The sequence below is a fragment of the Neophocaena asiaeorientalis genome, unplaced genomic scaffold (genome assembly GCF_003031525.2).
Source record: "Neophocaena asiaeorientalis asiaeorientalis breed wild unplaced genomic scaffold, Neophocaena_asiaeorientalis_V1.1 scaffold723, whole genome shotgun sequence".
In the NCBI taxonomy this organism is placed as follows: Eukaryota; Metazoa; Chordata; class Mammalia; order Artiodactyla; family Phocoenidae; genus Neophocaena; species Neophocaena asiaeorientalis.
Genome location: NW_020171826.1, coordinates 665,150 through 737,238, shown reverse-complemented (window position 1 = coordinate 737,238; position 72,089 = coordinate 665,150). Strand labels below are relative to the sequence as shown.

Sequence of the window (72,089 nt, the reverse complement as noted above, 5' to 3'; positions counted from 1 at the left end):
TATTCTGATTATAATTGTTTCTTAAAACTGTTCCCTAGTTTATTAACTTTGAACATTATCTATTGTTTCCCTGCTTTAAAAGGATGGGACATTTGTGTACATATGTCTTCCTTCCTCCTGTGTTTACTTCCAGCATCTAAATTTTTATTGAGTGATATTTTTACAGGGTAAAGATTTACAACTTTATATCCTCTTCAATAGCCATAATTTTCAAAGCTGTTTAATATTATTTATATTTAAAAGAATTCGGTGCTTACAGAGTTTTATTTTGTAGTATAACTTCTTCCATTTACAGTTATTTTGGGTCATTGTTTATTTTGGTGGATTTTGATATTAATAAATTTTATGTGCTCCTTTTATAGTCTAGAGATTGTTATTAGTATTAAAGGCTGCAAATATCTCCTCCTGGTCTTTTCCCCTTCTATTAACTCTGTCTATGGCATCAGTCATGAACACAAATTCTGAAATTTAAGGTACTCAAGTTTATCAAGTGCATATCTTATAACTTATATTTTTAAAATTAAAAAAGAAATTCTCTTCATTAATTTTATAATTTTATCTTTCATACTTAATTTAAAAAATTCACCTGGGGTTCTTAGTGTCTTTTTTACCAGATATCAAGCCAGTATCCACAACACCATCTGCTAAAGGGGTGCTCATTTTCCTTTCTGATATGTATTAATAATAACTAATCTTTACTGAGCTCACTCTATGCCCACTAGTGTTCTAAGTGCATTACTCAACTAATCCTTATAAAAACCCTATAAAGAAGACATTATTTTTTGTTTATATTATATATATATTTTAAAATTTCAGTTTTATTGAGGTATAATTGATATAAAAATTTATAAAATATTTAAAAGATACATCGTGGTGATTTGCAATATATACACATCGTGAAAGGATTCCTCTCATCTAGTTATTTAACCATATCCATCACTTTACATATTTACCTGGAGGAAATTATGCCAAGTGAAATAAGCCAGACACAGAAAGACAAATACTGCATGGTATCACTTTTCTGTGGAATCTACAATTTTTTAAAAAGTTAAATTCAGAGAAAACAGAGAGTGGAAAAGTGATTGCTGGGGACTGAGGCGGAGGTGGGAGAAATAGGGACATGTTGGTAAAAGGGCACAAACTTTCAGGTATAAGATGAATAAGGTCAGAGGATCTAGTGTAAAATATGGTAACTGTAGCTGATAACACTGTATTGTATAATTGAAATTTGCTGAGAGTAGAACTTAAATGTTCTCACCAAAATAATAATAATAAAATAATAAAGAAGACACTATTTTTACTTCCTATTTTACAGAAGAGGAAACGGAGGCACAGAGTGGTGAATAGTTAGGTTAAGGTCACAGAACTATTAAGTTCCAGAAACATGTTTTGGATTCAAGCAGTGGGGCTCCAGTATTCACACTTTTAACCACTACATTCTACTCACCTTCATTCCATGTGTGCATGGATATTTTTCTAAGTCCACTGTTGTTTTGTTTTTTCGGTCTGGTTATTTATTCCTGAATTAGTTGCACGAAGTACTTTATTACTGTGATTTGTAATATATCTTAATACCTGGTAGGATAAATTTTTGTTCTTCTCTTTCCAAATTGAAATAACCCTCTGTGGACCTTTATTCTTCAAGGTAAATTTTTGAATAATTTTTCTGAGTTCCTCAAAAAAGCCCTGTTGGATGTTGATTCAAATTTGTGTTGGATTTATAGGTTAATCTGGAGCATTGATATCTTTATAGTGTTAAAAATTCCATCCATAAACATGAAAGTAATGTTTAGCCTGTGTTTATGCCCTTTACGGCCTTTAATATAATTAAATTTTTTTCTCCATAAATTGCTGTGCAAGGTAAATTCTTTGTTAATTCCTATTTATTTTTCCTATTATGAATGGTATCTAATATATACTCCAGTTGGATGTTACCAATAAAAAGTAATGTTTTTAATTTAAAAAATGCTCTTACACTTTTTAAGTTCATTTTTTTATTTAGAAGGCCAATGGAACTCTCTAATTCTAAAATATTTTTCATTCTGTTGAGTTTTCAATGTAGTTAATTCCATCACCTGTAGATACTGACAGTTTTGTCTCTTCCCTTCTTATCATTCTCTCACCTATTGATTTTTTTTCCCCCCAATCATAGGCCTGAGCTACCAGACTTTTTCATCCTATTTCTGATCTTAAAGATATATGGCTAACTAAAGATTTTCCATAATCATGAGATTTCCTGAGTTTTTGATCAAATTAAGAAAGTTTTGGACTATTCCTAGCTTTAAGTTCTTTTTCTAAACATAAATACTTGTTAATATTTATCAAATGCTTTTTCTGTATCTATTGAAAAATTCTTTGATTTTCTCCTTTTCTTCACTAATGTGATAATCTGAATTTCAAAGGTAAGTCTACTGAACTAAATATATTATTTTAAAGCATTTTGTATCTGATTATCAGACATTTTGTTTAGGATTTTTGCAACTATTTTCATAGGTGAACTAGACCTATGATTTTTGTGCTATTCTTATTCCACTTTTGGGCTTAGGTTCACATGGCCTTACAAGATAAATCACACAGCTCCTCCCACCCCCCATTTTTTCTTTAATAACAATGTGGTTAAAGCAAATTTGTGAGAATTGACCACACAGCTGTTTTAATTGGAAGATTTTTTTCAGAATGTGGAGGAGTTGTTCTCTGATTGCCATTTCGGTTTTTCAAAATGATTATTTGATATGTCAACTTTCATATTTTTGTGTGTCCAATTTTTTTTTATAGCTTTCTATCCTGTCCATGTAGGTTTTCAAATTTTGCAAGTTTCCATTGAAACCTATTTATCATGTTCTTGATTATATTCCTTTACCATCTTGTATAAAATAATAAAATTATAAGTAATTTTTTACTTTTATGTTTTCAGTATTAATTATCAAATTATTTATGTAAGTTTACATTTATATTATTAGATTTAGATGTATTATATTTATTAATTGATATTTTTTTTTAATTTAGAAATCTTTGTTATATTATATTGCATTTATTATCCTTTTATAATGCTCTGTTTTATCATTTGGGATTTATAAATTTTCTTACCCCCTTCTCTGGTATCTAAGATTTAGCATGGTAGACGGAGTCAGGGTTGCTTGTTATTTTGCCATATTATCCTTCACTTGAGTAGTATCTCTCTTAACGTATGTATTTTCCGTTCCATTTATGTATTTTTCTCTTCTTCAGAAATACCATTTGTGTCTAGATTGGGTCTATTTTGTTTGCTTTCTATAGCTGTTGTCTTTCAGCATTTTTGTCACTATTTTTTTCCATTTGGTTTTGCGTGTTCACTCATCTGTCTCCTACCTCATTGCTACTGTTCTAATAATATCTATTCCATGTCTTGAAAATCTTAGTGTATTTTCAAATTTTAATATTTTTTCATTGTTATTTTCAATATTCTTCCTGATTTCTTCTAGTTTACCGTTTATATTCTGCTGTCTTATTTTTTTCTATTTCTTGTACTTATTCTTCGAAGTTTCTTTGCAAATAATTCACATTCTCTTTTATTATAATAATTAAGAAATTGACTTTACAACATTTCATATTCCACGAGTGTTCTTTACTTCAGGTTGTTTACTTGTTTTATTGCTTTTGTCTGAACTGAAAGGATTCAGATTTGTGTTAATTAAATCAGTTCTATGAATAAGTTTATTTTTTGAAATATCTCCCACATCCCCACTCCTATTCAAAAAGGAGTGTAGAGGTTGATCAGTATTCTTAAGATTAGATAGAATGTTTCACTTTAACTTATGCTTAAATCCTTAAGTTAATTAATTATGCTTATGTTATTTAGCACCTTAAGTTAATTAATTATGTTTATGTTATTTAGCACTTATAATATGCTACATATTATATTAATGTTGTATCACACATTAGTCCATTTCATTTTAATAACTATCTTATAAGGTGTATAGTATAATTAATTCCACTTTGCAATTGATGAAATAGAGTCATAGGAAGGTGAAGCTACTCCATTAATGTCACACAATTAGTTAAATGGAGGATTTGGGTGGTAGTATTTACTAATCAAAAAGGACTTTTGCAAGTTATTGCCATTTACAGTTATAATTTATGAAAATTAAATTTGTAAAATTATATTATTATTTTTGACATTTTAGAGTTACAGGTGAGGATTTCTTTTTTCAAATTACAATATTCAGTTTGTAGGACAATAAACCAAATGGGTCTTAGAGAACATTAGGTCCGGTTCCTCGATTTTGCAAATGAGGGAAACAGGCCAAAGAGCCCTGTCTTCATTGCTGGGTCATCTATCCTTATTATTCCAGCTATTTGAAATAATCAAAGAGGTTCAGCTATTTTATGATTCACTTTGAAATATGTAAGTATTGAGAAATAAAATCTATCTATCTATCATTCCTCCTCCTTTAAACACTAGCAAAAGCAAAAATATAGGCTAGAATATGCTTTCATAAACTTATTTGCTATCTCCTAAACATCTTTATACTCCAACGCTTTATTCAATGATTTAAAATGAACAAGTGTGCCTGACCAGACCTAAAAAATGATTTTGTAATAATTCAAGATTATAAAATTTATTTTCTAACATACAGCTAATGAATGCTTACTGTCAGGCATTGTCAGAGCAATGAACACACAGCAGTCAACAGTTTCTGCCCTTAAGTCTCTGCCCCCATGGAACTTATAGATAAAAAAGTAAACTATCATGTCGTATAAGCAGGTAGTGAAAACCATGAAGGGAATTGAGTGATGAGGTTGGGGGTGGTTTTTTAAAAATTCCCGAGGGAAAACCTCTCTAAGGAGATACCATATGTGGAGATCTGAATGAAATGATGAATTGAACCATTTAATAATCTGAGGTTGAAGAGCTTTTCATGGAGAGCAAGGATTGGGCATATTTTAGGAAGAGCAATGATTCTAGTGTTTGGAAGGTAAGGTGACTAAGGAGGAAATGGATAGAGATTATTACAGATAGGCAAGGGCTAGCTCGTATAGGGCCTTGCAGAGCCTAGTAAAGAGTGGGATTTATTCTAAACGTGACTGAAGCCACGAGAGGATTTAAATCTGGAAATGGAATGATTTGATTTATTTTTTAAAAAGATCATTCTGTTGATGTTTGGAGAAGAGACTACAAGGGCAAGAAAGGAAAGCAAAATGTCAGACAGAACACTGTGGATCGTAAGTTCACAAATTATAAATTGATAAAGTCAAGCTGAACAAAAGAATTGTTTTAACTAGACATTGCTTATTGCTTTTTAATTCTCTTTAAATCATCATTGGAATACAGCTTGGTATATGCTTTATATACCTTTTAAGCCTATGTAAGAGAACTCAAAATTTTACATAAAGGGCATTTACTTCAGGCTGCCATGTCCGTCTTCACCATTCCTAAATAGATTGATTCCTCCAACCTAAAAAATAATCTGATAATGTCTAGCCTAGGGCACTGGAATTGTACTATTTAAGTTTAAATTCCATATTTGCTGCTAACTAGCTATGCTCCTTGATAACTCTGTAATATATGTCAAGTTACTTAAGCTCTCTCAGTTTCATTATGGATATATTTAATAATACCCACTTACTAAGGTCGTTTTGATGATTAAATAAAATAATCTATGAAAGGATTTTTTTTTGCTTTTTTTTTCTATGAAAGGATTTTAACAAAGAATTTGATGCAGAATAAATTTGCAATGAACACTGGTTGTTGTTATCCACTCTGACCCTGGTAAAGAATTTTTACATATTACTTAGAGACGATAATAATAAAAATACTATTAGTGATACTTTCATCAAACATTTTCTCCAAGATTAAACTTGAATATATATGAGTTCATTCATTCATTCATTCATTCATTCAAAAAAAACCCCAAAACACTTATTTCAGCAACAGTAATGTTTCAGGTTTTACATGAGTTGCACAGGCTGGAGGAAAGATTCAGAGAACAAAGGAAAAAGCAGTATTACCTTAAAATTGTTTTCTGACCTCCATAAATTAATATGCAAATAATATACAAATACCTTAACATTTAGATATAGTTCCCTCTATAAAAGAGAAAGTTTGATAAACCAGATAAAGCTATATAATTCTGAATATGAATGACCTTCAGTTAGTAGAAAAGTTCAAAATGAATGAAAATAAAGGAATTTGAAACACTCTGGATATATTTTCTTTTTTTATTTTTCCCTTTAATATTATCTATTGCAAAAAATTTGGTCTACAAAATTTACACCTCAATCTAAGTCCACAGAGCCAAGGGTCAGAAACCTCAACCATCTTTAAGGGATTGTTTTAAGAAATCCCTTCCCTGTGGTGTCACTACCCTGAAGAAACATTTTCTTAACAGTCACAATTTCCTCTGAATATTTCCATAAAACTTTGTGTTTTAGGTTAAAAACAACATTTTCAGTCTCATTATCTTTAAAAACAAAAGTCCAAAAAAAAAAAAGGGTAGAAAAAAGATTAAATTTATAAGTATTTACCATTTCAGGTTGGCAATTTTTTCATTTCATTGAATAAGAGCAAATAAAATATAGGTTTATACTCTAATTCATATAAAATAACATCCTCTGTGGTATTTATCACTGTTGCTTCCTCCCCACCCCACGCCCTTGCTATAGAAGAAACTGATTTGACTTTGAATAAGTTTGAATCCAAATCAAGCTGGATGATTTACGATTGAGTGATTGAATAAACCTAAAATTTATTTAAATGTAAAATGTCAAAAAAATTATTGGCCCTATACATTGCTCAGTATGGCATTTTAAACCATAACGCAACAGAGTATAATCCAGTAAACTGGAAGACATAGTGTGGAAGCCATTTTCTTCCAAGTTTTTTTCTCTATCATTTCTAGTTCCAGCTCCATAGATATGGCATGTTAAAAGGGTGCTTGTTTACATTTGAATAAATTTCCCTAGTAGGCTACCTGTTTCCTCTTTTTTTTTTGGTTATTTTCCTTTCATACTTAAAATTCATTATTTTAAAAATCGATTTTTATTAGAATTCAAAGATAAATTGGCTGTTTTTTTCTTAATCAGTGAGACTATTAATGATTATATATGTTGGAAATTGTTGTTTTCTTTTAAAACTTTATTTAATTTACCCTATTTGAGTGAAAAAAGAATTTGTCTCATTTTAGTAGTTAATATATCAGGACTAGAGGTTGAAACTTTGCATTCTTGGACATAACCACATTTATGTACAATTAGCTTAGTATGATCTGGAGTGCCTTGAAAGAACACTGGGTGTAGGAAAGCTGTGTTCTATTCGTAGATCTGCAGTAATTGTCTGTAAAACCAAATTAGCCACTTCTCCCCTCTAAGCCTCCGTTTTCTAATATAAAAAAAAAGAGAGTGGGTCAGATGGTATCTGAATCCATTCTTCTTATTAATTCCATGAGCTAAGAGTATAAATATACTGTGGAATTACAAGAAGAAAATTTTTAAAAACTTTTTCATTTTTTTTCTTGAAAATTCAGTGGCCATAATTTTTATACTGAGTGTACAAGATTTCAAGTTAGGAGGCAATTGCCTGGAACATTTACCACACTGTTTTAGTTATCAAACTTACATGATGAGATTTTCCTGGAATAAAGTCTACCTAAATAAATTTCCAAAGCACTCCATGGGATTCTAACCTGTATCTATAAATTATTATACAGACCTAAGTGTCTGAGTACAAGATTTTTTACAAGTTGAGTTGACATTCAAAAGTATGCCATGCTCGCAAGTCAGTCAGCTCAATGGACCATTGCATGCACACGATTGTTATTAACCCCTTTTCTTCACTGTCAGTTAAATGGGCTTCCTCATAAAATCACATTCCAGGGTTGACATGGTCTTCTGGCACCCAGAGACCAACCATATAAACTGACAAGCAAGACTAACTAGGCGTGAGGAATTGTTCCAAAAAGATTTCCAGCCCCAAACATTCTAACTAATTGAAGAACAAGAATAGGGTAATTTCACTGCTATTCCTAAAATTACAGCTTTATTGTTTGAAAGTTTATGGGGGACCCGTAAGTTGTGTCTGGTGCAATAATTTCAAAGTCACCTGAGGGGAACAGGAAAGAGTGAGTACTGTACCAGGTACTTTTCTGGCTTCTCAAATATGGGATAAAATGATAACCAGGTGAAACAAACCTAGAATAGCCTAAAACTGGTCTCTTTTCTAAAGGAATTTCCAATTCATGTTGACCTAAGTGATAAACAAAAGCAGCATAGTCTGAGAAAAGAAGTTTTGCCAAGAATTTGAGTTGGGCCTCTCACTGTTGCGGCCTCTCCCGTTGCGGAACACAGGCTCCAGACGCGCAGGCTCAGCGGCCATGGCTCACGGGCCCAGCCGCTCCGCGCATGTGGGATCTTCCCGGACCGGAGCATGAACCCACGTCCCCTGCATCAGCAGGCGGACTCTCAACCACTACGCCACCAGGGAAGCCCAAGAATTTGAGTTTTGAAGAGGTTCTAGTTAATTATAAAATCATTATCACTTTAATTTATGATGTTTAAAAGGATAAAGGGAGGCATCCAAGGTCAAACACTAAGTTGAATAATCAGAGTTGTAACTATAATTTTATCTTGCATTTGATGAGACATTCTTGGGCTGGAGTTATTGCCCAATAGCTGCATGGACCTGGGCAATTGTATGCTGTCCTGTTATTTCCTTCAGCCCCTTGTCCTGATGCTTGCATGTCACTGGCTAATCTCTGAGCTGTTCTTTGGATGGGACTCAGATATCCAAATTTGGGATCTGGTACTATTTATCCATGTTCTTTCCCCAAACTCCTGCAGGTTCACCCTCTCATTTAAGTCCTTACAGACAAAAGAGATCTTTCAGCTTATTTTCTGCCATCAAGGAGGGGCTCAGCACTTAACACCTCATAAAAACTATTTGCTTTCACACTAAAATAAGGAGGCCCCAGGCTAGATATATAAATATATCACAATGATGTAAATATATCACCAGAGGTACACATGTTGAAGAAAAAATTCTACAAATTTCAACAAAATATATGAAAGGAAGAAACAAAAAAACACAGTCCCTTTTCCAAATTTCCATATACTTACAGAAAAAACAGGTGAGAGAAATAGGATCAACAGATAAGGATTACAATGAATATAAAAGGATTAATTATCCCCTTCCAAAGATAGACACTTTTGAATTGGGTAAAGTCAAGCTAACGAGTTATAAAAAACTAACAAAAATGATCAGTTAAACACTATCCTGAAGAGACACCTACAACTTTTAAAACAGTTGAAAATGAAGTTGAAATATAACATATGTCAGGCAAATTCTAATCTATATTTATCAAATTCTAACAAAACACAGAAACATCAAATGAGGGGAAGAAGATGAACTCTTGGGAAATTTTTTATTTTTACAAAATGTATTGCACATTTAGTTCACTACTTGTCAGATTTTTAAAAATACATTATTTAGGAGATTTTGAATGTAAGTATAAAATGGGACTTTGTTTAGAGTGTTTGTGTGTGCACGCACGTATGCATGCGCATGTTGGTGGTTTTGGTATCTAGTATCTTATAATGATTGAGCAGTTTTCTATCTACAATGAATACTTTAGAAGAGTTTACATAACATAGGACATATTAGTTCCTCTGGGTCAGAATGTATCTTTAAATATACTTTCTTGTTCCCTCTGTAGTACTGGATTTTCAGTTTTACAGCTTTTTTTTTGCTATAAACATTACTCATTTATATTTGTATGTTTAAGTATATGTTAGATATTTAAGTATATATAGATATATAGTTATAAATGAGCAAAGTTTATATATTTTAAGCATCTATTTTGCTAGATTTTTAAATATATTATAATAAAGGAGCAGTGCTTCATTTGCCCATTTGTAATTTCATAAAGAATCAATATTGTAAAGAACAGATTGCACCCCTCTTTTCTTTAGAGATAGGAAAGGATGAAAATTTATGTATTTTCATTTGTGTTTTCACCTGCTAGACTTGGGATTTGGAATTTTATATAAATAAACTAATTTATGAATATATTTTATATATTCATATTTATACAACAATTTTATATAAGTAAACTAACAAAGTCTTTATTCAGGAGGCATTTGATCTCTGCAACCAAATGTTTGCCTTGTAGAAGTAAGGTGTTACTTTTTTTTTTTTTTTTTGCTGCTTCTCTTACTTATAAGTTAATAAATGAACTTTGTAATTTGCTGCTTCGGTCTTCTCTGTTTTCTGAAATTGCTCTCATGCAAACCCCTCAAAGAAAATCACTCTTTTTACTTTTATATTCTCAGAGCCTAGCGTGGTACCTGACATATATTAGGTGATCAATATATGTTTACTATTTGAACTATAAACTGACAAAAGTATAGAATGCAGGTCCGATTCCATGTTTTTTGAATAATAGTTAATATAAGTGATGATAATGGTATCTACTAAAATTATAAATTCAGAGAATGGAATTGCAGAAGAGATGAGAAGCCAACTTACTGGAATATTAATCCCTGCTCCTCAAGGCCTCATATGCCGGTACTATTATTACCTTAAATCCCTATATCCTTGACCATTGCCAACTTTGTTGTTTACTTAAATTAGTCAGTTTATTGAAGGATTATGTATTGGAGGCCATTACCCTTAGGGGAAGTCAGGAAATCAAACACTCACTTGGGAGCTCTTTTTAAGTTTGGGTTAGAGAGTGTTTGAGACCTCAACAACATCCTGAATATATCACACCATAGATCCAGGATGTAAAAAGGCTTTACTTATCTACAGATATTTGGGTGCTGTTTAGGTGTCCTAATTTCATGCCATGTGTTGTAAGCCCTTTACATTTTTCAGAGGAGGAAACGAATATTTTGTCTGTCTTTTCAGAAGATTACCAATTACAACCTTAAGAGGAATTAATCACCACTGTAGAGAGGTGCTTTATGAGATAGTGGGGTGATCTTATACAATTTTTTTTTTTACTTTTCTGAGTTTTAGTTTATATGATATGTGAGGTTACATATATATATATATACATATAAAATGTATTTTATATATATATATATATAATATATATATGACAATTTTACGCTACTGTGTTATTTTCTCTCCTAGGTCACTACTTGATTCCAAGTGACTTGACATTACCTATTTTGAAAACTTTGCTCATGTCAATTGAACAGTAAAATTTATCTTGCTACTCTTCTCTAGTTGAATAATTGATGAGAAGGAATTAGAAAACTCAGGGCGTTTGAATACTACAGGAATAAAAATACCTTATGGTGCAATAGTAGAGGACCTGTAAAACTAAAGTGCTAGTTTCAGACTTTGAAACCCCTTAAAGATATTAAAAAGAGTGCTGCTCTCCCCATATTTCTGGAACTATGAAGAAAGCATCAGTGTAGACAACAGATTGTAGCATTCAGGGGATATTTCTCACATCTTAGAATTTTTAATAGATAGCTCCCCCAATGTTCAACGTGGGATTATATTGTTCACAAATTGAATGTTCATAAACTGGGAGGTACCCTTCTCTAGTTATGGCAAATATATTTTGTGTTATAGATAATTAAAGCTGTAGAAATTTAGAGGAATTATAAATCTCCAATAAACAGTATGACTTTACCAAACCTTTATATATGTAATATATCTTTATATAATCAAATATTTATACATAATAATGTAATAAATATCTCTGAGACATAGATTCCCATTTATAAAGTAAGGGAATTCAATGATTTCTAGTGAAAGAATGGAGTCTTCATGGCAAGTGTTATTTCATAAATGAATTTGAGCTGGACCATTAGTGATGAGCATTGAGACTGAAGAGGAAAAAAAAAGAGGAAAGTAGTCTCACTTGGGGATATAAAAGAAGCAGAATCTTAAAATGGATATGAATATGTTTTTTGTACGATAGAACAGAGAAAATATCTCCATATGATTAATTATCAGGTTCCATGGGTTTGGTCAACAATTAGCAGTTGCCTCTGAAATCTATGGTTCAAATATTTCACCCCAATCCCTTGATGATTTTATTCTTTGCTGGTTTTGGATTAAGTCCTAATTCCCAATGAAGACAAATTTCATTCAGGCCTTTGCTGGTCCTTGAAACACATCATTTTGGTGCTTAGCAGAGACGAAGACAGTGAACGGTGGTTTTGTTTTGGTTTTGCAATATGACATTTGGTCACTACACCAGTCCTCACATCTGGTTCCAGTTTGAGATGAAACCACTTAAACCTCATGCACCCACTGAAAGCTGTGGTTTTGTCACAAAATTTTGTCACAAAATTTACATAAACATATAAACACAGGAAAAACTTGCTGGCTTTGTTTTAAAGTTTTGGTTCATTTCTCTGAATTCAAATGAAATAAATTCAGTAAGAACTGAACATCAACAAAATTATGCTAACCAGACTAGACAGCAACATTCCACACTATCCGTGAAAATCAATATAGATGTACTAGCATTCAATATGATTGTGTACTTATTCAATGTTGGCCTAATAGTATATTAACCAACTTCTATTTTGGACAACTGTATTTTACATTTTATTCTTTATTTGGAAAAAGAAGATGGCTACTTTGATTTTTATTTTCTTTGATACGTGAATATTCATAGTGAAATTTTAGGTATAGTTTGCCTTTTTTCTTCTTAGCATGGAGTAATCACACTTTTAGACGTGGAACAAACCTTAGAGTTATCAAATATGTCCATCTCCCATCTGCCATTTTACAGATGTGGATTCAAAGAGAATCTAAACCCCAGATGATATTGACCAGGCTCTGGTTTTGCTCCTATCACATAACTCTTTATCAATTTCACTTGTTAAAGTGTAATAGTGATGAGGCCAATGTTTCCAATTGGATTTAGAAAGGAAGGCTAATTTTACACTCTTTAATTGTAACCACAATCCAAGTTTAGGTTGTCACTCATTTCATGGGAGATCAAAGTGTGACCAAATAAGTTCAGACTTATGCAAAAAAGGAACGCCATGCACTGTCTTAAACAGACACATGTGCACATGTTCACTGTACACACACACACACACACACACCCTCTGAAAGTACACAATTAAAACTTTTAGTGAATCCTCATTACCTGCAGGAAAAAAGACCAAATCCAAAGTCACTCACAACTGGCTTCAATTTCTAAGTCTAGCCTTATTTCCCATGATGTCTCCTCTAGCATCCATGCTCAAACTAATCCCAAACAGCACTACATAATTGACACGTCGTATTCTTTACACTCCTTAGATATTAAGCTTCCTCTTCTCTCTACTTAGCACACCCAGTTCTACCTACTCTACCTGGAAAATTACCATTCAGCTTTCAGCTAACAATTTATGTCTTCAATTAAGTTTTTTCTTTATCCCTCAATTTTGCTCATAGCAGGATCATCAGAATTGTTCAATTTCTTTTTGGCATCTACATAACATTTTGTGCATACCTATGGCATAGCATTTATCACATCTGGTCAAAATTATTTATTTACATGCCTATCTACCTGATTTCAATGCCAAATTCTTGAGACAATGCATCCAGTCCATATGTTTCTTTACACTAAGAGCAGAACACAACCCGACTTCTCCTCAGTTTTTTCCTTCATCTTTTTGCTATTCATGGTGCCATCAGACTGCTAATTTTTTTCTCCTGCTTTCAGTCTCTGCCTACATATATTCCCCTTCCATGCTCCTTTCTGATTACCTGTTTCAAAGTAATGATCATGTCACTTTTCTTCTTAAGAATTTCAGAACATCTTACATACTCTAAGATTAAGTCTGTGGTCCTTATTCCTTATACTGGCAATTAATCATTTTATCCTGATTTCTTTACCGCTTTGTAAATAATCTATTTTTTGTCTGTCTTTGACTATTCACTTTAATGAAAACAACTAGACTTTATCAAATGCGAGTAACTGTAACATCTTCAAACCTACCAGCTCTGAATCAGTCTACCTTGTATCTAAACTCCAATACTCCAGGGACTATGCCTTTTAGATCTTATCACTTTTCACCTTTTCACTGTACTTATACCCCTTATGTCTTCATATAGCTTAGAATCCATCCATGCATCATACTGCCCCTCACATCATACTAATTTTACAAAATTAAAGTTGATCAAAATCATCACTGACCCTGCAATCGTAATGAGTAAAACCTACACGCTCTGCTTAATTATATCACTTTTAAATGCAGCCTGCTAATCTCAAACAGACATTTTATTCTGACCTGTAGTCCATTTAGGGAAATGTACTTTTTTTCTTCCTACTTCTTTAGAGGACTCCTCTAAATCTTCTCTCTTCTCTAACCACTCTTCTCTAACCACCTCCTTCCTGGCCTCACTCTCAGCTCATAAAATTGCCTTCTATTTCACCGAGCAGAAGAAAGCAATTATAAAAAAAAATTGTCTACAAACTTCTGCTACCCCATCTACTCACCTGTAAATATTAGTACCAATATACTCTGCTTTCCCTCCTCTAAGTATGGGTAAACAATTGGTGTGCTAGAAAGCAACTTCCTTGACCACTCAAATACATTACTTATGTAGTTCTCCTTTTCTGTTTTCTCTCATTATTTTTTCTCTCTCTCTCAACTGGACCATTCCAGCAGCATTCAATTTAGACTAACCTATGTCTCATTTCAGGCAAACTTTTTTTTTAATCGGTCTTTATTGGAGTATAATTGCTTCACAATCCTGTGTTAGTTTCTGTTGCACAACAAGGCAAATCAGCCATATGCACACACATGTCCCCCTATTCCCTCCCTCTTGAGCCTCCCTCCCATCCTCCCTATCCCACCCCTCTAGGTCATCGCAAAGCACCGAGCTGATCTCCTGGTGCCATGCTGCTGCTTCTCACCAGCCAACTATTTTACATTTGGTAGTGTATATAGTCGATGCTACTCTCACTTTGCCGCAGCTTTCCCCTCCCACCCCATGTCCTCAAGTCCATTCTCTACGTCTGCATCTTTATTCCCGTCCTGCCCTTAGGTTCTTCAGAACCATTTTTTTTTTTTTTAGATTCCATATATATGTGTTAGCATATGGTATTTGTTTCTCTCTTTCTGACTTACTTCACTCTGTATGACAGATTCTAGGTTTATCCACCTCACTACAAATAACTCAATTTTGTTTCTTTTTATGGCTGAGTAATATTCCATTGTATATATGTGCCACATCTTCTTTATCCATTCATCTGTCGATGGACATTTAGGTTGTTTCCATATCCTGGCTATTGTAAATTGTGGTGCATGACTCTTTTTGAATTATGGTTTTCTTAGAGTATATGCCCAGTAGTGGGATTGCTGGGTCATATGGTGGTTCTATTTTCCTCCATACTGTTCTCCATAGTGGCTGTATCAGTTTACATTCCCACCAGCAGTGCAGGAGGCAAAACTTTTCTTGACTGTATCTCTTCATCTAGCTACTGTTCAATTTCTTTGGCACATTTTACAACAAAACTTCTCAGAAGAGTTAACTTTCACTATTTCTTCTTTATCTTTTCTCTCTTAATCCTACTTTGGTGAGGTTTTAATTATTACCAGTCTACTCTAACACCTCTTGTCAAGGTCACTAATTACTTCTCCAATACCAAATCCAATGGTCACTTTTCAGTTTTCAAATTACTTAAACATATTTGTCACTGTTGATTACTCTCTTTTTGCTTCATTAAGTTATTGTGGCACTGATTCCTTTTGACTCCCCTATTACTTCTTTCTTCATTAGCACTCCTTTCCTTGCTGATTCTTCCTCCTCTCCCTGGCCTCTAAATCTGTAGTACCTCCGGACTCAATGTCAAGCCTTCTTTTCTCAGTTAGATTTATTACATCATTTATATAATCCAGTCACAAGGTGTTAAAGACCATGTATCTCCTGATGACTCCCAAATTTTTATTTCTAGCCCAGTTTTTTGCCCTGAACTCTAGACCCATACATTCAACTGCCTATCAAAATCTCTGCTTAGTTACAAATAGGCATCTCAAACTATGTCTACAGCGGACATGTAGATTGCCTAACAAATCCCTGTTCTTCTGGGGTTTTTCTCACCTGAGTGAATGTCAACTCTATTCTTCCAGTTACTTGGGCTAAAAAACTTGGTGTCAATCTGACTCCTCTTTTATCAATATTTGACCCATTGTCAAATTTTATCAGTTCAAAGTATTTCCAGGATTTGACCATTTTCATCACTTCCTCCATAAAAATCCAGATCCGTGTCACAAACACCTCTCACCTGGATAATGTCCATAGCCTTCTGCTTCTGTTCTATCCTCTTTGGGCCTTCTCACCACACTAGTCATAGCACCTCTTGACAACGAAAGTCAGAACATTCCACCATTTTGTTCACTGCGCTCCAATGGCTTCCCAACTTGCTATCACCTAGGTGCTTCATGTCTAAATCCCCTTGTTCCCAAAGCACTTCTGCAAACTCATTTCCTATCACTCTCCAGCTCATCCCCAATATTGCAGTTACACCTGTCTCTATACTTTTTCTTGAACATTCCAAGCATGTTCCCACTTCAGGGCATTTCCACCTATTGCTTCTTCTGCTTTGATACTCTTCCCCAGATGTTTGTATGAGTCACTCTCCCATGTCCTTCAGGTCTCTGTTATAATGTCACTTATTAGAGAAGCCTTTCTCAAGCAATTTTGTAAAAGCTTAAGTACCTACAAACTGCTTTCCCTTACTCTCTGCTTTATTTTTCTCCATAGCATTTACTATCTTCTTGTACTCTATATTAATTTATTTGTTTATTGTCTGTCTCCCCCTACTGGAGTGCTCCATAAGAACAAGGACTTTATCTCATTCACTACTATTCTCTAGCAACTAGTATGACACCTCCTACATCGTACTTGCTCAATAAATATTCACTGAATAAATGAGAGAATTAATTAATGTCCCTTCATTGTCTGACATATATGGCCAGTATCAGCAACACTTGGTTAAATGCCCTGCATTCCATAAAAGGTCTTGTATTTTTCCTTCTATCTTAATGCATTTTCCAGAACCTACCCATGCCCCCATTTCCATACACTCAATTCATACCTATATTTCAAGGCTCAATATATATGCCATATTATATGAAAAGACCTTACCAACTGGAAGTTATATCATTTTTTAGACTATCCAAAATACTTTATAAATGTAATATAATATATTGGGACTTCTAGCACTTTTTCTTCTATCACTCTATAAATTCTTAGAGAGTAAGTACTGTCTATCCTCCTGTCTACTTTCTACTCCAATTCCACACTGTAGCACATAGGAGCTCCTCAATAATTGCTTTTTGAATAAATATAAACATCAAAATTTCCTTTCACTAGTGTATGCAAAAGTATACAGAAATCCTTACCATGGCTTCAAATCAGAGCTTTAAGAAAATAAAATTCAAACTGCTTCTATATGCTTACATCATCTTACATGATCTTGCCAAACCCTACAATTTCACTTTGGAACATCCTACACCTCAGTCACCATGCTTCTGTTATACTAGTCTTTTTTTATTTTTTTCTGGAATCTTCCAAGCTGTGTTCCACCATAGGACCTTTGCCCGTACTGCTTTTGTGCTTGGATTGTTACCTGGCTTGTTGTTTTGTAAATTGATAACTCAGGTATCAGTTCCAATATCACCTTCTTATATATGGCTCCCTTCCTTGCCCACCTAACCTAAGGTCTCTGCCAACTCCCTCTTTATCAGATCTCCCTAAGTTATCGTCTTCATAGCATTTGCCACTATTTGAAATTACATTTTGAAATTTCTTTACTTGTTAAGTGCATGTATTTTACCTCCTCTCCTCTCCAATCTCTTGCCTCCCTTCTCCCTGTAACCCACATCTCATACACCGGCAAAATGTCTTGCATGGAGAGCATGGGTCATTTGCCTTTTCACTACAAGGTCCCCCATGCCTAAAACTGTGGCACCTTATAGGAACTAAATAAATGTTTGTTATTTTTAAGAGATCCATTGCTTTTCTTGACGTTGCAAATGAACAACTATAGAGGTTTATTTATCCTTCATTAATGGCAATGTTCCAGCATGTATTAATTGAGCAGGATTTCTTTGTTGCTTCTCCCTTCATCACAGGAATGCATCTACTTATTTAAAGAAGGAAAGCACATCTTCTGGAGAATATCTCTTCAGAGATACACTAAAGGCAAGAGGAGTCCTGAAATGAACTGTAATTGGCTCATAAAGTCACCTCTAGCCCTTCCCATTTGTGAAAGTCAAAACAGAGCTCCTGAAGTAAGCACTTACCTTCCTACTCATGGACCTAATTTGTGCTGCTGAAGTCATACAGCATCAATAGTTTCTGAAGACAGATAGTCTGAAAATAATTCCCCAAATCTCAAAAAGAGAACTAATCCAGGATGGGAATATACACAGTAATATTCCAAATCACTAATATTTAAGAACTTTGGTATCTTGTGGCAAATATGGTTTTCAATGCTTTTGTGTTTATAGATTTATTAAAATCTTTTTCATGAGACCAAGAAAATAGTCTATATAAACATACAGAATTGACACCATGGAAACAGAGTCATGATGAAGTATTTTATACTTAGCTGTCTTAATGTTTTTCCATTGTGGTTGACATTTGCTGAAGACAAATGGAAACATCTTGTTTTAACGTGATGCTTTCTGGGATCCTCCCAAGCATGCACAATCTCTCTTCTTTTTCTTTCTCTCTCATTTTACAATGTGTTGCTTTCTACCTTGTATTCTAATGTCTCATTACTCCAAAGAATGTATTTCTCCAATCATTTGGCATTGCCTTCTATAATTTGAAGTACACGGAAGGTATTGAATAAATGCTTGTGGAATATACAAATAACAATATTTTGTATACAGTTTTTTTTAACATCTTTATTGGAGTATAATTCTTTACAGTGTTGTGTTAATTTCTGCTGTATAACAAAGTGAATCAGCTATATGCATACGTATATCCCCATATCCCCTCCCTCTTTCATCTCCCTCCCATCCTCCTTATCCCACCCCTCTATGTGGTCGCAAAGCACGGAGCTGATCTCACTGTGCCATGCAGCTTCTTCCCTCTAGCTATCTATTTTACGTTTGGTAGTGTATATGTCCATGCCACTCTCTCACTTTGTCCCAGCTTACCCTTCCCCCTCGCTGTGTCAAGTCCATTCTCTACGCCTGCATCTTTATTCCTGTCCTGCCCCTAGGTTCTTCAGAATTTTTTTTTTTTTTTTTAGATTCCATATATATGTGTTAGCATATGATATTTGTTTTCCTCTTTCTGACTTACTTCATTCTGTATGACAGACTCTAGGTCCGTCCACCTCACTACAAATAACTCAATTTCATTTCTTTTTATTCACCCCCATTTTATACACCGATTTCAATACACTAAAAAACATAAGGCAAAGGAGAAACTCATACTTTTATGGCTCTATTTGACACAGGTACCACAAATCAGCATCTTACCCAGTCCCATGGCAGGAGGGGGTGCCTAGATTCACCTTATGCAAGTTTGAGCAGAGTTCACAGTGTGGAAGGGAAACTAAGGTGACCTTATATAAGGGTATCTTTGGACAAACTCGATGAATTTTTGTTATTTCTTATACATCTGAATATATAATAGGAATTGATATTTATATGCTTTTATTTCTCAATTCCATCTGTGGCCAAGTGGATTCTCTCAATCGGACAGAGTCACATGTAGAGAAGTGATAGTATCTTTGGGGCCCCACAATCCCAATGACAACTTTGAGCTACAAGTTTCTGTGACAGATGATTTTGCCAGTTGGAGACTCAAGCAAATGAAGCAGCCTCCATTTGGAGGTTCCCCTTGAGATTCTGGACTGATTGCCTCTCTTCCATGTCTAACAGTTATATCCACTTTGAAAGGCAGCTATTAACTTTCCATAGAAACACCTGACTCATGGGTTCCTGTTACTCTTCAGCCTGATAGTCTGATAAGATATGTCAACTTGAATACAGTAAATAATATAGTAGGAAAGCCTCAAAATATCTTGCTCATCAAATGGAAATGGTATATCCAAGAATGCAGCTAACTTCATTCCAGAGGCATCTCAGCTTTACCTTGTGCACTTGGGAGAAAGTTTATTTTACACTCCACTGCCTCAAGCAAAGTCACTAGCTCAGTGGAGCCCTTGATTCACAGAGGTCTCCTAAGCACCTAGTCCTGGTACGCTGCCGGTTGAGCTAAACTGCTCTTCACCAGTGTGTTCTGGGCTGCTGCAACTGTTCAACCGTAGTACTAGTAATGTAGAAGCAAAGTTGATTGTGGTTGTTCCTCTCTGTGGGCAGAATTCAAGTCCATTCTCGTAGCTCTGGCCATACTCCGCTGAAGGAACTTTGTTATATTTGATTCTGTTGCCCTTGGTCTAGCTTTTTGATCTTCCCCTTGGAAAACCACAGATTAGCAGATTTAGGATACTCTTATTTGGATCCATGAACTGTTGAAACAAATTGCAGCTGCTGATTGAACTATCTGGGTCGCTTATATAGATGCCCATGGTATGGGCCCAGTTTTAGAGACTGGATGGATCTAGCTGTTGAAGAAGATTTCACTGCCTAGACCGCCATTGCTTTGGACACAGAAACACGTCCATCACGTGGACTGAGCACACATTATAGGACCCAATATTTCTAATGCAGAGGTTACCACTGGATGTCTGGTGTGTTAGTTCTGCTCAAAGTTAACTCATTTGATCCGTGGTAAGAGAGGCCACACTGCAGGAGGAGGGGCCTCGATGGACGTAGAGTCAAGGGAACTGAAGTATATTCCATGATCCCTATGATCCATTCACAGGTATTTGGAATTGTCGAGCACTGGAACCACCGCCTCAGATATGGACTTAAAAATATTTCTGACTCATCTTTCTCAGCTCCTCATGAGCTACACGGTTTAGTAAGGCAATGTGGTCACTAAACATGGCTGTTTCTCAGAAAAGGATCTCCTATATTGAAAACTGGTCACTCCTATTTTGAAAATTCTGGATTGCACCCTCTTTATTCTTGAACATACTTCTTTCTTTCCCCTAACGGCAACCCAGGCTGGACTGTTTGGTTCGCCCTTCAAGTGGCCACCCAGACAAAATTGTTCAAACTTAATTGTGGTTCAGCCACCTGTATCCTTTATTTGGATGGACATGGGGGTAATTTACTACTTGGTTGCATATGCTGCTCACTTAACATCCCTAAGTAGCCCACAAGAGCCAAAGTGGGTGACATACTGAACCTCTGTAAGTTTTATGAAAATGCCTTTGTCCCTCTTGCACTTGAACTTTCTAGACCACAGGTATGGCACGAGCAGGGGATTGCTGAAAAAAATGTTACAGATATAGCAATGGGATACACCAACTTTGTGGCAATGGAGGTGAAATAATAACCCAGGTACTTGTGGAAGGAACAATAGAATCCCGCAGAAAGAGATACATTAATGATCTTTTTCTTTAAGATCCACCACCGGCATCTTCCTCACGAAGGAAGATACCGTGACATGGCTCTTCCAAACTGTTGCAGGCACCTAACTTCAACTGGAAAAGATGATAAGAAATGCGTCCTTGGCTTTAGCTGAAGTGATTGATGATAGCTTTAGAGGTTCATTATTTTCCCTATCACAGTGAGTGAAGGGAGCCAGACACGCACAGGACACACTGTATGATTTCATTTATACGAAATTCAAGGACAAGCAAAACGAATCTATAATGCTAGAAGCCAAAAGAATAGTTACCCCAGGGATAGGGGCTGTATCGACTGGGAAGGGGCATGAGGTTATTTTCTGCAGTGATGGAAATGTTCTGTATTCTCATCTCTGCTGTGGTTAAATGTAAAATTCAAACATCTGTATAGTTTAGACTTGTGAACTTTAATATATGCATGTTACCCTCATTAAAAATGTTTTTAAAAAAAAGATTTCTAGGGGGATATCACGTTTTTCTCCCTTTCCATCTAGTGTCAGAGGTAAGAAATTCAAATTCTCATTGTCTGTGTCATGTGTTTGATTCACCCTTACTTCCTGTAGAGCCCTTTGGGGGTCCCAGTTTTATCTGAGAGGTGTCAACTTGAGAGTTTGCTGAACTTCACCTTATGCTCCCATATCACGTGTAGTCATCAAAGTGTTTTCTCTGTGGTTTGGCAGACATTCTCAGAGTAAACGGCTATACAACCCGACACATCCCAGGGTTTCTGTTTTATTTGTTTATTCTGCTCAACAGATCTCTATTTTCACGTCACTTTAAAATGAGTTTTAAAAGATGCATGTGTATGTGCCTATGTGTGAATACATGGGCATTTCAAACACCCTTTATTCAGCATTATACGGTCTTAGTCAAAAAGGTCATTCTGGCTAGCGCAGAGTTTGTACCAAGTACTAAGGAGGGGTCCACATATGGCTGGCTTTATTTTTCATTGCTTTTCTTTATGGAAGATGTTCAGCTGCCATAAACAGAAGTTGGCCAAAATATTGCCTGTACTGTTAACTTCCAGTATAATTCACTTAAATATAACAGGCTAACCTCAGTGATAACAGTTAAAATGTTCCATCTTAGGTTTCTTTTAAGTATTACCATTATGGTGCTACTGAGTGTTTTCTTTTGATAAAAAGAAAAATGCCATGGGCTGCAGTGTTCTTTCATCACTTTTCTCACCAGGCCCATTAATATGCTTGTAATACTAGTGTCAATTATTTTATTTGATAATGCTTATTATGGTATTTGTATATTTGTTTGCATTCCAATTTTGTTCATTAGTGTCTAAACTGCATCCATGAAATAAATGTAAATACTAATGTAAAAATAAAGGACTTTGGGCTTCCCTGGTGGCGCAGTGGTTGGGAGTCCGCCTGCCAATGCAGGGGACACGGGTTCGTGCCCCGGTCCGGGAAGATCCCACGTGCTGCTGAGCAGCTGGGCCTATGAGCCGTGGCCGCTGAGCCTGTGCGTCCGGAGCCTGTGCTCCGCAACGGGAGAGGCCACAGCAGTGAGAGGCCCGCGTACCGCAAAAAGAAAATAAAAACAAACAAACAAAAAAAAGGACTTTTAAGAGTTGCTCTCTCAATTTTAGTTTTCCTTCTGTGCTTTAGACCTTTTGTTTTCAGGCTTAGTTTGAGTGGGAGGTTTTTGTTTGTTGTTTGTTATAATGCTCTTGATATCTGTAGTCCTTGGATCCAATATAGCTATTTTGCAGATGCACTCCTGTATCCTCATCCCCCAATCCAGAACCAGGTCCTATATTTACAACTGAGTGCTACTCTCCTGTGACAAAACTATGAAAAGACTTATTCATTCACTGAACCCCAGATGGCTTGACACAGGTCCTTTGTGTATGGCTTTGTATTCTTTCTCTCAGCAACTCAGATATACAATTTCTACGTAAGTAATCACTACAAGTGGTCACAGTGTTTTAGCCTGTCTCTTGTTGATTGGAACAGCCAATCCTGGCTTCTCATTTAATAGAATAAACATGGCTTGCGTCACTTGACATACATACATACCCTGTAGTCAGAGAAATTAATTACCTCACTCTGATTCTGGTACCAGGGTGTAGAAAACATTGGCTGAAGTCCACAATTGTCCCTGCAAATTTTTGTTTTGGTCAAACACAAACTTGTTTCTGTTTAAAATTTTATTTTTAGAAGTATATTTTATTAGTCGTTGTGATATTTAAAGAGAAGGGAGCAACAAAATTTACCTGACAGTGTGCCATCTGACTTAAAATACCTGCCTCTGGATTTTTGTAGTTGCTGATCCCTCCATGAGAAATGCACAGTAAACCATTACTTGGTCTTAACACTTTGACCAACTGAAACCTATTTTGCGAAGCCTTTCTACTCTCATTTTCCTAGGAAGATTGAATAAGCCTTAACCTTATATCCTCATTGCATTTTAAACATGCCCCTTTTATAGCTCTTATCATACTGTATTGCCTTGTTTTCATGCATTTTTTTTCCCTGTGAAATTCTGAGCTCCTTGAGAGCAGGTATCATATCATGTTCAAATCTGAATCATCCGCACATAACAATGTGCCTTCTGAATTAAGTATTCAAAGTATTATTAAAATTAATTAACTAATTAATTACATACCTCAATTTAATTTCCAGGATTTTATCATTTGACTCCATACAAGTTCTGCTTTTTTTCTTTCCACTCATTTTTAACAATCACTCACTGCACCCACTAAGCTTATTGCCTCATGTTTCCCAAACATGCTGTGACATGCTTATCCTTTTCTTTGGGCTTTTCTCGTACTTGGAATGTTGTCTCCCTGCTTTGAAAATTGGTGGTGTATGTGTGGTATATTTAGCAACTCTCTATTTACAGCAGTATTTTTAAATCATGAAATGAAATGAGCAATGTATATATTTTTAAAAGACATACAAATGGAAAGCCTCAGGGAAATTGTAGGGAAACTAAGGGAAGTGATTCAAACCTAGGTGACATTAAACACAAGTTCAAGTTTCATTCTGCTTGCATTGGTCTGAATTTCATCGAACTGTCTGATATATGCCAGCGTTTTAATGGGCAACAGAGAAATATAACTTATAATGTCTGATGTGCGTCATGCTGTAGTTTGCTTTCCAGAGGTTAGAAGGCTAAGGAGCTTATTTGGACTTTGCTGTTGCAAAACCACACAAATATTATGCTGATGTTAGAACATGCAATTTGACTAAAATGTGTGTTTATAAAACCATGTGTATGTTCCCTCCAAACATGATATTAGATAAAACAAGTACCACTAGAACAATTTTGCTTGTGTTTAAAGAGGATACCAATGTAGTGTTTGGATTCATCCCACACAGTTTTCAATTCACATTTTAAGAGTGTGGCAGGATACAACCAAAAAATGGAATTTTGAAAGCTAAATCTGTTACTGACATGTATTTTTTTGAGTGACAGTCTTCAGATAAAGGAGGAATATTCTCCTTTTAAAAAAAAATAGATCACAAACACACAAAAAAGAAAGCATGCCCTAAGTAAACTCAAAAAAAAAAATACATCACATAGGAAACTCAAAGTGATCAAATTTATTTCTCCTATTAATTTTAGCAGCTGCATTTATGAAAGCCACATGAGAAATGAGATTTCTTTTAATTTAAGCTTAGTTAGTAAGACATGTCTCAAAACATAGGAAAATAGGTAAATTAGCTGTTGGGTTAAACGTCTGTTAACTCTAGATGCTTAATAATATTTATCAATTCACTAGTAACTAATCTGACTAAAAAAAGTGTCTGTGGATGAATGCAGCATAGAAGTTTAAGCCTAGAGATTTTGAACGTCTGCCTGGATTTAAACCCCAGCTTTACCACTCTTGGCCAAATTACTTATGTACTCTCTGCCTAAGGTACTTCTTGCATAAAATCAGTATCTATGGCATAGTATATTTTTAAGTGAATATGGTCTAGAATATATGGCTAATTTCATTTATACATATACTTTTCTAACAATACTGTGCACGTACATAAAAATACATGTATCTGTGTACATATGTGTGTTACAAAATAAAATTCATATATTTATATAAATATATATATACGAGTTCATATATATTTACACATAAAAAAATACATGTATCTGTGTACATATGTGTGTTACAAAATAAAATTCGTATATTTATATAAATATATATATACGAGTTCATATATATTTACACATAAAAAAATACATGTATCTGTGTACATATGTGTGTTACAAAATAAAATTCGTATATTTATATAAATATATATATACGAGTTCATATATATTCACACGTAAAAAAAATATACCTACAGGGCTTCCCTGGTGGCGCAGTGGTTGGGAGTCTGCTTGCCAATGCAGGGGACGCGGGTTCGCGCCCTGGTCTGGGAAGAACCCGCATGCCGCGGAGCAACTGGGCCCGTGAGCCACAATTACTGAGCCTGCGCGTCTGGAATTCGTGCTCCGCAACGAGAGGCCGCGATAGTGAGAAGCCCACGCACTGCGATGAAGAGTGGCCCCCGCTTGCCACAACTAGAGAAAGCCCTCGCACAGAAACGAAGACCCAACACAGCCATAAATAAATTAATTAATTAATTTTTTAAAAAGTTTAAAAAAGAGATTAAAAAATATATATACACCTACATATATATGAGTTCATATATATATATGTGTGTGCATGAAGTACTTTGAACAGTAAGTTCATGGTAAATAATATAAGTGTTATTGATTATCATCACTAATATTGCCATTATTAATGACTGCCTATGCTTTTAGCTAAGGTCAGCATCTCCATTTGTAGTTTTTTTTTGTTTTTTTTGCGGTACGCGGGCCTCTCACCATTGTGGCCTCTCCCGCTGCGGAGCAGAGGCTCTGGACTAGGGCACAAACCCGTGTCCCCTGCATTGGCAGGTGGACTCTCAACCACTGCGCCACCAGGGAAGCCCTCCATTTGTACTTTAACGCACATCCACAGTAGCCTACTCCATTTTATTCTGTTTTCCCTTTCCCACATCATCAGTTTTCCCCTCTTTACTTGATTTTCCTATCAATATTCAAACTTACCAAAATTTGTCCCACTTTACACAAAGTGCCATAGCAATGGAGGACAAGGTGTTTTTATTATTCCAATAAGTGATATTGGGACAGTTGGAAATCTATATTAAAGTAATTTTGCCCTGTACCTCACACTTACCAATTCCAGAAGGATTGTAGACATATATGTGAAAGATAAAACAATATATGTCATATAGGAAAACAGGAGAATACCTTCATTACTCTGGGATGGGCAAAGATTTTTTAAGTAGAACGCAGTAAGACTCTAATCATAAAAATAAAAACTTGAAAAATGGATCTTTATTAAAATGTAGGCCTTCTGCTCATGAAGAGACATTGATAGAACGAAAAGGAAAGCCACAGAGTTCAATAAGATGTAACTCATATAACAAAAAATTTGTATTCAAATATATGATGAATTACTACAATTCAGTAAGAAGAAAACAATAGAATTACTGGTTAAGCACTTCAGAGGAGGATATTCAAACAGACAATAAAGCTCTCAAATGGTGATCAGATAAAAGGAAATTAAAATCAACATAAAATACTACTTCAAAAAGAGTCATGTACCACAATGTTCATTGCAGCTCTATTTACAATAGCCAGGACATGGAAGCAATCTAAGTGTCCATCGACAGATGAATGGATAAAGAAGATGTGATACATATATACAATGGAATATTACTCAGCCATAAAAAGAAACGAAATTGAGTTATTTGTAGTGAGGTGGATGGACCTAGAGTCTGTCATGCAGAGTGAAGTAAGTCAGAAAGAGAAAAACAAATACCATATGCTAACACATATATAAGGAATCTAAAAAACAGGTTCTGAAGAACCTAGGGGCAGGACAGGAATAAAGACACAGACATAGAGAATGGACTTGAGGGCATGCAGAGTGGGAAGGATAAGCTGTGAGGAAGTGAGAGAGTGGCATGGCCATATATATACTACCAAATGTAAAATAGATAGCTAGTGGCAAGCAGCCATATAGCACAGGGACATCAGCTAGGTGCTTTGTGACCACTTAGAGGGGTGGGATAGGGAGGGTGGAAGGGAGACGCAAAAGGGAAGAGATGTGAGGATATATGTATAGCTGATTCACTTTGCTATAAAGCAGAAACTAACACACCATTGTAAAGCAATTATACTACAATAAAGATGTTAAAAATTTTTTTTTAATTAAAAAAAATAATACTTCACACTGACCAACATAGGTAAAAATAAAAAGATAGATGATGCCAACTGTTGGTAAAGATGTGGAGCAACTGGAATTCTCATACACTACCAATGGGAATATATAGATACAACTACTTAAATAACTCTTGTTATTATTGATTAAAGCTGAACTTACATATAACTTATATCCAGTGATTCTAACATACTATCTGATTTACATTTTTATTTTGTTAATGTCTATTTTCTCCAATAGAACCATGAGGACAGGGGATTTTATCTGTTATGTTTGCTGCTGAAACCTAAGTGTCTAGAACATAGCCTGGCCCATTGTATATGCTTAATAAATGACTTTCACTTCCTTTAGAAGCATCTGAATGGGAAGCTTTTTATTTGCTACACATTACCTTTTGCCCTTATGATTATTCTTCTGTGATTTTTCAGGACAAAGAATTTGGTTCTAGCTAAAAATGTGATAAAATGAATAAGTATATAGTATATAATAAAAGTATAAAATGAATAACTATTACAATCTATAATAATTCTGATTTAAAAAACCTCAGTCTCTCAAAACAAAAATGATAAAACATAGCATTTTTAATCTCTCAAGTCTTTTAAAGTAACTCTGGGTCATAATATTATTTTTATAGCACCTCAGTAATGTGAAGTGGACAGTGAAATATTTTTATTATCATTTAATCCAACTGTGACCTAGGTAATTGATTCTGAAGAAATTTAAAACTGAGTGGATTAAAAGTATCATGAGAATGGTATTGGGTAGATTGCTTGATTGATTTAACTTTGCAGCCTCAGAGAGAAGATGCTAAAACTATAGAAGGAGAGATTTATATCAGAAATTAGAAAGCCTAAAGCAATTAAGCCCTAAGATAGACTTTTGTTATGGTTGTGAAAATTTCCCTGAGAGTTTTTAAGAAAACAGCAAACAACAAATATTTGTAGAACAGCTGCAATGTAGATAAATTAAATTTAAGCTCCTTCCCCCCCAAGTTTGGGGCTAGAAAATATAGCAGGCTTTTCATTTCCTAAGGAATAAGACATGAGTCTATCATAAGTAAAACTGATGGATACAGTCACAGTTCCTTAGCAATTAGTGGGGATGGGCACAGGGAGGGGAATAATTTGCCCCAAAATCAAATTTAGTTTTCAAACCTGTATTTATGATTTTGAAAAGAGCCAAGAACAGAAAAAATTTAAATAGTTATTAGGGGTTTTACGGAAACGGAATAAATGAATGGTTTCAATGGTAAGCCAAATATAAGTATAAAAAAGGATAACTTCGCACTAGCAGGAAACCCTTAGATCTTAAAATAATACATTTCAAAATGAAGATACCCATTCTTGAAAAACAATAACAAAGCCAATCAAAAATGATTTTCCCTTTCTAAGGCCTCTCCAGAGTTTTAAGGCATTGCTTCTATATTGGCTTTTTTTTTTTTTTGAATCTTTAATTTGACATTCAACTTTATAGGAGGTATAGAAGAATGTTCTACTTTTATTATTAAAGTATGGTTTAAAATCTTAAATATCCAGGCAGCTCCTTCTCTCTGTAAATTATTCTAATAGTATATAACAATTTTATTTTGCTTGATTTATTTAAATAACATGAATTATTTATTCAGTGTCTATGCGACAGTCACTATATTAGGTGCTGTGGAAAAATAGAAGAATTAGATACAGTCATTTGCCTGAAGGAAACTCACAACAAAGGGGGAAGAAATGAATATAAAAATAAATCATATACATATAAATATCTGAATATATACGTACGTAAATACATGATGAGACAGAGATGAAAGAAAAGAGGAAAACAGTGAAGTTGAAAATAAGTTTATTAAGAAATAGTAGTTCAAACAGTGTCCTACAAAATATAGAAAGAAACTGAAGGAAGCAGTTAGAATTCTGGGGGATTTGGCCAATTCTAGAGATGAGAGATCTTATCACTAAGTTGGGACATTAAAAGGTGTGAGAAGTGAGCAGAAGGTCAGGACTGGTTGAAAACTATTTAAAGGATGCATACTATTCACTAGGGAACAAGAGAGGAAAAAAAAATTCTGGTAAATAAAATAGCATAAGAAAAACATGATTTCCTTAAAGAAAATGAAGGCATATAAAAATTCTAGTACCATACATTTTTTTTTTTGCATTCTAAAAACTTCAAAAAAAAACCAAGCAAATGCTATTAGAAGAGTAGGGATTGAACATTTTTAAAAGTTGCATGTTTTTTAAAATCCCTTTGATTTTTTTTCAAAGTGATGCCCATAGGCTGGAAGGAGTCTTTCCTGAACATTTGCAGGGCTGGGGCAAGTGTACAGTGGAGCTCTACATATCATACAGGGAAATGTTCTACACTGAACTAGAAGACCAGGTAGAAACTTAGAATTAGCTACTTGCTGGAAAAGTGGCAATGCATGAAGAGCTGGCCCTGGCCCCTGAAGAGTCGACCACTCCCTTCCTCCTCACTCCAAATTCCATTGACCTGTCCTGTGAGCATCTGTTCACGATGGTGGAAACTCCAACCCACACAACCAACTTCTCTTTATGTAGCTACAAAAAGGCACTTTGCAGTGTGATTCATCTTTGGGAAAAAGGACATGGGGAGGAGGCCCAAATAACCTTAGACAGTTTGCACAAAGAATTCCAAGGTCTTGTGTGCCCAGATCATGGTTTAGAAGTTGGAGTGTGTTTCTGGTTAGTTGTGTCTCCTAGGTCCCTCAGATTCCTCACCCTGTGGGAGGGGCATGGCTGGAGGAGGGGCAGAGTGGATGATCTCTAAAACAGTACTACTTATAGAACAGTACTCCAACTGACACCATGAACTACTTGTTACTGTTCCATGGTGAGATAATTTGCTTCACCAGAATGTAAATGAACTACATCACTAAGCATGTTATTTATTTTTGTTAACATTTTTCTTTAGAACGGCTAGGTAAAGAAACCAATACTAATTTACATTCTGATACAAGTTTCTTATTCTGCCATGGATCCACTCATGAAGTGGTACTGCTCTAAAGTATGAGGCTAAAACTGGGGCCACTCTTGACCAAGTCTAGAGAGTTACAAGAGACCAATACAAGCAAACAAGCTGATTTTTTGATGCACAACATATTCTAATGTAGGAATAACTATCTCCACTGTCCAAGACAGTTCTGTCAGAGATGAAGTCACTAATGAACTCACATTATATTCTTCCCAGTAACAGCATCAATTTAATTGGATTTAAAATATAAAACATGAATATTTTGGACACTACATTTTTATTCCGTAAAGTCAGTCCTAACTTTGTATTCTGTCTTCTTCCAAGATTAGTGCTACTAGTTATAATTAAATGCAATGATTATATGAAAAGGATTTTGGTAATCTAATGTAAAACCATAGATGTGAAGAAATGAAAGTTTTCAACTCAATCTAATTACTTATAGCCAAATAACAAAAGTGATGAATTATAAGACTACTGTAGACTACCTGAACTCTGTAACTAGAAGTTTTTATTTCTGTATTATAGAAAAGATCAGATTGGAGGTATAATAGTTGGTCCGATATCTTCTAATTTAAAGAGATCAGAACTATTAGCATTCAAATTTATAGAGTTGATTAATTAGGAGTTATCTCCCAATAACTAGAGTTCTTCCCTTAGGAATCACTCTAAGAGAAGACATTTAATATATTTGTTTCTTTGTTTTAAAGATGTAAGTAAATATATCACAGAGAGGCTGGCTATCAAAGAAATTTAACCTCAAAAATAGTTCCCTTGATAATTAATCAAAAAATGTATTTAATCTCAGAAATTGCAAGTTCCATCAGAAAATGGATTTAATTTACGCACATTTATTTCACACACTTTTTAGAATACAGTGTTTTACAATAACAATACTATTGAAATGTTAGAGTTAATAGATTATTATTTTAAAAAGAGAATTCCATCAGCAGAGTGAATGTAAGGAGATAATTTTGAAAGAAGTAATTTGAGCTCAACAGCTGTAGAGTACAATTCATTGTTACATGGGCTCAAGTGTACAGATCCAGGAAAGAACAACTAGGACCTCTTTAAATCTGATTTCTAACTCCTGGCCCTAAAACTCATTTGGCTCCAGGGATGATCCAGATGTTCAGGTTCATTTCAGCTCAAGCCTGAATGAAATCTAAGAATAGAATTCAAGAATGCCCCGACTACAAGAGGTCATGAAGATTGGCTTGTCGATCACTTTCTTTTCATAGATATAGAAACTGAGTTCTGGCAAGAGTAGGCGACTTTTTCAAGACTCACAGAACAATGAGGTCATGATTTTCTTTCCTAAATCAGGATTCACCCTCTACCACTGCTGCCCTAAAACTAATTTTATTAATTACCTTCCTTTAGCCACCCAAGCTCACTAAGAATAATAACTTGTGATTGAGTAAGAAGCTCATTCTGTCTAGGATGGACCATCTAGTCTTGGATACATAGCTACATCATTTATTCATTCATTCAGCCAAATACATGCTGAATAACTTCTACATTCAAAGCAGAGCTGGGCATGATGAATCACACAGAGAGGATTAAAGCATGGACAGTACCCCTACTATCATCAAAAGTAGTAGTGACTGCTACTAGATGATAAGCTTTTGATAACAGTAAGGGTACTGAACATGCTTTAATCCTCTCTCAGCTATTGGCAACAACATGGATGGGCCTAGAGGGTGTTATGCTTAGTGAAATCGGTCAGACAAAGTAAGACAAATACTCTATGTTATCACCACTTATACTTGAAATTTAAAAAATAAAACAAACAAATATATGTAACAAAACAGAAACAGACTCATATATAGAGAGAACAAACTAGTGGTTACCACTAGTCTGAGAGGGGCAAGATATGGGTATGGGATTAAGAGATATAAACTACTATGTATAAAATAAATAAGCCACAGGGATATATTGCAGAGTACAGGGAAATATAGCCATTATTTTATAGTAACTTTAAAGGTAGTATAATCTATAAAAATCTTGAATCCCTGTGTGGTATAACTGAAACTAATATTCAGTATAATATTGTAAATCAATTATACTTCAATTTAAAGAAAGAGAAATAGATACAAATATCCAATGTGATTTTTATTCTAATACAAAAAATTCTATCTTCTTTGAAGGATGAGTTCATAGGTTATTAGAAGAGGTAAAGAGCATATCCAATCGCAGGATGGTGAGGATAAAGCTTCAAAGTGTAATTGGTGACTGGGACTCAAAGGGTTTCCCTGGGAAAGAGTGGAGATGGAGGCGAGTTGCCAAGGAAAGCTGGCAGCTGAAAGACGGAGCAGAGCTCAGTATAGGATGAAGATATCAAGCCCAGCTGAGAAGCAAAGTTGATAAAAACCTAACTAAGAGAAGGAAGAGGAAAGGAACAGGCTCACCACAGCTACAACCCAGGGGTGTCAGAGCTGAAATAATGTCAGAGTGAAAGAGCTTCTTGGTCCAAACCATGTTTATTTGGGAAAGACTGGCAGGGTCAATATTCTATTCTGGATATATATGTTTAGAGTGGGGAGGCAGTGTTCAATGACTGCTGTAAAGACCTGTACTTCTATTTTCTATCTGACAGGGTCACACTGTACAGTGCTTATCAAATCCAGCTGATAATGAATGTAGACAGGTCCCACTTGAGTTCTATTCTATTGAGATTTTTTTATGAGGTTTTCAAAGAATTTCATTGTAATATCTCAAAGATGGAACTCTAGGGATGGCAACAATCTATTAAATGATTTGATCTATTCATCTTAATCATAGAGAATTTTTGAAAATATATAGAAAAATATATTAAAAAGTAACAATCACCCATAATTCAACAAAAAGGACCCAAAGTGACTATTGCTAAAGTTTTGGTTTCATGTGGGAATATGTGTGCATGTAGATATATATTATATATATATATAATATACATATATATATATAGGAGGTGATTAAATGATCCCTTTTAGAAAATGATGCTGTTATATTGTATGCCTTGGAAACTCAAGAACCTAAACTTCACTAGTAGTCAAAGAAATACACTTAAAAGAATAAGAAACTATATTTCATTTAATAAATTAGAAATGTCTAACAATTAATGACAATATCCAGTGTTGGCAAAGATTTAAGGATATGGGCAAACATTGGTAGAAGCGTAATCGTTTTAACGTCTGGTAGTGCAATCAGTCTATATCCATCAAAAGCTTTTGAGATAGTTTTTACTGTGACCTAGGAATGTATAAAAAGGAAGTGACATGAATATATACAAAGTTTTATAAATAAGCATATTCACTCAAGTAATATGTCAAATACTAAATGATTTGAAACAACATAATTTTCAGTATTAATTATGTAAATGATGGTGTGGCTCCATGATGTAAGATACAGCTATGGACCATAATGAAGTGCAGTATGATGCAATTATGGTATAAAATGTTCATGAAGTGTGTTGAACTTTAAAGGTTCTAGAACTGCTGTGTGTGTGTGTTTGTGTTACATCAAATCTTTTAGGACATACGTATGTATTATTTGGTTGTGAAACAATTTTATTAAAATGATAAGAATTAAAATGTTATCTCAGAGATAAAGATGAAATTTTTAGTAATGTGGGTAAACTACAGTTTAATGTGAAACTACTCTTTAAGGATAAGAAGAGAAACCATGTATGCAATACTCTAGACCTGCATTTTTGTCTACTGTTTCTTCATGTGTGTGTGTGTGTGTGTGTGTGTATTTATACTAGTTTCTATATTGTTGGATGAGTGTTTTAAGAGTACTTTTATTTTGGAGGCAGAATCAAAGCTGAACTCAGCTGCCCTTTTGCCAACTACAAAGCAAATAGCAGACAAAAAGGTTTGCTGTATGGGGTTTCCATCTCTGTTCACATAAATTGTACTTCTATTGAAAAGTATATTCTATTTTCCCAAACTTAGAATCTGGGTTGGACTTGTCACTTGCATTGGTCAATAGAATATAACAGAATTGACCCTTTGGGACTTCTGAGCTCAGGCCTTAATAGTAGTTGTTGGATCTTCTGCTTTTGCTCAGGGAGAACCCAGACACAATATAAGAGGTCCAGGTTATACATGTGAATTGAGAGAAAGGCCACATGAAGAAGAACTGAGGGCTCAGACATGTGTGGGAGCCTGGCTGATACCACAAGAAAAGAGAAGCCTAGTCCTCCCAACCATCCCAGCTGAGTGAGGCAATGTGGAACATTCTAGCTGACCTGATGTTCTAGCCGAATGTAACTGAAGAGGGACCTGTCACTACGCAGAAGAGGTAAGCTATCCTTAATGAGGATGTTCGAATATCTGACTGGCAGAGAAAAATGATCGTCATTTTAAGCCACTAAGCTTTAAGTTGTTAATTACGCAGCATAGTTAACTGAACAGTTAACTATGGGTAGTTAAGTAAATTAGTGTGCTGTAAGAAACATAAGTAGTATCTAGTAAACTAACTCTAAACTAGGTAACTAGCATCCAGAAACATAATTCAGCAGCTAGAATTTGTCATTGAAGAGCTCTTTCAAAGACAGATTCTCTTGACATGGAAATGAATCAACATTTTCTGTATGTGTTATTTCTATATATGCTATTTCTTATAAGAGGATTTTACCTGTAAACGAATGTCTTATATGCTATTTCTTGTAACATTTTGCTTATATGGTTTTGTCATGTTTATTAATAACATAAAACATGTCCTATGGTTATGTTATATTCTCTGCACGGGATATAAGGTAAGTCATTTAACAAACTAAGGTGACATTTGGCTCTAATTGCAATTTATGGCAAGCTGAACATACAGGGTTCATGAGAAAGAGGTTTGTATTGGAGAAGGAATCCTGCTTCTCCCAGTGATTTGAGGGTGTAAGCAAGTACTTGGGCAAGATACTTACTCTTTCCCAGTCTCAGATTCCTCATCTCTAAACAGAGGGGAGAAACCTGTTGGCATCTAAATTCCTATCTAATCAAATATTAAGAGTCTGGATTTAAAGTACTAAGGCACACATTTTAGATTGAACGTGTATTTTACTTTCTTCTCTTAAACATGTTTCATAATGTAATGAAGGATTACAAATATAGTCCTTAGATTTCTAAAAAATTAATTTGTATGATATTATGGGGTAACAGTGGGAAAGAAGACTGTCATGACTGAGATTTGGTGATTAATATTAATTCTTTTTATCTAGAAATTATTTCTAAAACCCAGAATTATATGAGTAAACCCACTTTATAGGGCATCAAGATTCTGCTTTATTTTGTAGAAGTATTTCAGTGCAACCAGACAAAATATTTTTTTAAATTACCATAAGCACTTTTAAAAGATGAAAATTAAGCTGGGCACATGCAGGAAAGAATGGTTAGGATGGCAAAGTACTTGAAATTATTAGGTGAAAGAATTGGAATATTTAATCCGGAAAAGAGATTGGGGAAGGGTAGATTATTCTTTGTAGCTCTTAGAGGATGGGTGGAATTAAAGGGAGACAAATTTGACTCTTTTATGTGGAAGAACTTCTTAAGAATTCCCTCATAAAGAAGTCGATTAAGCAGAGATTATACAATCATTTGAAAGTCTTCCAGGTAACTTCAAGAACTGGTTTCTGGTTATTCTAAGACTCTAGGAGACTAGTCTGTATGCATAAAGATACTTCTGATTTTAAAAAGAAGTTTAGGTAGAAATTTCTCCTCCTGGGCCTGGAGCAGTGAAAGGACAAAGGCTCAGGCTGCACTGTGGTGATGGTCTATAAGGCAAATCTCTTCAGAGACGGTAGCACCAACTCCCAGGCAAAGAGTCCCATTACAGGTCTGAAGCATTCACAAGGTTAGCCAACCTTCAAAGACAAGAACACATTTCTCTAAATGCTCCTGCACCAAAATGACATCAATGTGTTCTTTAACTCCTGTATTTTAAAACCCATGATTTTCTTGCGGTGGGTGCCTCCAAGCCATTGGAGACCTTGAGGATGAAGACTTGCCAAAGCCAATTGTGGCCCGGGCACATGTGCCAGCTGGATGGCCATGCTTAACTTTGGGTTTCTTATTTTCCTTCTTCTTGCAGCTTTGAGTAACGAACACTTTCTTGGTTTTCTTGAGTCACAAATACAGGACTCTGAAATGAAGTCATCTTCAGAACTCGGCTGTCATAGGGTACCTCTGAGGGAAACTAAATTTGTTTTCCTTTCTAAGCTATTTGACCAAAATTATTTTCCATCTCAGAGCCTCTGTTAAGGAAGTCAGAGCTCCCTTTCTGATCCTTCAAAGTTCTAAAAAAGAATAAAAGCTTTTCTTTGCCTATTTCGTAGCTTGGATGTATGTCCTTATTAATGTTATAAATGCCTGCCATGTCCATGTACTTTCAGATTCCTGGATAAACTGCTGATGCACTGAAACACAAGCTATAATTATACATAAGAGGGCTTCCCTGGTGGCGCAGGGGTTGGGAGTCCGCCTGCCGATGCGGGGGACGCGGGTTCGTGTCCCGGTCCGGGAGGATCCCACGTGCCGCGGAGCGGCTGAGCCCGTAAGCCGTGGCCGCTGGGCCTGTGCGTCCGGAGCCTGTGCTCCGCGGCGGGAGAGGCCACAGCAGTGAGAGGCCCGCGTGCCGCAAAAAAAAAAAAAATTAAAAATTGGAATCTCTATGAGTAGCACCAGGTCTAAAAAAAAAAAAAAATTATACATAAGAAATGACCAGTATCAAAATTTTATTAACATTCTGGCTTTTCAGACTGGAATTTTAGTCCTTTTAATTTTCCTATATTCTCTGTCAAACAATAGTAGAGACAAGAGCTGAAGAAGTTAGCTTTGTAAAATTTTCCCCACTTGACCTAGAATCATAGATCCTAAGGTAAGAAGGACAAAACTGTGAAATCATTTATTACAAATCCCCCAATTAATTGTTGAGAAGATATTTGCCTGGAGGTGTTGAATGATTGAACATAGAAGGCAAGTATAATTATTCCTTTCCTGGGGCTCTTCCAACCACACCCTACGTATTCATAAGACATGTACTCAGCCTCCGCAGAACTCCTAAGGCTGTGACTAAGTGCTTGACTACTATAATGAGAAAGTCTCCTCTTACAGCAGAAAGAGTCCAGAAATCAGACTTACTGGTTGAACTAGATACCAAATATAGTGTTATATATAAAATATCCAAATTTAAGCTTCTTTCTCTCCCAAAATTTCAAATGGGAAAAATATCAAAAAATAAAATTATGGTGTATCCATAGCATGTAAGACATGAAGAATGTTGTTTATAACACCTTTAAATATAGGAAAAAAGGGCTTCCCTGGTGGCACAGTGGTTGAGAGTCTGCCTGCCAATGCAGGGGACGCGGGTTTGTGCCCCGGTCCGGGAAGATCCCACATGCCACGGAGTGGCTGGGCCCGTGAGCCATGGCCGCTGAGCCTGCGTGTCTGGAGCCTGTGCTCCGCAACGAGAGAGGCCACAACAGTGAGAGGCCCGCACACCACAAAAAAATAAAAAAATAATAAAATAAATATAGGAAAAAAATACAAGAAAATCTTGTTATATATATCATGAGTAAGGGTAGCATGACAACTGTGAATATAAGACAGACATGAGGTTCATTTCTATGTGTGGATTTAAGAAATCAGTTTTACATTTAAAGGCATTTACATAATTAACAGCTTCATTTTTTGTTTTCTGAATATTCTACATAATATAAATTGCTTTCTAATATGCAAGTTTTTATTTAATAATATTCTGGTAGTTTTCTTTCTACTGATTGAGATACAAATCATTGTTTTGATACACTTTTATGGCAAAGTTGAAACACTAATAGGGATTTTCAGTTGTTTACCTTAGGCCACCAATATGTGCATTTAAGGAAATATGTATTTCTTATCTTTGGAGGACCAGTTCAATTCACCACACATTTATTTAGTGCTACTTTATAATGGGCTATCTATGTTTAGGGGCTTAGACCTTCATAATTAAGATTATGAAAAGAAAAAGGTTGTAGGGACTTCCCTGGTGGTGCAGTGGTTAAGAATCCTCCTGCCAGTGCAGGACACAGGTTCGAGCTCTGGTCCGGGAGGATCTCACATGCCATAGAGCAACTAAGCCAGTGCACCACAACTACCGAGCCTGCGCTCTAGAGTGTGCGAGCCACAATTACTGAAGCCCGCGTGCCTAGAGCCCGTGCTCCACAACAAGAGAAGCCACTGCAATGAGAAGCCCATGCACCGCAACGAAGAGTAGCCCCTGCTCACCACAACTAGAGAAAGCCCACGCACAGCAATGAAGACCCAACGCAGCCAAATATAAATAAATAAAATAAACTTATTTAAAAAAAAGAAAAAGGATGTAGTAATGTATATGCAGAACATGTGCACACAGACTGAATGTGATCATGTGCACACAGACTGAAAACTGCAGGAGTCAGGGATTTGTGAGTGGTATTTTGTGCCGAAAGTCTGGAGAGTGTCACAGGGAGGCCATATGGTGGTGAAAAATCTAGAAAAGTGAGTGAAGGGCTTGGATTTTATCCTGCCCTATGAAGTCTACTTCCTATCTTCCATCATTTTTCAAAAATTGAGATTACAATACTAATACATTAAAAGAGTGTTAGGAAAAATAAACTTCTGAGGTAGATAGCCTGGGTTCAAAGCTCAGCTCCTGTACTTCATATGTAAGTTTGGACAAATGCTTTATCTTTCCATGTCTCAGGTTAGATATTTGTCAAATGGGGATCATAATATTATGGACTTCAATCAGTTTTTATGGGGCATAAATAAATGAATGAGTATAAAGTATTCATATTAAGTGCTCAATACATCTTGGGTATTATTATTAACATTGCATCTACTAGTATTTGGTATAACAAAAACCCCTAATTTATATTTTATTTCAGTGAATCTCTGTCTTATCTCTGGAAGCATATTCCTTAAGGTGAAATATTTGTTTGATTTCAATACTATCCTCTTTTGAGACATATATTATTTTAAATGAATTTGGAGCTATAGAGATAAGGTTGCATTCTGAAAAAGAGGATAGGAACCAACCTGATTAGGTCAGAATCTTGGCTGTACTAAATTCTAAGCATTTGATGATAGAAAATAATTTAAATTTAAATAGTTTAAATTCTCAGGGAATTGTTTCCTGAGCTGTAAAATGGGGATAATATTTGTTTTCCACAGTTATAGAGGACTATCATTGAATGGGACTAGAAAAGTAAGTAGAAAGCAGACCAGGCAAGGTCTTGCAGATGGTGTTAAGGAATTTGGTCTTTGCCCTACAGGCAATGGGAAGCTATATGAAGATTTTTAGTAGGAAAGAGAAATGATCAAATGTTAGTTTTTAAAAGATCAAGCTGACAGCAATGTGGGGAATATATTGGAGGAAAATAAGAGTAGGTGGAAGAAGCCCTATCAGAGTTTATTACAGGTGAAAAATAACAATAGCCTAGCTTAAGGTGTGGGTACTAGAAATGGAGAGAGATGTGTGGAATGAGACCTATCTTGGAGATAGCATTAACTGGTGAAGCTAGTTTGGGAGGATAGGGGATGGCAGGAGTCAAAGATGACAAGCAGGTTTTGCCTTGAACATATGGGTAGAAGGGGGTGCCATTGACTAGGCAGCACTGAATAAAGAGCAAACACTATTGGAGAAAGAGGAAGATCACGAGTTAGTTTTAAATATCTGTTGAGTTTAAGGTGTCCGTGAAGCACCTAAATATAGATGTGAAGTAGATAGTTGAATAAATGACCTGGATCTTAAAGGAGAGGTGTGGGTTAATGGTATAGATTTGGTATCCATTAGAATATAGGTGCTCATTGAAATCAAAGGAGTGGAATAGATGCCATAGTCCTAGATGGAGACTGAAGAGTAGAGGACAAGAAGACCTAGGACAGATCCCTGAGAAAATTCTTACAGCTCAGTATGGGAAGATGAGCCTTCAAGCAAGACTAAGATTAAATAGCCAGAAAAAAGGAAAATTAAAATTCTCTAAGGTTTAGAAGCTAAAGGAACAGAATATTTTAGAGGAGAAAGCGAATGACTGTTTTGGAGATAACTAAGTGATCTAGTAAGCTAAGGAACAAAAAAAGTTTCTCCTGGATTTGGTGAAGTAGATGACATTGATAATAATGATGAAAGCAGTTTTGGTGGAATGTAAGGGGAAAATCAGAGGGATGAGTAATTGTCTTGCAGGGTTAAGATCAATGATTGTGAATTTATAAGGAAAAGGTTTTTTTAGTACCTTGGGTACAGGCACAGAAAAATCAAAAAGTCATTAATTTGAAGAATGTGCTTTGTTGAAAATGTGAAATGAAAAGAGAAAGGGGGCACTGACTTTAGGGAGGAGAGTAGTTGCAATAATGACCATGGACTCTAACCTGGATAGGAGAAGAGTAAAGAGCTGACAGATGGGGGAAAGCAGAGGATTTAATAAATCAATGAATCCACTGAGGTTGAAGTTCAGCTGTACTGAGGGTAAATTATCCAATAAGATGGAATTTATAGAAGACTGTGGTCAGAATCTAAGATCTTTTAATTATTGTTCTGAAAGGTAGGATAGCTTATGTGCTGACAAAAGAAGATTTGCACTTTGGGAACTAGCTGTTTCTTGGTTATCAAAAGTGGGCCTGAGGCCTTGATATCAAGTACTCAATTATGCCTCCAAAGGCAGGGTAGTATTATGATTGGTTGAGAGCTAATGTCCCAGAGGAGACTCTAAGTAGAGAGCAATGGGGCCCTAAACTATACATAGAAAATTTGAATAACTGTGTCTGGAGCTTAAAAGAGAGGTCTGAGTTAACAGCACAGTTCTGATGTTTGTACAGGTAGTCAAAAGATCAAAAGGGATCATTTTAGGGTAATAGAGCCTATATTTTTTAGATTTCAATATATGTTGCATTTTAGGACACAGAATGTAATTTTTTTTCTATTATAAACAAAATACATATTCAATATATTAGAAATCACTGATAAGCCAAAAGAGGAAAATGAAAATCACCTATAATCCCACCATAAAATACTGACTTGACAACAGGTCTCTCTCTTAGAGGTATATGCATACCTATTTAATTTTAATAAAGACAGGCTTGTATTGCACATATTATTGTGTAATATTTTTTCACTAAGGTATATATCATTAATACTTTTCAGGTCACTACATATCTATCTACCTCATAATTTTTAATACTCCACAAAGCAATACCTATTTGTCCAGCCCCAGATACAATAAAATATTCAAAGGACGTATTCTAGTTTTTATTTCCAAGTTGAAAAAGAGAAGCTTTCAAAGCACTAACTAGATGTGTGATTTGTCTCTTCTCTCAAAGCCATAGTGTTGAAAGGATTGGATTAGTGGATCTGTAAAATTTCTTACAGCTCTATAATTTCTGTCCTGTTCTATTTTATTCTCTTCTATTTTAAAACACTAACTGGTAACATCCTAGTAAATTCAGTATGTGGTCAATGTGTTCATCTGATTATACTTAGAAGAAAACTGAGACAGAGAACGTTAAGTGGCTAACACTGATTTCTTGGCAGAATAAGAGCCAGGGTTAGGAACAGAACCCCAAATGCCTGGCTCCAGTATGCTGTGTTCTCAGCTACTCAGCAGAACCAGGAAGGTAACCCTACCCTGCCACTCCAAAATACTGACTTACCCAATTCGAACCTCCGAGGTTTTTGAGGTTTCGGCATCACTAACCTTTATGGGCAAAAGCCTGTTTTCCAATCCCAGTGTGGCTTCCTTCTGGACATCCCCCTTTTCTAGGCCAGGATTCCAGCTCAGCATTGGCAATAAACCTCTGTACTCTGGATTCCGGAGTCGTATCCTGCCTTGTTGTCAGATCCCATTTTAATCTTTAGTGACTTTTCTGTTGGGTCACTCCACTGAAGCTGATTCCAATATTATATTCATTTTGACTTTTCTTTTGCAGACAGTTTTTGTCACAGTGTAATTTGTTTGGGGGCAGATTGGAGTCTGTGATTATAGACTAGCATTACATTAGTCAGTGCAAGCCTTGGCATTTACAGCTGCTTCTCTTTTGTGGTACCTTTTTAAAGTTAAGTTTCATTAAACTTTTAAAGGGAAAATGTTCTATGGAATTCATGAGCAAAATCTGAACTCAAATTAGGGAAGACTGTCAATTTTCCTGATCAACATTTAAACCAATATTAAGATTGAAAGGATATCAGGAGTCTTCAATGAATGAATCTAATTGGGAAGATTGTTCTATACACAGTTGCACTTGACGCTAAACAATCCTTATTTCATGAAGTACATCAAGGTAGCTATTCCATAATCTTCCTGGGTTATGGAGGAAATGTAAGTTCATTTGAAAAATCATCATATCTTTACGACATGTTCAGTTACTTGTACACAGGTAATATATGCTCATAAATAAGCTTGCAATGTTGTACAGAGTTGCAAAAAATTTGTTAAAGCCTTGATTAAAATTTGGGTGAACAAAAATGCCCTCTAAGAAATTGCTCTTAGAATGTTTGATGATGGATATTCAAGAAGCCTTTAAAGTATGGTAAACATTTCCCCTTTTAAAAATGTGAAGACAGAGGGGGCGCGGAAGGGAGCAGCCGGGCTGTGGAAGCGCGAGCAGGAGACCGGCCGTGGTCCCGATCTTGCCGCCGCCGCCGTCGGGGCTCGCCCGGGGATGTCTCAAGGTCCCCAAGCACCACGCGGCGGCCGCCGTCCCGGCCTCTGAGGGCCGCCACGCCCCGGCAGCGCGCGCGGGCTGAGGGCTGCTGCTCTGAAGCATGGAGGGAGTTCTGTACAAGTGGACCAACCATCCCACAGGTTGGCAGCCTCGTTGGTTTGTTTTAGATAATGGAATCCTGTCCTACTATGATTCACCAGATGTTTGCAAAGGGAACAAAGGAAGTATAAAGATGGCAGTTTGAGAAATTAAAGTCCGTTCAGCAGACAACACAAGAATGGAATTAATCATTCCAGGAGAGCAGCATTTCTACATGAAGGCAGTGAATGCAGCTGAAAGACAAAGGTGGCTGGTTGTTCTGGGGAGCTCCAAAGCCTGTTTGTCTGATACTAGGACTAAAAAAGAAAAAGAAATAAATGAAACCAGTGAATCTCTGAAAACCAAAATGTCTGAGCTTCGCCTCTATTGTGACGTCCTAATGAAGCAAGTTCATACGATTCAATAATTTGTTCACCATGATGAGAATCATTCATCTCCCAGCATAGAGAACATGAATGAAACCTCTTCTCTACTTAGGGCGACGTGTAATACATTCATCACAACGCTTGAGGAATGTGTGAAGATAGCGAATGCCAAGTTTAAACCCGGGATGTTTCAGCTGTGCCATCGGGATCCCTTAGTTTTTCCTGTGTCAACTTCTCCTGTTCAAATGATGAAGCATCCTGTCAGCCACCCTGGCTCTTGCAGTTCAGAGAGGAGCAGCCACTCTATAAAAGAAACAGTGTCTACACTTCACCGACTCTCCCAGCGGCGCCAAAGAACCTACACAGATACAGACTCTTGTAATGATGTTCCTCTCAAAGACCCAGATAGACCTGTTCACTGTTCAAGAAATACACTTAATCGAGATTTGGCATCAGCAACCATTCCTGAGGAAAGCAGACTTTATGGCCCCAAAAAAATCTGAATCAGAAGATCCTCTTCCATCCTTCTCTTCCTGAGGAAACGGAAGTGTCCAACTTCCTCTAAGTATTGCTATGCAAAAGCTGCTGTAATTAAACTATGTTATAGGGAGTAATTTTTCCCTTAGGATTTCTCTGCACTTTATAGAATATTGTAAAACAAACAAAAAACAACCCACATACCTTTGAAGTGTATTTTATCTTTATATAGTTTATTTGCAAGAGTATTTTCCTAATAACTTCACAGTATGAATGTGCATCTTTTTGTTTTTTGAACAAATGATGGTGTAACATTTTGACATCTGTAAGGACAAATGTAGATATTTTTCTAAAATACTGTGAGGGACTGACATCTTAGTCAGTGTGTATTGTAGCTTATAAACATGAAATCTTATAAACCTAAGGTTTCAGTTTGACAGAAGTGTGATATACGTAACTTGTGCCATGGACCAAATGGTCACTTTACCCCAGCTGAAACTGAGTTACGGTCGCAGCTTGATGGTGTTTGTATTATATTTCTTTAAGCAAAAAGGAAGCATTTACTATTCGAAATAATTTTACCCCAAATACCATGACATTGAGGATTTTTTAAAAACCAGACTATGCTGTCCTTTGTATATGAAGTTGACACTACTGATTTGTCAATACCAAATATTGGGCTAAAGTATTTAATTTTTACTTATTTATTTTTCTGTTGCATCAAAAAAAATGATTTCATCCTAACTTTTATGACCTCCCAAATTTAAGATGTGCATACCTTGTTATTTATATTGTTCTAGAAAAGAGGTTAATATTGTAGTGACCTTGCTCACTTCCACCAGAAAAAATAAGTGACTTGCAATGGAAGAGGATTTTAGTGCTTTTTTCCAAAAATAGACTTAAGTTGCTGTTGTAAGGTATTAATGTTTGTTGTAAGGTATTAATGTTTGCAGCTCTTTAGAATATCTAGATTTTTAATTTATAAAAAAGGAATCTGTCAAGGTGACTGCCCTACGTAACTTGAGAATGGCATTATTTAATTAAAGAACAAATAGCATTTTTTGGTAGTGCCTATCCATACCTATTGTCAGTGTCTGCCTTGTAAACTGTTTTTTCAGTTCACTTTGGAGTGATGGTTTTGTCCAAGGTTTTGGATGAGGAGCACTTTAAAACAAACTGGTTTGGTGTTTTTAAGTTAATCATATGCTTAATAAATATGTAGTTTTTGCATTAAAAAAATGAAGACAGAAATGTAATCAACCACTATTTTTTTTTTCCAGGGAAATTTCTTACTAAATTTTTTTCTTAAAAGATAAAAAGGTTGGGGGCTTCCCTGGTGGCGCAGTGGTTGAGGGTCCACCTGCCAATGCGGGGGACACGGGTTCGTGCCCCGGTCTGGGAGGATCCCACGTGCCGCAGAGCGACTGGGCCCATGAGCCATGGCCGCTGAGCCTGCGCGTCCGGAGCCTGTGCTCTGCAGCGGGAGAGGCCACAGCAGTGAGAGGCCCACGTACTGCAAAAAAAACCAAAAAGGATAGAGAGACATTAACTTAGATCAAATAAACCAAAATAACTTTTAAAAGGAAAAATTATTATGTTCAACTATAAAGGGAATTTTTCATATTGTGTGTGCGTTTTAATACACAGAACAAGGAATGTGTAAAATACTCAGAAGTAGTACTTCTATAAAGCCAATCAGAACTGATTAAACAGATAGGCATTACTTTGAGAAGGGCTAAAAATTATGTTATAGATGGATATTTAATGACATGAAAAAATGTTCATGGCATAAAATCTAATAAAAACATTATAAAACAATATGTACAATACACACCTGTTTTAATTAAAATAAAGATGTGTGTGACTCTAAACCAAAGACCTGAGAGATATACATCAAACAGCTTTACTAGCAATAAAGCTAAAATTTGCATCACTATCACTTTGTATCTATGCTCATACGTAATATTCTTTTCAAGTAAAGTTGTTGACTGATTTTGATACCAGGGTTATGCTGGCTCATAAAAATAGATGTGGAATGTACACTATTTCTCTAGTTTCTAATGGAGCTTGTATATTCTTGGATTTTTTTTTCCATTAAATATTTGGTAGAATTCACCAATGAATCCATCTGGGCCTGGAGTTCTCTATGTGAGGAATTTTATTATTATAAATTTAATTTATTTAACACACAGGGCTGTTCAGATTTTCTGATTCTTCTTATATTAGTTTTGGTAATTTGTGAAGCGAAATAAAGCACATCTTGAGCGGGAGAGGAAGAAGGAACGAGAAGGAAATGAAAAAGACAGGTACTCCTGTGATCCTTGGGAGGTGAGGTGTAAGGAGAGGCTAGAAGTGTGAATTTGTTATCAAGTTAGTTATCTGCAGGTGGCACATATTCCTTGTGTACTGAGAAAAGACATGAAAAGTGCCTAATCTGAAATGAGTTAAAGTACTCCCAATGACTTAAGAGTTTAATAGCTTCTGCATCTCTGATTTCCAAGACTGAATTCAACAATTACAGGTCTTAAAAATAAAAATGGAATTTAATCTATAAAGAGAAGATCGTATAAGTTGCAACAAAGCATAACGACTCTACAAACCACCTATCTCAGTAAAACTGTCAAAAAAGTTAATTTGCATGTCCACTTTCACTAAATTAAGTTGTGTTTTAACATTTTATATGCTCTTCATAAGTGTGAAGTTTTACTTTTAAATACTGGCCAAGTAAACCAAACCAAACCAAGTACATCTAGTTTTATTTTTTTAATAGATCTTTATTGGAGTATAATTGCTTCACAGTACTGTGTTAGTTTCTGTTGCACAACAAAGCGAATCAGCCGTATGCATACACGTGTCCCAATATCCCTTCCCTTTTGAGCCTCCCTCCCATCCTCCCTGTCCCACCTCTCTAGGTCACCGCAAAGCAGCAAGCCGATCTCCCTGTGCTATGCTGCTGCTTCCCACAAGCCAACTATTTTACATTCGGTAGTGTATATATGTCCATGCCGCTCTCTCACTTCGCCCCAGCTTCTCCCTCCCACCCCATGTCCTCAAGTCCATTCTCTATGTCTACCTCTTTATTCCTGCCCTGCAACTAGGTTCATTAGTACCATGGGTTTTTTTTTTTTTTTTTTAGATTCCATATATATGCATTAGCGTACGGTGTTTGTTTTACTCTTTCTGACTTACTTCACCCTGTATGACAGACTCTAAGTCCATCCACCTCACTACCAATAACTCAGTTTCGTTTCTTTTTATGGCTGAGTAATATTGCTTTGTATGTATGTGTCACATCTTCTTAATCCATTCACTTGTTGATGGACATTTAGGTTGGTTCCATGTCCTGCCTACTGTAAATAGTGCTGCAATGAACATTGTGGTACATGTATCTTTTTGAATTACGGTTTTCTCAGGGTATATGCCCAGGAGTGGGATTGCTGGGTCATATGGTAGTTCTACTTTTAGTTTTATAAGGGTGCTCCATTCTGTTTTCCATAGTGGTTGTATCAGTTTATATTGCCACCAACAGTGCAGAAGTGTTCCCTTTTCTCCATACCCTGTCCAGCATTTATTGCTTCTAGATTTTTTGATAATGGCCATTCTGACCGGTGTGACGTGATACCTCATTGTAGTTTTGATTTGCATTTCTCTAATAATAGACCAATGGTACAGGATAAACTCATGCACATATGGTCACCTAATTTATGACAAAGGAGGCAAGAACATACAATGGAGAATAGACGGTCTCTTCAATAAGTGGTGCTGGGAAAACTGGACAGCTACATGTAAAAGAATGAAATTAGAACACTACCTAACCCCACTTAACACCATACACAAAAATAAACTCCAAATGGATTAAAGGCTTAAATGTTAGACCAGACACTATAAAACTCTTAGAGGAAAACAGGAAAAACACTCTTTGACATAAACCACAGAAAGATCTTTTCTGACCCACCTCCTAGAGTAATGGAAATAAAAACAAATGGGACTCAATTAAACTTAAAAGCTTTTGCAAAGCAAAGGATATAAACAAGATGGAAAGACAGCTCTCAGAATGGGAGAAAATATTTGCAAATGAAACAACAAAGGATTAATCTCCAAAATATACAAACAGCCCATGGAGCTCAATATCAAAAAAACAAACAATCCAGCTGAAAAATGGGTGGAAGACCTAAATAGACATTTCACCAAGGAAGACATACAGCTGGCCAAGGGGCATATGAAAAGATGCACAACAGTACATCTTTTTTTTTTTTTTTTGCGGTACGCGGGCCTCTCACTGTTCTGGCCTCTTCCATTGCGGAGCACAGGCTCTGGAGGCGCAGCTCAGCGGCCATGGCTCACGGGCCTAGCCACTCCGCGGCCTGTGGGATCCTCCCAGACCGAGGCATGAACCGAGGGACGGGCTCAGCGGCCATTGCCCACGGGCCCAGCCACTCCGCGGCCTGTGGGATCCTCCCAGACCGAGGCATGAACCCGTGTCCCCTGCATTGGCAGGCGGATTCTCAACCACTGCGCCACCAGGGAAGCCCAGTACATCTATTTTTAAGAGAATTTGTCATATCTTAGTGTTCACCTGAATCCTACTACGAATTATGGCAGAGGTGGGATGGGGAAGAGTGGCAATTTAGAAATTTGAGTGATGAGATCAAATAGAACATATTAGATTATATGTTAGTCCTGAAATTTGGATATAAACGTATGCAAAGGAAAAGTCACACATAAACATTTGTCATTTAAAAAAAAATTTCAAGTGCTCTGCAATGCTGTAAGTGTTATAGACATTTTTACAATCACAAAAGAAAATATGATAATAATCAAACAAATGGAAAATGCAAGTCTGGATCAATATGCAAAACTAATGGAAGCCATAAAGTTTTAGAGGAAGCATTTATGACTGTCACAGTTTATTTGAACAGTATGTGTCTTGGCGCCCAGAGAACAATCCTCCCAGTCTCCTCCGGCATCAAGGTTCCTAGCTCAAAAATCAGAATTCTTACTTGAATGACAGTTTGACAATTTTGTATTTATCAAAAGGAATGAAATCTAAAGCGACTATGAAAGAATAGTTTGCATGTTCTCATTGAACAAACATTTGTAAATTGACGTCTGCTTAAGTAAATTACCAAGTTGAGGGGTGGTAATAGGTTGGACAACCTTTATGCCAATTTAAAAATTCCCACCACCTTTTGGCTCTGGCTATCTCTGTGACAACCAGCAGTCTTCAGATATATCTTAACAGTTCCTCATTTCTTGCTTTTTGCCCTAGGGCTTCTCTTATGTCTTAATACAGGATGCTGTGGGAGCTGACGCAGCCTTTCTGGAACAGCTAGAGAGACAGGAGTCAGGGGATAAAAATCTCTCTCTCAAATGTCCTTAGATTGACAGTTCTGAGACATATTCTTAGTCCTCAGAAACTCTGCAGGGAAATTTAGTTCTGGTTGTTTATAGCAGAACCAAATCAATAATGCACCTTTGGATTCGTCTTCCTTTCTTTCCCAGTTTACTCTTGCAATTCCGCAACTCTCGTTCCCTAGGATCACTTCACACATGTAAGACTGTCTCAAGTTCTGCTTTTTGGGAGAACTAAAACTAAACATTATTTTAAAATGTGGAAGTTTCCCTTCCTACCACAACAAACTCATGTGCTATATATATTTTTAGTTTGGCTCAAGCACAAGAAATACTGTTAGTATTATATCATGCAAAACAATTTTATGCAAAATAATCACTAACTGTGTCACAAAACTTGTTTTTAAAGCAAGTGGCAGAGTTGGAATTCAAAGTCAGGTTTGCTTACATCATCCTTTATGTCTCAATAAGAGTAAGAGGGTGTGCTCAAATAAGGCAATCAAGGAGAGTTGGATAAAGACATGTTTACCAAGGAATAGGTAGGGTTAAGGAAATCCAAAGAGGGATGGTAAACTGACCCTGGGGTGAGGAAGAGCAGAGAGCCATTACTACTCCTGAACTGAAGAGGAGAGGGGAGGGAGTAATCAACAGAATGTGGAGATAGTAGCTCTATAGAGAGGGCTACCTGTCAAGATCTGCCACTTTGAGGACAAGAAAGCAGTCAAGCCACTGCAACCTAGCAAGGAGGGATCTAGGGGAGCAAGTACCACACCACCCACTACACACTGGAGAGACAAGTCCACTGGGAAAGTAAGTAAAATCCTGTCCTAGCCCTAATCCAGAGCTCCGATGGGATAAGAGATTGTGCTCAAAACAGACTGACTAGTGGGGAACAAATTCTGGTTCACAAAACTTGTTTTTAAAGCAAGTGGCAGAGTTGGAATTCAAAGTCAGGTTTGCTTACATCATCCTTTATGTCTCAATAAGAGTAAGAGGGTGTGCTCAAATAAGGCAATCAAGGAGAGTTGGATAAAGACATGTTTACCAAGGAATAGGTAGGGTTAAGGAAATCCAAAGAGGGATGGTAAACTGACCCTGGGGTGAGGAAGAGCAGAGAGCCATTACTACTCCTGAACTGAAGAGGAGAGGGGAGGGAGTAATCAACAGAATGTGGAGATAGTAGCTCTATAGAGAGGGCTACCTGTCAAGATCTGCCACTTTGAGGACAAGAAAGCAGTCAAGCCACTGCAACCTAGCAAGGAGGGATCTAGGGGAGCAAGTACCACACCACACACTACACACTGGAGAGACAAGTCTACTGGGAAAGTTAAGTAAAATCCTGTCCTAGCCCTAATCCAGAGCTCCAATGGGATAAGAGATTGCGGTCAAAACAGACTGACTAGTGGGGAACAAATTCTGATAATTCTTGACCCACTAACCTGGAGCAGGGATGGGCTACAAAGGACAGGGGAGTATTATGGAGGTCAGCAGCCGCTGACAAAGTCAAAGAGGGCTTTGCTACCTTATCCTTGGTGACGCTGATGAAATAGAAAAGCAAGTGGGACTAACAACAGACAGAGGAATAATTTAACAGTGATTAGAGTCTGGGGCCCCAGAGAACCACAGATAGAAGAAGACTCCCCTCCAGAGTAGAATCAAAACATACTTGATTCTAAGAATGCAAAGAACTTCTCACACCTCCAAAATAGGGACAGGAGGGTACTGTCCCTGTTAAAATTGCTCAAAAGGATTTTTGAATTAACACAGAATAATGGTTGTTTTAGGTCTCCTATTCTTCCCCTTTCTGAATCAGAGCTTGTGGAGTGGTTTTTTTTGTCCCTGGTTTAACACTGTGCAATGTATGTGGAAGGGAACAGATAACTAGTTGTATTACTTATTGGCTGCTGGAACAGGAATCATGTTCAAATCTGAAGAAAAGGACAGCAAATCACCTGAAGATCCTGGACTTTGAGCAGTATACAGTGACGGGGTATGTCTCTGGGACATTTCTCAGGGGGGTCAGCATGGAGGGAAGGAGAAAGCGGATATTTGGTGAGTACAATTATGGACTCTGGCATGACTGGCCCAATGCTGACCAATATTTGTGTTTTCTTTTCGCTTAGTCCACAGCTAGACTACATTTCCCAGTTTTACGACAGAGATTTGTGGCCAAACAATAGGTCTCATCAATAAATGTGAATAGGGCTTCCCTGGTGGTGCAGTGGTTGAGCGTCCGCCTGACGATGCAGGGGACACGGGTTCGTGCTCCGGTCCGGGAAGATCCCACATGCTGCGGAGCGGCTGGGCCCGTGAGCCATGGCCGCTGAGCCTGCGCGTCCGGAGCCTGTGCTCTGCAACGGGAGAGGCCACAACAGTGAGAAGCCGGCGTACCGAAAAACATAAAAAATTAAAAAAAAAAAAAAATGTGAATGGATGTAATGACTGCCATCCCTGAGGAATAAAGAGCTTTTTCCACACATGCTCTCTTTTCTTTGCCTTAAGCCTGGATACAAAGATCGTGTGAAGGACTCTGAAGCCCTACGTAATCAGAGGGGTTTGAGTTTGAAAATCATTTTGCAGAATGTAAGTTAATTGGATATAAAGTGAGAAAGAAAGAGGTTTCTAATTTGGAAATTTACTGACTGGGGTTCTTTTTATTGGTGGCAGTCAGCTTTATATGATTAATATAAAGAATTCAATTTAATGTTACATAAAATAAAATAATTAAAACACAATAAGTTAGAAGAAAATAAAGAAAACAAATCATTGCAGAAATTTTAAGATGTTTCTTTGAGATAAAAAATAAAGTAAAATGAAATGCTTATGACAAGGAAAGAAACTCACTAACAATAATAACAGGAATAAAAGTACAGCTCTAGATGAAGCAGAGATTAACTATTACGGAAACAAAATGAACGACTGTATGTGCCAATTTTGAAATTTTAAATAAATGAACAACTTCTAGAGAAATAAAACTTACAAAAACTGGATCAAATCAGAAGAAGAAAATTGACATATTACTGTTAAATAATCACACGTACACATACACACTCTCACACACCCAGTTATTTTTTGAGTTGAAACATACCAAAGATTCAAGGGACAGAATTACAGAGTTTTCCAGAAAACAAAATATCAGAGATTGTTCCACAACTTTATGAGACCAGTATAACTTTAATGCCCAAACAAGATTTGGATATAACAAGAGAGGAAAAATCACAAGTTAATCTCATTTCTGAACATATATTCCAAAAAAAGAGAAAAACATATAAAGCAATGTATTTTATAAAAACATTATGGCAAGATTGTGCTTATCCAGCAATGTACACTGAATTCAATTTGGAAAAAAAAATCATTACAAAAATATATTAAAGGGGAAAAAACCATACAATAATCTCAGTATATTTAGAAATGTTTTGTTAAAATTTAATATTCATCAATGATGAATACCATGGTACACTAAGAAGGAGCTTAGGCTGAAAACAGGAAACTACAAAATACTTTCCATAAATGTCTAAGATACAGTCTTTTCAAAACTAGGATTAAGACAAAGATTAACACTTATAGTCAATGTTGTAATGGGGCAGAAAAAAAAGAATAAAGATATGTGGACTGAAAAAGAAGAAAACCAGCATTTTAAGCACAAATGAAACAGCATTTACATGGAAATCAAGAAAAAAACTATGTTTTTTGTAAATTGTTCAAATGATTAATAGAGTGAAGCAAGGTAGTTAGATATATGACAAAAATTCTGCTCCTGGGTATGTACCCCAAAGAAATTCTCAGAATACAAGGGTATGATATTAGGAATTACTGAAGCAGTATTTGTGTTGGGTGTTAGAGTACTGGAGACATCATGAGTCACTCATCCTTGAGAGTTGTAGATAGTAATGTAAGTGGAAAGACATGTGGGATATTATGAAACAACTGGAAGCAATTTATAGATGCAATATAGCAAAATTTGTGGAATGCAACTAATGTAGCACTGAAAGAGAAATTTGTAATCTTTAACTACCTGTATTAACAATGAATACAATTTTAAAATTAATACTCTAAGCTTTTACCTTTAGAAGCTAGAAACCCAAATATAAGAGGAAGAAAATAATAAAAAGTGGAAGCCAGTGAAATAGAAAGTAAACTAACAAAAAAGAGAACACATTCACATATTCATAATTTGAAAAGATCATCAGTTTGGATAAAACCATAGTTCTGTAGATCAAGACGAAAGAGAAAAACCACAAACTATCAATATTAGGAATGAAAGAGAGAACATCCCTACTGATCTTACAAACATTAAAACACAATAAGGCAATTTTGTTGATAACCCTGTGCCGATACGTTTGACAATTTAGATGGAAATTTTTAAAAATAAATTTATTTATTTATTTACTTTTGGCCACGTTGGGTTTTCGTTGCTGTGTGCCGGTTTTCTCTAGTTGCAGAGAGAGGGGTTTACTCTTCATTGCAGTGTGGAGCATGGGCTCTAGGCAGATGGGCTTCGATAGTTGTGGCATGCTGGTTCAGTAGTTGTGGCTTATAGGCTCTAGAGCACAGGCTCAGTAGTTGTGGTGCATTGGCTTAGTTGTTCCACGGCATGTGGGATCTTCCTGGACCAGGGCTCGAACCCGTGTCGCCTGCATTAGCAGGTGGATTCTTAACCACTGAGCCACCAGGGAAGTCCCCTTAGATGGAAAATTTATTGAAAGACACAAACTATCAAAACATACCCACAGTGCTCGCTTCAGCAGCACATATACTAAAATTGGAACGATACAGAGAAGTACATCCCCTGCACAAGGTCTGAAAAAGAATGTATATATATATATATATATATATATAAAACTGAATCACTTTGCTGTACACCTGAAACTAACACAGCATTGTAAATCAACTCTACACCAATAAAATTTTGAAAAAAATTTTAAAAAGATGTTACCATAGGAAACTGGTTGAAACTTATACATTAACTCTGTACTATTATTTCAACTTTTCTGCAAGTCTAAGATTATTTCAAAACAAAAAGTTTAAAACAATTAGCATATATTGAAAAGCTATACAGGAAGAAAGGATACAGGAGACCCATGGGAAAAAAATGCACAGATGAAAAATAGATCTATGAATAAAGGAGAACCTGATATATAAAAACAGTATCATTTAGATCAGTGGAGAAGGGATGAAAAATTCAAAACAATAATTTGCCCACATGCCTTTTAAGTGCGATCCAGAGCCCACAGCCCAACTAACTTGTCTATTGGATTCTCATATCCTAGGCCACTAGTCACCTGCCTTAATCACCCCAGGGTTGGGTACCAGAAAACTAGAGACCCCAGAGCCAATGGAATTATTCAAACTACTCAATCCTAAAAATGTTTAACCTGCCTTGCCTGTTCCTTCCCATGGAAACCACAGTAAAGTTGACATCCGTAAGTATAACAAACTATATTTTCAATGACAGTTATCTCTGTTAGCCTTACCATTTCTAAATAATAATAAAACCTATTTTAAAACAACATGATACTATTATACATATATGCATTCTCCAGCTTAATTCCTACATGCAGACTCTGAGGAAAGTAATGAAATCCACTCTATATTTCATAAATAAAGAAATAGGAGCTTATAGAGACGAAGTAACTTCCCCAGAATTACAGAGCAGATAAGAGGCAAGAATCCAAGAATTAAACTCAGATCTACATAAAGTTAAACTTCACATTCATTATTTAGGGGATATGAATGAGATTTGCCCAAAAATTGTACCAGTGCTCTTTTAGTTTAGGAGTTAAAGGATACATCAGCTCTCAATGACATTTATGTAATGTCATCAAAGTTTAAAGATATCCCTCCATAATTTTGCTGTTTCCACTCTTTTTATGCTTAGTTTCTGGAATCACTGTTGCTTTTTCCTTGTTATCTGTATCTTTTCAAGGGTATTTTCATGGAGAGTTAAAGGGGGGTGGTTCTCAGATTCCATTACTTTTTATAATCCCTGTGAGTCAGTTCTTTACTTTTAAAATTTGGTTAATATGCCTGTGTTAGAATACACATGCACATCTAAATTAATTTCCCAGATCTTTAGTCTCCTAGCTCAGAACCCAAGAAAGGGGTTATGCACAGTCATTTGATCCATACCTTGACGTCACTAGCTGGAAGGATTTAGGTTATTTGTGGCCAAAAATCAGAGAGCTGTGTTAAGTCAACCTTCTGATATGCAGGCTATTATGACCTGAATTAACTGCACAATCAATCACCACATCACTAAGAAGGGACAATAAGACATTGCCTGTCTCCAAACACGATGCAGGATACATGGCACCACTTAAGAACTATTCTTTCAAAAACAAACAAAACATCTAATCCCAAATTTTAGCATATATGTAGGGCCAATAATTAGTATATTAATAATACTAAGGGACTTCCCTGGTGGTGCAGTGATAAAGAATCTGCCTGCCAGTGCCGGGGACACGGGTTCGGGCCCTTGTCCGGGAAGATCTCATATGTCGCTGAGCAACTAAGGCCGTGTGCCACAACTATGGAGACTGAGCTCTAGAGCCCACGAGCCACAACTACTGAGCCCACATGTCACAACTACTGAAGTCCGTGTGCCTAGAGCCCATGCTCCACAACAAGAGAAGCCACTGCAGTGAGAAGCCCACACACCGCAATGAAGAGTAGCCCCCGCTCACTGCAACTAGAGAAAGCCCGCACCCCAACGAAGACCTAACGCAGCCATAAAAAAAAAAAAAAAAAGAATACTAAGGATAGAGAAACAAATAAATCAACATCACAAAGCAAACAGCAAAGAAAATTTAGAATGTTGGAAGTATTAGAGGGCACGTGATCTGTTGTCTTTAGCAGATCAACAATATGTAATAGTATGGCTGTTTTAGATAAAAAGAGATGTAAGCAACATAAGCACCTGGCAAGTGTGGACCTTACTTGGTTCCTGTTTGAAAAATATCAATTGTAAAAACATATTTCAAGACAATTGGATAAATTTGGTTATATAGGAAAATATCCAGATAATTTTTTAAGGATATAAATACTGACTCCTAGAGGGGTGAAATAACAAAGTCGGGGTTTTGCTTTAAAATAATTAAGACAAAAAAAAAAGTATAGGTGAAACAAATGTAGCAAATCCTTAAAGAGTCACAACACGTTACAGTATAAAATCCTAAATAGGCTTTTAATGTTTCTCTTACAAAGATTGGGATAGAAGGATATTTAATCCAGAATTCACAGTTGATGAACTAGAATCCACTTCTTTTCCCCCAATATGAAGAGAGAGTATAATTTAAAAATTGTGTCCATTTTAACATTTTCTTACCTTTAGAAAATCTGGTATATAGTTCCTGAGGTTAGATTTTCTATCTGAGTTGGGAAAATGTAAACTTTGAAGAGAAAAAATAATAACCTGATCAATTCCATGTATTTTTGTTTTTATAAACAATATTTGGCAAATATTGGGAGCATGTAACAGATAATGTCCCTATTATATAATACTATAGCTTTATAATATATGATAATACAGTGACATTCAAATATTCAAATGTCAATAAAACAACCTTCAAATATTAATTGAAATAAATAATCAGTGTGAAAGAAATAGAGTGAATAAAATGAAGAGTGCTGTCTACCTTAAACTCATTTCTTTTTCAGAGCATTTCTCCAACATTAGGAAATACCAGATCTCTAAATTCCCTGTGTCTTGTGTTCTGTAATTATTTAATTCCAGTATCCTAAGAGGATTTCTGAAGATTTCCACAAACAAATGGATAATATTTTTTCAAAGAATTTGGTGAACAACTGTACAGAGTGATGTACAGAAAATAAACCACAGGTTTGCCTCCTTTGTCATTTGTAGCTAAGGATCATAAAGTCCTATTGTCCTAACCTCATTGTGGAGATCAAACAATGAGTGGAAGGGATAAATGATAAGCTTCAGGCTACAAGGATAGAGAACTGGTAAAATTTAAGTGTTCTGTTTAGTACAGTTATCCTAGAATGTAAGGGATATATGAAATGTGGACATATGTGTACTTGATAGACAGTGATTTATAATAGAATAAGGCTCTCCAGTAAGAAGGAATATCCTTAAAAAAAATCTAGGCAAGTAGATTATCCACATGTACTTGGAAGAATAGCTTTAGTTGCACACGGGGTTCATATAAAGAAGCAGGAAATAATAATTTAGAAAAACATGGCATGGCCATATGGGGCAAGCCTCCATTTTTTCTTAAGAAACGTGTATAATCCCCAATGTAGAAACGCCATGGATTCTCTGGAAAGAAAATAGAGGTGATGCTCGTCATAATATGAATTTGAAATTGGACTTGGTAATTAACCACAAGCAACAAGAGAAAAGGGAAGTTGAAATGACTAAGATTTTGAGGTAATCACAACAGCAACAAAAATCATAGCTTGTACCTAACTTTAAAAAAGAATAGCTTTCCTCCATTTACTTATCAAACATTATTGTGCTAAACAACCTCTGCTTTGAAATGTAAATATTGATGATATTTTATACTTTTCTTCTGTACTAAATAGTGGGAAAGAAAAAACAAGGCAGTTCATGTTTTCTTGCTGTTTTCTTTCTTGGGTTTTTTTTTTTAGTCAGAGGTTTTCCAAATAATTTTTGAAGGAATATGTAAAAATCCTGAAATATCACCTATCCAGATCTGGGTTCAGACATAGAAGATAGTTTTATTTCTTCCAATAATGACAAAAGCAACACTAAATATTATGTTCATTTCTGTCTCTAATCTGGTATATATCTTAAACAAAACTACTTAAAATCTGTGAGATTCATTTACTTCTATGGGGCTAATAATGGCTTAAGTTTATTTAAGGAATAAGTGAGATTTTTATATACACTGGCGCAAGTCTAAGTAGCTTAGAGTCCAAACCAGAGTAGGTATAGCCTTCCAACCCACAGTAGATACTGTGCTAATGATAGAGGTGATGAAGTTGTAAAAGGGAGGTCAATGTGAGAAAATGTAAATGAAGTCAAAATTAGGCAAGTGGACTTTTCCTTCAGAAACCAAGCAAAGAGCAAGACAGCTTTTGTACTAATAATCAAGAAAGATTTGCTGAACACTCTCCTCTTCCAGGAATGAAAATAAAACAATTTTAAAGGGCATGAGTGGCAGAAATGCAATTCATTAAATGAAAGTAGCATCAATATAATGAACTGGAAAAGAGAAAGAAAGTGAAAAGGAGAAAGACTATGGAGTATCAGCGAGAATAGGATGACGAGAATTATTTTACACAATTCTCTAGGAAGACCAGGAATTCCATATTCAGTAGATCTATCTGTAAACTCTATTCCATCTCCCTACAAGATCAAACTTGAATGAGGAGGAAAAAAAAAAAAAAAAAACTTAACTGAAATCTGTGAAACTCTTAATGTGAGTTTTCCATTACAGATTTCCTGAAATTTCACCTGCTTGTCCACTTGGACATCAGGGCCTTTTCACAGAAAGAAAGACCAGAGACTAAACTCATTTGCAATGACTTCTGGCTTTTCCATTAACTATTGAGAACTATCACTAAAGAAAACAAACCTGATATTCAAGGAAGTCCATGATTATTCTCCAGTATGTGTTTCAGGAGGCATGTTCTCAGCTAACCCAAGCTCTTTCTTCTGAACCTTCTTTCCAATGAAAAAGGCAGCTCACTTACACTGCAAATCTGAATAATCTATTTGTTTAAAAACATCTGGGGCCTCAAGCATCATAGCTAACGATTTTAAATGGCAAGCCAGAGTTCTTGCAAATCAAAATATCGTGAGGGTACAACACATTTGGGCTAATAATTTGCAGACGTTTTGGCCCTGCATTTATATGAGTATCTGAACAATGATTGCTTAATCATCACAAATTTTTATCAATGGCTGAGAAATAATTGTAGAATACAGATGAACAGTACTCACACAATTAGTAGCTGTATCATGTTAGCAAGTGATCAAAACTCTCAGGGCTTTAATTGAATTGTCTTTAAAATGAAGACAGTTTAGGGACTTCCCTGGTGGCGCAGTGCTTGAGAGTCCGCCTGCCGATGCAGGGAACACGGGACTGTGCCCCGGTCCGGGAAGATCCCACATGCTGTGGAGCGGCTGGGCCCGTGAGCCATGACCGCTGAGCCTGCGCGTCAAAAATAAAGACAGTTTACATCGTTGCAACTTTAATGCAATAGCTCCAAACAAAATTCCTTCTGTATTTATATGTCATATTTGAATTTATATATTACTATTCACTTAATTCAGAAGAGGAAGCTAGAGAAAAGATATATAAAAATAAATTGTTTGCATTAATAATATTATGGTATATAAATTGTTTGGAGTGGGAGCTGGATGTTATCATGTTAAAAAGCGAAAACTGTTGATTAGAAGTTATTTTGCTCACTCTGTCTTTTTTGAGAGGGTTAATAACAGACATTAGCTTGCTCCAGGCCACGTAGCTCATATCAGAGATCAGGGATTCAAACTTAGAATCCAGTGGTCTTCCCACTTCTGAATTAAGTGCTTTAATTTTAACTTGGTCTTTAATTCAATCATCTAAGGTGGTATATTTGATCTGTAGCATCTCTGGCAGGGGCTACTGTTTGTCCTCAATTATTAATAGAACTTCAGGGTCTGCTGCTTACATATCATTCCTGGCTTCTCTTCATTTTATCTCTGATACCTGTGAAAATAATCATACTGCCCAAAATTTATTTAGAAAGTATTTTAATTTCATAATTAAATGCTCCACATAATTGCTCTACGAGGAAGGCAAGGAAGATATTATCACTCCTGTTTCACTGAAGTTAAATGATTTTCCCCATGTTGCAGAGAGACCAAGTTTCCTGTTTCTAATTCTAGAGTGATTTCCAACACCCCGAACAGCTGCAGGGACACCAAGATGGATGACCTGCTTCCACCAACCTGACACGTAACCTCTCTACCACCACAAATGGGCAAAAATTACAAAAAAGTTGGCAGCCTGAAACATATAGCCCCTTCTCTAAAGAACATAAACATAATTATATAATAAATTACACACTCACTTAAAAATCTCATTAAGGTGTTTTGAAATAATTTTACTATTTCCAAATAATGTTAGGTATAGCAGAGGATGGGGAAGGAGAGAGGTGATAAGCTCTTGGGTTCTCAGTCAGACAAATTCATCATAGAAGAACCAAATATATCTCTTTCCCCTTTGGGAGCTCCTTATCTATCAAATGATGCTAATTCAACTTGACTAATAACTTCATTCTCAAAGTATGTTGGTGAAGAATGGTAGTCCTCATGAAAGAGAGTCAGAAAGGACACTGGCTGCTGCTTTATACTCACTAAGTATGTTGTTTAACTTATTTAGTGGATAAGTAAGGATATTCAAGTTAATTCATATCTCAGAACTCTAATTTTATTTTCTAAATGCATTAAGATTTGTGATAGATTTTACTTTATTTTAAAAAGCAAATACTAAAAGTATATTCCTAACAGTTTAAAACTTGAAAGTATATGTTGTCTTGTAAAAAGAATTTCACTTTTCTATTCATTTTTATTATTATTCCTGAAAGACTGTATCTGTATTTATTGTGGAACCAAAATTGTCAGGGGCTTCTCTTTCATATACTTTAATCTTCTCTGCTCATTCCCTTATGAGCTACATGGTTACTTCTGCACAAACATTGAAATAAAGTGAAAAGATAATTTTGGTAAAGAAAAAGAATATAACTACACATAATCTGCCAGACCTCCTTGATTTTAATGTGACAGTTATTATGGATTAGGTTTTTCTAAGGCAATGCCCTCCTAAATAGTTCACTGGCCGGAGAAGTTATAAAACAAAACAAAATCAATTTCCTTGAAGATGCCATTTATTATGAATATGAGACTCCTTGAGGTTGAGTCATCCTGTTTCAATATCAGTGTACTTTTGATTTTTATTGTATTAATTTGGAAATATCATGATATTAGAGTGGTTCAATAGATTCCTGACCCTTCTTGGTGAGCATTTGACAAATTCTCATGAGAAGGATAAATGAATGAATGAATAAATCAATGGCTGAATAAAATCTTTACAATTATTTTTCTTTGAAGAAAAAAGTAACTTCTTACTCTGAGGGGAAAAATTCATATAATGTTTATTGTTCTGTGTTTTCCTTGTTATTATTTTTGCTTTTCCAAAAAAATAAGAATACAAGTTATGTCATAGGTCCAGAGGTCTGAATTTATTCTAGGAATAGACTCTAAAAGCATTTTAGTTTTTCTCGTTTTTATTTCTCAAGTTAGTAAAACTTACAATCTACTGTTTAAAGTCAATCTGATACATTTTAGTAGTGTCAAAGAACATACAGAACAAAGGCCCAAAAGGCACATAGAACTACATAGTTCATCTCCGGGACCTATGACAACGTGGGAAAACATAGTTTAAAACAATGCCTTGTTTCTGACAAGAAGAATTAGAAGCAAATTCTCCCCACACAAGCTCACCTGCATCACCATCTGTTTGGAAGAAAAGCATCTCCTGAGGAATAAAAGAGAGATTGAACTCTGACAGCCTGAACCATCTCTGTGCTGTACCTACGACCATAGAGTTTCAAGGATATTCACACATGACTGATGTGCTGGGGCAGCCCTGAAAAAGAACAAAGGGAAGGTGGAACAGAGCACAGGGAAGTCTCAGTAAAGGAAAAAGGCCACAGCTAGTCAGCACTAAGCAGAAAGATCAAAGGAGCATTGGTTTTGCATTTAGGAGGGTGCTCATAAAGAAAAAAATTCTGTCCCAGACACATTTGCAGCATATATGTTTCCTGAAGAACGATAGCTGTGTATGTAATTTCAAAGACCTATACCACTGAGAGTTGTAACACATCAGTGCTCAAGCACTTGCCTGAGCTTTGCTGGGAGACATTTAGGCAGGCAAACTGCTGAAATGTTCCCCTGCTGTCACCAGAGCAACAATGGATTCAGCAAATTGATAAGTATTTGCGCTGAGAAGCAGAAGTCAGCATGAGGGGCATTGCACAAGCAGAACTCCTGGAATCACGTGTGGGCAATTGACCTGTGCTCGAAGCCCAGCTGCTGAACTCATGGTCATCAGAGGAGGTGAGTTCCTGATTCACTGGCAGGTACAACTAAGTGCAAAATGACCAAGACTTATATAAACATTCTTGAGTTTCATGGAACATGTACTAAGGAGAAGTCTGGGGAATACTGTATTTCTTATAAGTAAACCATAGAAAACCTCAGAGTCGTAGTAAAGTGGGCATTAATATACATAGGGCAGCATTAGTACTTGTGAAGCATGATTCATTCGGATTATATTAGAGATATTAAGAGAAAATGGGAAATGGCAAAGAAGAGTTATTATATCTTGGCCATATAAAAAGACTTTAGGTGCAGTTGGCACTGAACCAAGGACACGCCCCCCTCAAGAAAAACAAACAAACAGTTACTTGACAGGCAGAGGTGGAGGAGACATATTTAGGCTGAAGTCTTAAATAAGCAAAGGCATAGAAATGAAAAGTGGAAAGGATATTTGTCAACGTCCAGAAACATTTGTGATTATCACAACTGGTGGGGTGGGATGGGAGAGTGTGATCTTGGTTTCTACTGAATAGAGGCCAGGGATGCTGCTAAAAATCCTTCAGTGCATAGGACAGTCCCCAACAATAATAAGTATCTGACCCAGAATGTCAGTAGTGCTGAAGTTGGGAAACCTTGTCCTAATGCATTCCCTTCCACTGGTATAATAAAATATGCTAGCTCATCAATGGGGCAGTTTTAATAATTGCACTTTTACTATATACCAGGCTCTCTGTGCACCACCTACCACCAGTGATGAGGGCATTATTGTGAGCTGGGTGATGAGTCCTCACCATCTAACTTTAAGATCCCATACTGGTGTCTACTTTTTCTGACCACTTCTGATACCAAATGTTGCAGCCTGGGTTCCCTGGGAAGCATACTCTGACGTATGGGGCATACAGAGATTAGTGTACAGGAAGTTTATTAGGGAGTGTTCTTGAGATCAACCCCTGTGGAAGGGAAGGAAAGGAAGCAGGATTGGGCTGAGAGAGAAGCTAAACTCTGACAGTCTCAACAGAGGTTTCAGCCAAAATGCTTAAAGTTTTGAAATTGAGATGAATGTTCAGAGCTGTCCTGAGATGAGGTGAGGGGAGAGGACTTTCATACTGCATGTAATTAGTTATTGGAAACACACTACTTGAGGAAGAGCACATGACCTTGGACTAGGTGACTCTTTTCAGACTAGACAACCTCTTTAAGGAGCTAACAGCTGAAGATCTTCTTCTGGCAGTATTTCCAAAAGTTGGAGGAGTGAGTTCTGTTTTCTTGAAGGGAGATTTAGGTTGTAAATCCCTGTATCAGTGACTGTAGTCTTTGCCCTAGGTATATTATTAAAAGATGTTCTTTTCCTGTAAGTTTGTTTAAAGATAATTAAAAACATTAAAATAACAACTTTTGTTTGCTTCCTCAGTCTTCTTTTTCCTTTCCTAAATGTGATTCATTCAATACTGAATTCCTGTATTATGTTTACTCTTCTCTTTCTTGCTAAAGGGAGGGAGGGACCCATCTGAAAATTCCAACCATGTCTGATTAATCTCAAACTTATATTTCCATCTGTGATATCGTGAGCTCTTAAAACCCTTGGAATTTCCTAAATAATGGGACTGATCAAGGTGTCTTTTTTCATATCAGATCTTTAGACTCCCACCTAAGAATGAGCATTGGTTGCCAGGAGAACCAACCATATGATTAAAGAGTTGAAACTTTCAGTCTCACCCCACCCACACCTCCATCTCCAGAGAAGGGAGAGAGGCTGAAGATTGAGTCCAGTTGCCAATGGCCAATGATTTAATCAATCATGCTTATATAGTGATGCCTGAATAAAACCCCACAAGGACAGGGTTCTGAGAGCTTCCAGGTTAGAGAACACATAGAGTTTGGGGAGAGTGGGGCCTGGAGAGGGTATGGAAGTGCCGCACTCTTTCTCCATACTTTGTCCTATTCATCTCTTCCATTTGGTTGTTCCTGAGTTATATTCTTTTATAATAAACTGGTGATATAATAACATGTTACTCTGAGTTCTGTGAGCTGCTCTAGCAAATTAATTGAACTCAAGGCAGGAGTCTTGGGAACCTCGGATTTACAGCTAGTTTGTCAGAAGTATAGGTAACCACCTGAACTTGCCACTGACATCTGAAGTTGGAGGCAGGGTGTGGAGGGGAAGGTGGCAGTCTTGTAGAACTGAACCCTTAACCTGTGGAATCTGATGTGATCTCCAGGTAGTATCAGAATTGAGTTAAATTTTGGGATACCCAGCTAGTGTCCTGAGGATTGCTTGTTGGATGGGGAAGTACTCCCACCCACTAACCCTCCTGCCCCTCAACACACTGAAGTTTGTACTAGAACCAATTTACTACCTTTGAACACTCTCCTATATCTCCAACTGCACTGAATCTTTCTATACTAGTGAAAGAATGAAAGAAAAGGCAGCCCCAGACATTTAGAAGCTTGCCCGGCACTCACAACCAGCCATGTTATTCTATTAAATATAAGCAATTTTACTTATCATAAACCCCAGAGAAGGTTACATTCAGACCATGATAAAATGAGAAAAAGTATGGTTACTTCATAATTATGTATAAGCACAAACAAAAGTAAGGTGACTGGGCCACCCACAAAATACCAAATTTCCTCTTTCTTGGCCTAAATGAATAATTGCTATTTCTTTACCAATCACAATTTTTGTATCATCATTCTAGTCTCTTTTCTATATAGATAAGGCTTATTAAGGTACAATAAAAGAACTGCTCTTCTTACTAAAAAGCCCCACTTCTTCCTACCCTCTCCCAAGTCTTCCTCCAAATCAAAGCCTAAATCCTATACTTTAAGATTTTTTTATACTACCCTCTTGAGTCAAACCATGATTCCTCATGGTTGTATTCTCCTTCATTGTGATAAGTAATAGAACCAACTTGTTCAATACAATGACAATGGATATTGCATGTCATGACAATGACAATGGATAGTTTGCTTATGCCCACTGATGCCAAAACCTAAACTGATAATATAAGTCCTTAAGAAGAGGGACCTTTTTATATCAGAAAGACCACTGAAATTAGATTCAGAAAATCTGGCTTTAGATTCCAGGAATATATCCATAAAACCAAAAATACTAACTTGAATAGATATCTTCACCCCTATATTCACAGCAACATTATTTACATTATTCAAGACATGGAAAAAACACAAGTGTCCACTGATAGATAAATGGATAAAGAAGTTGTGATATGTATGTGTGTGTGTGTGTATATATATATTTATATATATATATATATACATATATATGTATATACTCACACAATGGAATATTATTCAGCTATAAAAAGTGAGGAAATCCTACTGTACAACAGCGGTTGTATGCATATGTTCAAAAGGAATCATTTCCCTATCTGTTCATGTTTCTGAGTTTAGAACAACAAAATGAATGTAACAACTTTAGAGAATCTTTGGATAACTTTATCCTTTACCATCCTCTTCTCAATTTTATGGTTGGTAAACTTTCTGAATATGTTGAAAAAATTGAGCTTAGCATTCTACCACTGATTCCCTTCTAGAAAGAAATGTCTTGAAGTTTAATGTGTATTTCAGATTCTTCTCTATTCTAGTAAATGAATAGATATCTAATATGAAGGCTTGGAAATGTGTACCACATAAAATGGCTGGAAGAATTTAACAATGAAATAAGAGCTAGAGAACTCTCCATAAAGAGAGAAAGTTACATGGCTGGCATTTCATCATATTCTTTCCCTTCTATCTTGACTATTTTTCTTGAGTTCAACTCTGGCATTTGCTGAGAGAATCATGTAATTTACATTGACTCTCCTGTTCCCTTCCACAGCTAATTCTATCTGATACAGTAATATGACTTTTATTTTCCAGAGCAGCAAGAAGTAGCTTAGAAGTTTCCCTCTTAACTTCCACTGCTTGTTTTCTCAGAATCTGAAATGTATTGTGCATGCAGGAAAGATTAAACTGCATTAGAGTTGGCTGCCCTTACTATTTTCTTAAAAACAAAAGAACACTTGAATGTTCCATATCCTTCTAACTTTCCAGATGTTTTACTACTGTCTTCCTTTCTTTCTTCTTTTATGTTACTTCTTATGAACTTATCAAAATAGTAAACAGGAACTTACCCCAAATGATCTTTCTTATATACTTTTAGACCATCAATTAATATTTGCTGCTGTTATTTTTAACCTACTATGCGTCTGAAGGTTGTGCAGTTGGATCTAGATGGATTAGTAGTTCCTAAATCTGGCTGCATCAATATAGGGTGAAGCCTAAAATGTTTTAAGCTCCCAAAGTCCTTTTGATGTGGAGAAAGTCATAGGAACCAACAGACCAGAGGACTTTTAAGTTCCTTTCCAACTCTGAGGTTTTATGATCCTAAACTCTCAGTCTATGGCAGGGTTCATTTTAAAATGTAAAATTATTCTTTACTGTGATATTCCAGTTTATGGCTTCTCTTTCAATGGGGGATTGCATAGTTTCCTGGGCATCACAATGTTTTGAAACAGATACATCAAAGTGCTTATGATGTATATGTTTTAAAATACTAAATGGAACACAGTTCTGAGTTTAATAGTCACTATATCTTTTTCATGCTGTGATGGTTCATTTTAACAAATACTTTCACAGTTCAAGCTCCTTGTATTCAAGGAATTACAAGGGATGGAGATTGGGGAGAATTTAAAAGAGACAAAAATCATAAATTTAAGATAATTATTTTATGTTTTCGAGAATGCTGAGATATCCTAATCCAGCCACTGAAAGTCAACCTTTGCCTAAATTTAATTTGTCTCTTTACAATGGTTATTTCATTCTTATTAAAACCTATGCAATTAGACATTTGAAAAGCTTTTCAAAGTAAAATTTAGTTCTGTATGGAAACCACCCCTAATCTCCTTTGGGATGTGATTTCTCACTCAAAACTTCAGCATGAAAGTGTGCCATACTCCATACTCTCTTTTGACATGCTTACCTTATTACCTTGCTCTACTGGTACTGGTGGGCCTGACTTGCCTTCCTTCTACAGAATCTGTTCTTTAAAAAAAGGCACAATCTCAACATTTAATCCCTGGGTTCAGTTAAACTAAAGCAGGAGCCAGGTTCTCATCTGAGTATCTGAGTTCTGTGAATAATTTCCTGTGACGCTCTCAGAAGTTCATTCAAATACATCAGGCAAGGCTCTTTTGTCTTGCAAGCAGCAGAGATTTAATACGACTAACTTAAGCTGAAAAAGGAAATGACAAAATGATATTTGATAGCTCCAAGAAAACTGGAAATCTAGTTTTAGAGACTATGAGACAAAAACAAGCCTGAAGTCATGTCACAGAATGATTCTCACGAATATACTGTGAGAAAGCACAGATTCTAACACCATCAGTACTCAATTTATTTCCACTAGGACACCTTCCTTGCAAGAATGGATTCCTCATCTTTTTCATAGAATTAGTTTGAGTACAGACTTGGATCAATACATGAGGTCCTGTGCTCATACTTTAATCTCTTTAATAAGGAAGCCTGAGGAAATCTGTATTTGGGATTTTTTTGGCTTCCACAGCAGGAGAAGTTTCTGCTTTATGAGAGGGAAGGTTTCCCAGACATAGGAAAGGAGATATCATTTTGGGTGGCAAAAAAACCCCTACTTTAGACATCTGCTTTAACTGTCCAAATTTAACATACTTTGTTTTTTCAAAACAAAAATACCGCATCCACCATAGTGTGTCTATACCTTATGCAACAATACACTTCTGCTTTATCATCTAAATTCTATTTTCAGTTAGTATACTTTTGGGTATGAGTAACAAAAAACGCAATTGGCATAAACCATAGGAATTTATAAATTTATAGAACAATAATTTTGGAGAATAAGCTGTTTGTTAATTCAGTAACACAATGATACAAGGTAGAGGAGAAAGGGAGAGAGGGAGGAGGAAGGAGAACAGTTTTACCTTCCTTATCTCCTCATCTCTTATTACTGGGAGAAAATTATTTTCCAGAACATTCCAACAGGCTTTCTTGTGTAAATCATTGACCAAGACCATGTCTTCTGCATGTGTCTAAATTAATCACTGGCAAAGGAAATGGGATTACAATGATTGGTTTAGACCCCTGGGGCAGTAGAGGGTTCATCTTTCCTGAGCATATTGTTATTTGATAAATGTAAACAAAAAAATAAATAAACCAGAGTTCTGAAAGGTAGAATTGCTTCTTTGTAGGCAGTTTCTGCCACAATTGACCTTTCAATTTTTACAGTTTCTTAAATTATAAAAGAAATATCTGGCTTAAATTATCTCTAAATTTTCTTAAATGCTAATTTAAGCAGGCTAATTAAGAAAAATATGTGAATATTCTCTTTAAAGCTCATGAATATATAATGAGGGAGGTAGAGGGAGATAGATTTATAACTCCAATTCAAGGCAGAATGAATTACATGCTTTATAGAGGCACTAGTTGTAATGGGATCACACTGAAGTGATATATTAATTGCTTGTATGTAGTAATTACTCAATACATATGGACTAAAGTGAAAATTTATAAACATAATATATTTCCATTAAGTGTATAGTATGAAAATCTAATAAGACACTAAAAATTACTCACTTGATTGGGATTAAAGGATATTTTTATGTTTTCCATATTTTGCATTTATAAAATAACAGATGACAAAAAAGGATTTTTTTTTTGCCACAAGTATTTTTCTTAAAGTTTACATTCACACACTCAAGAAAATCTAACCCATGTTGCAGACTGTTCACAATAAATTTATGCTTATAGTGGTGTATTATATTATACATTTGAGTATCTAATGATTCTAAGACTTTGGTTTTATTTCAAAATAATAACTTCATTCCTAAGAAATTTGTAAAAGACTTTAGAGTTTACAAACTGCTTTCCCATTCACTGCTTCATGTACTTTTAAAACTACATTGTAAGGCTGATAAGATGATAGTTGTTGTTTTTTTTTTAATTTTTTATTAGAGAGGACACAAGTAAACAAAACCTACGGTCAAATAACTAGTAACTCACAGAGTTCAGTGATTAGAACTCAGGTCCATTGACTCCTCACTGTGTCACCTAATTTGTTTTTTTTTTCAAAAGAAAACAACTTTCAATACCAAAGGCTTCAATTTGATTAAAAGTTCATAAATAGCTGCAGTTGGATGGGACTTTTTCTTTCCTTGTACAGTGTCCAAAAAATCAATTATCTATGTTTCACTTTAAAAATAGGGTAACCTAGTAGAATAATTTTCCTTAAAGGGAGTGTTAAATCAGTTTAAATTATGGTTAACAAAATATAATCTCTAAAACTCACCAAGGTGATTACTGGGTTGATACTGTAGTATGAAGGAAGATAACTTTGACTGATTGGTAGAAGAATGAGGTTCACACCAGAGTCCTTCCACTGACCACGTGGAAGTCATTTTCTTTCTAGTGTTAGACAAGGAGTATAGCGTTAGATAGATTGTTGTCATGTTAGACAAGATTGTCTTTAAGGTTCTTTATAGCTTTCATAGCTGGTTCCAAAGATATAAATTGAATAAAAGAAATCAAAGATTCATAGAATATTGAAACCAGAAGGGACTTTCCAGATAATTTATCTCAATCATTATTTTAGAGATAAAGATACCTTTGTCTGGAGAGGGAAAGTGACTGATCCATAGTCACATAGAAAGTTAGCATGCTTTATTCATCTATTTATAGCTGGCAGAAGTAGCTCAGTTTCTTAGTAGGTGTTACTTGTTCTTCTCTCTAGACTAGGCACATATCTAAGATAAACAGAAGTTATTAGCCTAGTGGTAAGTGTTTATTACTAGGAATAGGGCCATAGGTTTTACTTCAAAGCAACTAACCAACTGTATGGCCTTTGACAAATCATTTATTTGTCTTGACTTCAACTTCCTCATCTGTAAAAGAAAACACTGGAATAGATTAGGCACACATATGATAAGAATTTTTATGAGAATTCCATTTATTCATCTATTTATTTAAGAAGCATTTATTGAGTGTCCAGTATATGCCTGGATTGTTCTTGGCTCTGTTCTGTGTATTGGGTTTGCAAAAGCAAGCAAAGTACACACGTTCTCAGTCTTGGGAAGATGCAATCTCCTCTGAAAGGAGGAAGTTTTTTTTGAAAAAAAGATAAAGAAATAAATAGATAAATTCAGAGTGTAATGCTAGACATTTTAAGGGGCATCAAAACGCATGGGTCAAAGATTTGTGACTCATGAAGATTTAAAAGCTACTAGAGGGCTTCCCTGGTGGTGCAGTGGTTACGAATCTGCCTGCCAGTTCAGGAGACATGGGTTCAAGCCCTGGTCTGGGAAGATCCCACATGCCATGGAGCAACGAAGCCCATGTGCCACAACTACAGAGCTTGTGCTCTAGAGCCCTCAAGCCACAACTACTGAGCCCGCATGCCACAACTACTGAAGCCCACGCACCTAGAGCCCGTGCTCTGCAACAAGAGAAGCCACCACAATGAGAAGCTCATGCACCGCAATGAAGAGTAGCCCCTGCTCGCTGCAACTAAAGGAAGCCCACGCGCAGCAACGAAGACCCAATGCAGCCAAAAATAAAATAAAAAAGAAATAAATTTATTTAAAAAAAAAAGCTACTAGAGAACAGAAGCTCAAAGGAGATTCTACATTGCTTTTATAGAATATTGTATTGCAGGAACCCAGCATATGCCTGCAAATAATAAGTACCAAACAAAAAACTAACAAGTGAATAAATGGAAGAGAAAATAATATTTGAAATGTTTATGATCACAGTTGTTCTTCCTATATTTAAGATTCCTTTTATAAAGGAAGTAAGCTGTTGAATTTGTGGTTTGAAAGCATTAGTTAAACTTTAAAAAGGATAGCTTTACAGCTTGAGAAGTAGACCTGGAGAAGCAGAAATAAAGGACAGTTTTTTATGTTCTTGTTTTACATCCATATCTACCCCTATATTTTATTCATCTCTTTCATCAGAAATATTGATGTTTCAGGAAAGGTTATTTGCCTTGAATTTGTTCCATGCCATTTTGTTTTGTCTTGGCAGAGGGATGAGTGCCTTCTGATGATAAAAATATTAACTAAAAGCAAGAATGAATCTCTTACTCAAAGAACATGATATTAACACTTTAGGAAATTTGTCATGCATATTTGCAAGGCAAGACATATTTTGTTCCTTTATGATAACTGTAACTGCTATAAATAGAGGAAATATCCTTCGCTGTGAGATTATAAAAGTTTTGTATATTTGAAAAGTTTAAAGTAGAAGAATAAAGTATAATAAAAGGGGGAAAATAAGCACATAACCATACTCATTCTTGTGCAAATCATAAACCACAAAAGAAAAGATCAAGTGTCTCATAAATAGGGGAAATCTCAGAGATTTGCCCTTGATATTTACTATTTATTAATTAAT

The 72,089-nt window shown here is 36.0% G+C and overlaps 1 non-coding gene and 1 pseudogene across 1 annotated transcript; both read left to right on the top strand.

Annotated features, from left to right (window-relative positions):
• Positions 1 to 43,407: 43,407 nt before the first annotated feature.
• Positions 43,408 to 44,692, top strand: LOC112396546 (pleckstrin homology domain-containing family A member 3 pseudogene; annotated as a pseudogene).
• Positions 44,693 to 54,332: 9,640 nt separating this feature from the next.
• LOC112396564 (U6 spliceosomal RNA) lies at positions 54,333 to 54,436 on the top strand. Its single transcript, XR_003002597.1, has one exon. It is a non-coding gene; the product is annotated as a U6 spliceosomal RNA (small nuclear RNA).
• Positions 54,437 to 72,089: the final 17,653 nt, after the last annotated feature.